Source organism: Ictidomys tridecemlineatus, chromosome 15 (assembly GCF_052094955.1).
Source record: "Ictidomys tridecemlineatus isolate mIctTri1 chromosome 15, mIctTri1.hap1, whole genome shotgun sequence".
NCBI lineage: Eukaryota > Metazoa > Chordata > Mammalia > Rodentia > Sciuridae > Ictidomys > Ictidomys tridecemlineatus.
Window position 1 is genome coordinate 1,671,449 of NC_135491.1, and position 68,575 is coordinate 1,740,023.

Here is a 68,575-nt window from a genome sequence, read left to right on the forward strand (position 1 = left end):
AGCCGAGGCTGGAGCTCCTTCATCCCCTCCCCTTGACACCAAGCAAGTCTCCTCAAGCCACACTGGGATATCTCTTCTTGAAACTGGAAGTGTCAGCCAGTCACATATCTGGGGCAGGCTTCTTGGGGTTGCACCCTGCACACCATGTGATGCCCTGAAGTTGGTCTTGGGGTTCTTGATCAGCAGGGGAGTCTGCACTGGGCCCTGCTCCTGTGCATGTCTGTGCAGTGTCTGAACTCCACATTCTGGCCAGGTGTCCTTAGTTCAGGTTCCTGGATAGGAGGGCCTGATCTCATTTACCTGGGCAGATATCTTTACCTCATATAACTTGTGATGTACCCTGAGTGCACTATAGACACTGGCAGGGAGCAGGAGGGAGCCATGGCTTGGTGGACTTCCTTCCTCCCTTGTACATCCTGCATCCCGCAGTGACCATTTCAGATGTCCCCTGCTTCTGGAAATCTTGCCAGACCACCCCCACCTCAGTAAGCCTGCACAAAGTTCTCCACTGAGCCTCCCTAAGGACACCCACCCCATGCTTCATGCAGCAAAGACTGGCTGTCGCCTGGCCAGGCCTTGCTTCAGCTCGGCACCTGTGTGCAATGAGGAAGGGCTGGAGGGAAGCGAGTCTCACCCGGCTTCCCAGCCCCCGGGGTGAGAATTCCTTTGGCAGCAAGTTTAGCTCCTACCCCCCTAAAGCAGCCTGGTTCCTTTGTAGCATGCCTGTAATTATTACTCAAAACAGTAATTAACGTTTTCTGTCTGAATGGTGCTTTGAAGCCGCAAGGTCCTCCAGGGCAGGGATGGGGTTCGGTTCATCGCTGGGTCTGCAGCCTCTGGCGCCAGGAGGCTCAGGTTGTTATTGGACAAATGGATGATGGGTGCATGAGCGAGCTGCGGAGAGCCCAGGAAGGAGAAGCCCAAGTGAACAGCACCCACCCATGCAGCTCTGTGCCCCATGGCAGGGCCTCCAGGGACTGACTTGGAGTGTGAATCATTTTTGGGCCCCAGGAAATGTTTGAGAATGGATAATTAAATTAATAAATGAATTGCTTAATGATGGGAACACGCTGCCCATTATCTCTGCCCGCGCTCACCTGCTCACCTGTGGAAGACAGCACCTCAGACACCAGCGCATTCCGCCTTGAGGATGAGAGTCTTGCAGGCGAGTGTGGTTCCCCAAGTGGCAGAGGAGAGGCCAAGGGAGGTCGAGGCCCAAAGGTCTGCCCAGCCCAGCCCTGGTGGCAGGAATACTCTCCTCCGGGACGGCAGGCCAAGGCAGGGAAGAACCTCAGGAGCCTGCCCAGCCACTTGGCCATGTCGAGCCAGAGCAGTGTGGTTCCTGGGAGGGGGATCTCTGGCTTCTACCCCACTCCCACCCATCTCTTCTCCGGAGAGGCTGGAAGTTAAAACTGTTTGCTGGACCTCCTGTCTGCTAGTCAGGGTTCTGGGGGTGAGTTTGGTGTGTGTTGAATGCTCCCCTGTGTCCCAGCTCTGGGTTCAGTGGCTGCCCACTTCCACGGCCACCCTTGTGAGGGTGAGAAGGCCAGGGGCGTGTTACCCAGAGTTGCGTTTTGACCCTTGCCAGAGGCAAGGCTATCAGCAGGAAAGTTGCCCGGTGGCCTGCCTAGCACAGAGGCCCTGTGCACCACTGTGCTGGGGAGTCTGGGAAGTCCTACAAATCAACACTGGCTCGTGTTTTGATTTTCCTAAGAGTCGGGCATACATTCACGGTTGCAATTATTGCCTACATTCTGTTAAATGCAGAACAAAACAAGCCTGAGTGTGTTGAGTTGCTGCAGGAGTTAGGCTCCATGCGTTCACCACAAAGGAACACTGTCACCACAAAGGAACACTGTCACTGACAGTGGCTGCCCACAAGGCAGGGGCTAATGCTGTGTCCTGGGCTCCTGAGAGAGGGTTTCCAACAAGACACAACACCTGGTGAAAGTGTAGCAAAGTTTATTAAAAGAAGGCACCAAAGGGAGAATGGGGTTATCTCCAAGAGGAGACCCAGGACTGTGTTCTTTGTGAGCTCAGTTTTATTGGGTAGGAGGGGAAGTTTTGGGAGAACCCTGGCCCAGTACCACTCCTAGCTCCTGATGGACAGTGAGTCATGTGACTTCCTAGATCTCACTCTGCCTTTTACTCAAGTGGGGAGGGGTAAGAGCTGTACCTAACTGCTATCCTGGAGCAAGGTGGGAGAGCTGTACCCAACTGCTATCATGGAGCGGTGCTAGCTACCTAAGGTAAGGCCTGCGGTCCTAGGCCCAGCAACAACAGGTCCTGATGGAACTAGTTTTACGGAATTTATGGTCAGTGCGCTGAGACCTGAATCACACTGCTTTCCCAGGTCTGGGACTCTGGCTGGTGTGGTTGGTGCAGGTCTTGTTTAAGATGTCTCAGCAATTAGGCCCTTAGGAACAAACACAACCTTGTCCTCCCCTGGGTTGATCCATCTCCCTCCTGCTGCAGGAGGAGTAGTTGACGGAGCCGAGCCCAGGCAGGGTCTCTGGGTGCCACTGACTTGTTCTGCACAGTGTGTTTGTCTAACCCACTGGCTCCTGCTCACATCTACCTGCTGCCCAACTAGGGGCAGTTCTGGGGCGCCTCCAACCATGTGTTCATCAGCTGATCGATACATAGCCTTATTTGGTGTGTTCCTGTTTAAAGACGCCTTATATGATGTGTGTTGTTGACTCATGAACATTGAACTTGAGGCCAGTGGCACCACAACCCACCTCAGAGCCATCTGCCCCTAGCTGGCTTCTCGCCCAGGCTCATCACAGCTTCCTGGCGCTCAGGGGAGGCAGAGGTCTCCTGCAGCCTGGGCTGCGGGCAGGCGTGCTGTGCTCTTCCTGTGTGGACACATTTGAGAGAGTAGGCAGATTCGCTAGCATGGACTCCATGCTAGTCAGGATCACACACTGTTTTTGAAAATTGTTTCCCAGTTTTGTTTATCAAGAGAATCCCAACCAAAACGCAAAACAACTGTCTTGTGAAACTGAGACGGGGCACGTCAGGCCGCTTTCTCCATTGCCAGTTAGCTGGGCATGGGGCCTCGCGGGCTGCCTCTGGTTCACAGTGGCCTGCTGAGGCTCCAGGGCCTCGCATGCCGCAGCCCTACACAAAGTCGCCACCTGACCTTCAAGGCTGGCGCCATCTCCCCCGCTTCAAGCAGCAGGCGGCAGGGTTGTGAGATCAGATCTGGAATACTTGATGTCCTGTGATAATGTCAGGAAAAACCACCCCAGGTAAGCTCCTGCATCTGCAAGAAGGGCAGGGATGCACGTGTTTCTCAGAACACCTGGAATTTACAGAACCTCTTTCTAGCTCTGCGAACAAGGCCCTGCCCGAGGAGGACCCCAGGCATCTTCCAGGGTCCGCTCAATCACATCTCTGCTTTGACAGTTTGTGACGCCAGGGTAGGTTTCACTTGAAATGAACCGCGCCTAGAGGGTCAGAATACCCTTTTCTTATTAAAGGACAGGAGCTCGGTGCTTAAGAGGTCCGTGGGTGTCTTGTTCTGCTTTATTCAGTCTTTTCTCCTGGGTGTCGGGGGTTTGGGGAGCAGGAAGTGCAGTGGATAGCCAACTACACCTCACTTAACAGACATAGTTACAGATGCATTTCATTCCTAAGAGTTGCATACCATGCCTTTGCATATCCTTTTAAAGAGCACACAGACACATCTGCGCCTGTCTTCCATACTGGCACCTGCCTCAGGGGACCCCTGTGGAGCTTTGTGAGATGAAGGATGGAAGGGCTGGGCACCAGGCTGCTCTGTCTGAGGTCAATGGGGGTTACAGGAGGAAAGGCAGCACCCTGTCCCTGCTTGCCCCTGACCCTGCGGTGGTCTGGCTCAGCTTTCCTCTCCCTCGTCTTCATTAACTACACCCTGATATTCCCAGGGAGAGACACCGGTCACCTCTTCTCCATCTTTCCTTCCCTGGGGTTCATCACTAATTCCAGGAGTGAACATGAGACTCCAGATCTGCCAATCAGAGCACTGTCTACCCCACCCTCTGTGATTTGCTTAGGTGGCCCAATCAGACCCAGTTGGACAGGAGGGGCATCTGCTGGGGCACTGAGATGGGATCAGGTGCCAGCTTCACCTGCTGACTTCTGCCTGGGTGAGCAGAGCCTGGCTACCGCTGGAGGCTGGCCTTCCACTGTAAGGGTCCCCAGAGCAAAAGCAAAGCTGGCAAGCAGAGCCTGAAGAGGTGCAAGACCAGGCCCTGGTGACACTGAGGTCCTGGCTCTAAGCATGCCTGAAGACATTCAGGTTCAGGGATTTTTTGGCTGTTGTTTCTGTTTTTGGCCACCTAACTGAAGTCTCCCCGCCACTCCCTCGTTTTATACTGTGAACCTGTTGGACCTGCATTTCTGTCTCCTCCGACCTGGGCCCTGTATCTATAGTCTTCATGGTTGATGACTGAATTCCTGGGTAGGGGCTTGGAATCCTTCAGGTTTATGAAGACTGCATAGGGCGACCAACCCCTGGATCACGTGATTCTGATAGAGCCACGGGTGCTTAAAGGAAGCTGGGCCTGACCCTCTCCAATCCAGATGGCCCCGGGCTGAGCCTCAGCTCTGCTCTGCTTGCTGCAGGATACAGCAGGAGGTTTGAGATCGTGTTGGAGGAGTGGGTGCATGTAGGTGGTCCACACCTTGGCAAATCAGGAAGGATGTGTGGGAACGACCTGGGGAAGGGAGAGAGCATCGTGCTGGGGAGCAGCTGGAGCAGGTGCCAGCAGTGGAGGGTTGGTGGCACCTCAGGGGCATGCCCAGTTCTCTATGGCTGTCACCTTGTATGGCCTCCAGTGCAGGTGAGCGTGTGGGTGTAGGGTGAGGTTCTGAGACATGAGGGGTCCTGTAGTTGAACAGCCTTGGCTTCAGCCTGGGGCAATGGGGGAGCCCAGGGGGCTGAGCTAGAGAGGTGTTAGGAATCTATTTTGAGGCAGATATGGGGAAGAGGATGTGGAGGAGGTAACGGCTGGGCAGGGTCAGAGCAGGGGCTCGACCAGCTGCATTCAGACCCCAACCCACCACTCACTCAGCTTCTTTGGGTCTTGAATAAGTCTCCCTCTGCACCCCATCTCCCTTATCCAACACTGAAGGATTGGAAATACTCTCATGCTGGAGAGTCCTGGGTGTCTGTTAGCACAGAGCTTCTAGGGATCAGGTGAAGCCCACAGAACTGTTGCTGCTGGGCCTCTGATGTCAGGCAGGACTTGATGAGAAGGTGGCCCGTGTGGCTCTGGGCCCTCAGGCTCCTGTCTCCATCACTGCTCCCACCTGCAGGGAGCAAGGGCAATGGTGATGGTGTAATGTCAGGTTTGTGGGACCCCAATAGACCTCCAGGAGCCGAGTCCAATGCAAGCAACAAGAGTCTTTATTGCAAGCTCCGGCCTGGACTCATAACCGTTCCTGACACAGCGGTCCCAGGGAGTGAGTCCTGATCCTTTGTTCAGTGAGATTTAAAGGTTTTGGGGGATACTCTATGTGTCACAGCATCACACAGCAAATCATTTCACACAGCAGGAAAGTCAAACAACAACTCTTAACATTGATTAGCACATTCACTGGTGGGAACAAGATGGATAGGGGTGATTGGCTAGTATAAGAGAGGGATACTTTGAACTGATTGGTTTAGGCCATGAGGGGTGTTCATGCTGAACTACATGGTTTCCCAACTTGTTATCAACCACCATAAACTACTGGGGGGTCATCTGGCATCCCAGGTATTTTCCCTGTCTCATGCTGATTGGAGGTTGCTAGGGGGGTTGCTATGGGTCCTCACCTAGCCTGACTGAGTCAGGGACACCTGGTGCAGCAGACCTCTCCTGTTATTTACAGACAAACAACTCAGCAGGGTGAGTATGTGCTTAGGAGTGCTCTGTGGGTTTTCCAAGGACAAGGGTCACGCCCCCTTCCTTGGACAGGCTTTGCTCTGAAGTAGAGGCTGGTTTCTCAATGCTTTCTGTCTGTGTTAGGTGGGATGTGCCCCTCTGTAATTGACAGAAAACTCAAATCCAACATGCTCAAACTGAAGGAGGATTTAGCAGCCTCAAGGTAGGGATAGCTTCAGGAGTTGATTTGATCCAGACACAACAAACTGCCGTCACAGGCCTGTCTTTCCTGGACTCTGTTTCCTGTGGTGTGGGCTCTGTCTTCAGGTGGTTATCCTCATGGTGGCAGAATGAATGTTGCTCTGCCAAGCATAATGTCCTGTATCCTGCCGTGCAGGAGGCAACTTTATGCCACAGAACCCCACTCAAAACACTTCTGTGTCATGTGGGCACAAATTCGGTGACATGCTACCCAGAGATGGGAACCGTGAGATGGGCTTGTGCTCAGCTGTGTGGCAGGTGTTGCTTCCATTTCCATACAGCCAGGGATGGAATCATCTCCCTCTTTTCTACCTCCCGATGCCCAGCCTGGGGATGCCCAGAAGAGGTGTGGGATCTGGGGAAATGGGTGGGGAGGCGCTGTCACAGTCTGGGGCTGCTAGGCTCAATGAAAGGTAGGACATCTACCAGTTACACTGTTTCAAATAAATGACGAGCACTTCTTTTGGGGACCAGTTTGGGACATGTCTATACTAGAAAACCATAGTTTGCCTGGAATTCAGATTAAAGAGGGCATCCTTGGTTGGCCAGGGCCAGCCTTCCTCACACTTCTGTGTGAGGAGGAGTCCTGAGGGTGAAGGTTAGAATGAGGATTCGGATTCTGTGGTGTGGGGAGAAGCCTGAGAAACTGCACTGTCCACAGCACCGTTGCCAGTGTGCAGCGGGGGCCCCCACTTTGGGGAGTAGAGCAGGTAGCTCAGAAGGGAAGTCGCTGGCCAGGGAGAAAACTCAGGAGGTGCTTGCTGACTTAACAACGGGGAGATCTGCAGAGGGTGGCTGTGCACTTCTCTGAGTACAGGGTTTCACAGCAACGGGACTTCAACAGCTGCAGACCTCTGCCTCCGATCTGCCAACTGCAGCTGCTCCTGACGGGTGGGGTGGGGTGGGGTGGTGTGGGACGACATTCACAGGAGGCTGGCAGCAGCCCTGGAGGCATGCTCCGAGCTTCGGAGAGCTGGCCACTGGGGCTTTACTGCTCAGCAAGAGCCAGGCCCCCAGGTGCAGTGCCTGGAGACTGGGCTCTTCAGTTACCAGTGGCAGAGACCCACATGAAGTTAGCAGAGGCCTTCCTGGGGACCTCCTGGGAACTCTGGAGAGACGTCCACAGCTGGTGGAACTGGGGCACCAGGGCCTTCTGGCTAGGATGGCTGAGCCACCCTCTCATCCCTCACCTACATGCCCAGCCTCATTTTCTGCTGTGGCCTCCTCTGCACGGTGGGGGACAGGTTGTCATTGGCTCCAGAGCCTCTCTGTCCCAGTGTCTGCCTAGGAGTGCAGATTTCCGGGCCACAGAGGAGAAGGCCCCTGACTGGCTGGTGTGGGTCACGGGAGGCAGCGAGAGCTCTGCTGTTCTCTCTGTACGCATACCCAGCACTCCATCATACTCAGTGTCTCTGCTTCAAATCATCGCATCTAGAAGACAATGATGTTGGGGGGCGGGGCGGGGGGGGCTGGCAGTTAGGCATACATCTGAAAGTCTGCATCAGGGAGGGCAGCTGCAGGAAAAGTATCTCTCCATTAGAAGATGTTTCTACTCATATTTTAAAAACATTTTCATTTGTGATAAATGCACATAGCTTAGCCATCTTTAATTGTATAGTTCAGTTTAATTATTTTCCTTTTGTGCTTCCAGCATCACCAAAAGTGAAATGAGGCACCCTGACCAACACCTCTCCATTCCTCCCACCGGCCCTCTGGTGATCATAGGTCTTCCTATCTCCGAGTTTCTCCACTCTCAGTACTTCCTGGAGCGGAGTCACACAGTTTCTTTTCTGACTTGCTCAGGTCACTTAATGTCTGCAAGGCTCCTCTGTGCTATTGCACATGTCAGAGTTCCTTTCCTTTCTAAGGCTAAACAATATCCCATTGTGTGTACACCCTGCATTTTGTCTATGCATTCATCTGTCCATGGACACTCAGGTGGCTCCCACTCTCAGTTACTGTAGACAAAGCTGTGATGGCTATGGGTATGCAGATCAGACGCTGCTCTCTACTTCAGAAGGGCACCGGTGGGAGAATGTGTTAACACAGGATCAACGGGGGACCCAAGCTTCTCTGGCTTTGCTGTTTCCTTTGTTACTGTCATGTCCAGCCAGCAAGAGGGGAGACAGTGGAGCTCCTAAAAGCCTGGGCCTGGAAGTGGCCTGTGTCACCTGTACTCCTATCCTATTGGTGAGAACCCATCATGAAGCCACACTGAGATGCCAAGAGGACAGTGTAACCCCAGGAATGACCTTGGGCCAGAGGAAGGGAAGAGCGTGGGTTTTAGTGGTAACGGAGCCACTGCAACCCCGCCCTGTGGTTGAGAAACATCCCAGTGCTGGTTTGGTTGTTTTACAGACTCAGGACTAGCAGTTTCCTCTCATGTGAAACTCAGCAGGCACCATGCCTGTCACAGAACCATCAAGTGCCTAAGTCACCCTGTCTCCTAACTCTACCATCTTGTACGTGTGGCTTCCGTCTGGTGATCCAAGCCAGCTGCTCCAGATCTCAGTGTTTGGTTCTGTTTGGCCAGCTAGTAAGGGAAGGGGACAAAGAGAGAGGAAGCTGCCCTTTCACTACAGCCTCCACAGGACACCTGCTGACCTAATTCAGAGGAACACAGATGTGGTGTTTCTTGTACATGGGCTTTGTGTGCAGAGTTCATACACATAATCATAAATCCATAGCAGCATACTCCTTCTTTACTAAGATTTGTTTTAAAAATTGCCTTTGCAGTATTTTTGAAGCCGGGACACAAACATATCTTACTATTGGCATGCAAAGACATTGCAAGACATTGAATGTGCCATCTCGGGATTCGTGTGGTCTGACCTGAGGATTCCCCGCAGCTGTAGCATGAAATGGCTAATAAGTAATCGTTGCTGCCACTGCGGTTGGGGTTTAGATGAGCCAGGGAGCGAACTGAGCGACGTTCACAGGTGTTACTACACACATGGTCCCCCCGCCCCCGTTTCAGGTGTCCCATCACAAGTCAGGTGTACCGCTTGTGTTTCTGACTCCCAAGCTTGCTGTCCGTTTCAGTGACAACAACATAAAATGATTATAATTAACTTGCAGCGGGCGAGACGGGTCGCGGGGCAACGGCCCACACTGGAGCCCTCCTGCCTGGCAGCGCCCGGGGCCGCGCGGGGACGGGGACTCCCGCTGCCGAGTGCACAGTCGCAGCGAAACGCACCCTCGCGAGTCGCTCAGTGAGCGCCCTGACCGCTCGCGCTCCGCAAGGGGGGAGGAGACCCATTACGAAGCCTGGTTGTGCCAGGACCTAGGGGAGGCACCGCGCGTGTCGCGTCCTTCGGGAGCGGGAAACTGAGGCCGACAGGAGCGGCAGGGACAGGCTTCCCTGGCGCGGCGCCTGAAGCGTAGCACTATCCGGCAGCCGTGGGGCCCAGGGCCAGATCCCGGGACGGAAGGGGTTACAATGATAGAGACGACAGGAGGACCGGGTGGCGCGAGCGTCCCCGGGGTGGCGCGGCCTGCGGATCGCGCAGGCGCGAGCGGCCGGCTGGGGGCCGCCCAGACACCCGGAAGTCTGCGCCTAACGGGCTGTGCCGCGCCTGCTGTCCTGGGAGGGGCGGGGCCGGCGCCCCTCAGTGCGAGGCGCCATAGAGCGGGGACGGAGGACTCGGGTCCTAGACGCGTCCGGAAGTGGCTTCCTCCGGCGCCGCTCGGCACCATAGAGCTGGGGGGCTGCGGCCAGGGGTCGCGGAGCCCTCCTGCCTAGAGCGGCGAGGACGGGGTGGCGGCCTGGGCGGAGGGGCAGGGGAGGGGGAGCGGCGCGGGCGGAAGCGGCCGGGAAGGTCACTTCCGGCCTGGGCGCCCGTCCCCCTGACCCCAGGGTCTGAGTCGCCGCTGCCGCCGCTGCCACCATCCGCGAGGCAGGCGCGAGGAGGAGGAGTGCGGCGCGGTGGCCCCGGGCCGGAGGAGGTGAGGGCGGCACGGGCGTGCGGGGCGTGCGTCGGGGGTGGCGGGGGGCGCGCGTCGGGAGCCAGCCTTCGCATGGGGGTGGGTGGGGAGGCGGGCGGACGAGCGCGGCCGGGCGGGCGAGCGCGCGTGCGCGCCGTTGGGGGGGAAACGTGAGCGGGCGCGCGACCGGGGACTGCGCGTGCGCGCGACCCGAGGTTCTGGGGCAGTGCGCGGGCGCGCGGCATGGTGGCGCGCGTGTGACTGTTGGGCCGGGCCGGGCCGGGTCGGGTGGCTGGGTCCGGGGCTTCTCCGTGCCGCTCGGCACCTCCGCCCCCCGCGGCCGGAAGTGCTGGCGACTTCGGGTGGGGGGGGGAGTTGAGGCCGGGCGGGGCAGAGGCCGCGCGCGGGGCCGGGCTGGCCGGAAGCGGCGGCCGGGCCGTCGCGGCCCCAGGTCTCGCGGGTCTCTTCCTTCCCCTTTCCGAGTCTGCTGGTCCGCTGCTGCCCCGGGCGGACCGCTCTGCCCTTTGATCCACGGGTAATTACGGGGATGCGGGCAGCGAAGGCCCATTCATTCTCCCGCTCGCCGGCGGGCGGCAGGAAGCGCGTCCCGGGCGGGAGGCGGCCACGCCAAGGTCAGCGCCGCGTGGCCGCGCGGGGCCAAGGCCGCGGCCTCCCTGCGCGCCCCGCCGGCCGCCGCGCCTCCCCCGCCGCCCCTGTGGCGGCCGGGGGAGCAAGTGAGGTGAGGACGGAGGCCGCCTGGGTCCGCCCGTGCTGGGCGTCAGGGACCGCGAGACGGCACGGGCCGAGGTGGAGGGCTGACAGCGAACCCTGACAGGGCACCACCCTGCCAAAGCCCTGCTGGGTCCGGGAGCCACCCGACCGGCCCTTGGGGCCTCAGGAGGGCAGCGACTTGTTTTTTTCCCTGTGGTTTTCTGGTTCCAGGCTCCTGTTGGGCAGTGCAGAGGAGCCAGTTGAGGTCTGGCCTCGGTGCTGGGCCAGCACAGTGTCCTGGCGCCTTGGCAGACCCTGGCCTCTTGGGCTCAGTTTAGACCCCTTGCCTCTGCCCAGAGAACATCCCGTCAGACAACTACTTGTGGTGCCGCAGGTCCGAACCTTCCGAGCTGAGCTGAGGAATGGGAAGGGCTTATCCTGCCTGGCACATGGCGCAATGCCAGAATGAAGAGAGGCGCTGGCCGGCCAGGAGTATTCCCCAAGAACTCTGGGGCGCCAGTCCTTCAGCCAGCCCTCCTTCCTTCTATGGCCCGAGACAGGAAATTACACTCCTTTTCTTCCTGGACAGCCCTGGTTGATAAGGACAACGTTAGCCTCAGTAGAAGGCTCTTGATACTTCCCTTTAAGAGCCAGGGCAGAATTCAAGAGGTCAGTGTAAAGCTCTGGAAAGGGCTCTAGAGCCAGGCATTGAGTTCCCATTCTGGCCCAGTCTAGTCCAGTTCTGTGACCTTGGATGTGTTACTTCCTCTTTCCCGGACTGTTTCTTCTTCCCTCCTGCAATGTGAAGAGCCTGGTGAAATTCCCTTAATAAATAGTCCATCAAGGACGAAGACACAGGTGGTTCCAGTGTATTGCTGTGCTGTGGGGCCCCAGACTGGGTGGCAGAGGAGGGTCCCAGTGCCTCTTGAGCCAGGCCCAGTGGCTGTAGAGAGATGGGGCAATTTGCCAGAGTGGCCCCAGGGACCCAGAGGGTTGTCAGGTGAATGTGCAGGGCCAGCAGCACATCTAGGGTAGATAGAGTAGGCAATAGCCAAGAGGACCCAGGGACCTCAGGGGGATGGCAGGATGCGTAGTCAAGGCCATAGCAACTGTGCAGCTGCCCCAGGGTCTTCTAGTCACTGATGGACACCCAGCTCTTAGGACTGTACCCAGACACACCTCATAGGCCTCCGTAAACCTGGGTTAGTTGTCCTCTGGAGCTGAGGTCATGCCAGTATTGGGCCTTGGTATTTAGAGGTCTGCAGACTTGATGACACTTGCCATGCATTTAGTGTCTGGTGTTGCCCTGAGTTCTTCAAGGCCCTGGGGCAGAGGTGGTTACCCCATTTAGCAGGATTGAATGGAGGCCGGTCAGTGCTCACAAGCTCCAGGACCCACAGCACCATCAGAACACTGTGCTGTGTTTAGTTACAGAGCTGCCCTTTGTTATACCACCCCTCTGTTGGCTTGATTCTTTTGGCTAATAGCGGAGTCAGAAGAGATGAACCAGATCTGAAGCCTCTTAGTTGTAGAGTTGTGGTCTCTGGCTTCCCCATTCTGTGGGGTGCACTGTCATGAGAACTCCATGCAGGGCTGCTGGCTGCTTCAAGGGACTCCTTGAGAACCAGCCTCCCATTTTAGGGGTCCTGCAGCATAGGGAAAGATTCATGCCAGCCAAGTGGATGGGGGAATTGGGGTTGTCACACTGCCAGTGCTGGTGGCCCTGTCCTAGGAGCTCAGAGAGCACGTGCCTTACTGCTATGGAGGAGCCAATCAGCTTGAGCCCTGGCCCAGGTGGGCCAGGCCCTGGGGCCCTCCCCAGTGGTTTCCACACTTGCCTTTGCCATACCCTTTGCCCTCTCCCTGTGAGCTTGCAGACAGTGGCTTCTCTATCCTGTGCTGAGGGGGGAGCCATGTCCAACCTCCCCCAAGATGCCTGGCCTTGCAGTAGATGATACTAGGAGCCCAGGGAAGATCAGATGAAGTCTCAGACTCAGTGCTCAGGGTCAGGCTGCTCAGAGTGATTGCTGAGGGTGCTGTAGGGTTTGTGCTGGGCAGTGCTGCGAGTAGTCTGTGCCCTCCTTGAGGACATACTCTGCTGGACGCTGTTTGGGACTTGCCAAACAAGTGGCAGGAGCCACGGAGGTTAGGTAGCCGTCTTTCCTAGGGAACATAGGTCTCACCATGTTAGCAGGCGCTGACAGGGAGCCAATGCCAGCACCGAGAGACCGCACACTGTATGTCTCGGCTTGGGCTCTGTGGCTCTGGCATCGCACCAGCCACACAGCCTGTCTCAACCTCTGGATCAAATGGCAGTGATGGTGTTGACACCTTGTCTGCTGCTGCTAGTCGAACTCTCAGTGTGCGTTATCCTGTTGGATCCCAATCCTGGCCCTGGGAGCGTAGGATGGACACACAGGCAAAGCACCTTGCCCAGGTCACTGGCTGTTCTGGTGGGGCTGCTTGCTGACCCACCAGCCTGCCTGGAGAGATTGTCCTTGCGCCTCGCCATCTCTCCTAGGTGTTAGGGCATCAGGAGTGGAGCTTATGTGCTTACGGCACTCTGTGCCTGCGGGTCTGGGGCTTGATCTATGCTCCATGAATGTGCTCTGTTGCTCCGGGGTAAAGAGGACAGTGAAGCTGGGGGAAGGGGCAGTCGGAGAGCTTCCAGGCAGGGGCCATTGATGATTGGGCACACTGCCTCAGCAGAGAGCAAGCTAGAGAGGCGAGTGAGCTAGGGGCAAGTATGTGCTGCTGGAAGGAGGATGGGAGGGTGTACGCCCAACCAGAAAGTGCCCAGCTGGGGGCTGGCCTGTGCTTGTTCTTGCCTATCTTTTAATATGCTTTTCTTTTTTTTAAAGGGGCACTATAGATTGAACCCAGGGGCACTTAACTACTGAGCTATACCCTCTAGCCCCTTCTTATTTTTAATTTTGAGACAGGGTCTTGCTAAGTCACTAGAACCTCACCAAGTTGCTGAGGCTGGCCTTGAACTTTCTATCCTCCTGCCTCAGCCTCCTGAGTAGTTGGGATCACAGGTGTGCGCCATCACGTCTGGCATGTATGTTAATTTTTAAGAGCAGTTTTAGGTTTGCAACAGAACTGAGTAGAATTTGCAGGGCTCCTGTGTGTCCCTATCTTTCCGCCCTCACCATGGCCAAGTTTGTTAACCCTGATGAACTTGCGTCACCTGTTACCACCAGAGTCCATAATGTACGTTCTGAAGGGTAATCTGTTGGGTTTTAGCAGGTTTCAGTTCTCTGCCAGCATTTGAGAATCTGAGTGTTGGGAGTGGACCTGAAGATCAGCATGCACAGAGGGCAGCCCGTGGCCAGGGAGGAGCAGGGTTGCTCCCCAGGGACCTGAGCTCCTGCCACTCCAGCTGCACTGCAGCTTCACAGTAGGTGAGGGTTCTAGAAATGTCTTGTGGAGAAGGCGGGTGTGACTCCAGGCCATCCACATGCTCAGTCATGTGTGGGGAACCAGGGGGGCTGGGCACTGGTCTGCTGAGGCAGCAGAGGTGCCCAGCATCTGACCTTGAGTGGGAAGAAGACTGGGAGAGGGGGAGCAGGTGCCCTGTGGTGCTCCCAGCCACCTTTAAATGCAGCCTCAAGTGGACTGAAGCGCAGATAGTGTTCTCAGAGAATGTGGTCTATCAGAAGTGGCTCCAGATGAGATGCGGGAATCTGGGGCTCGCCCCCAAACAGGAGTGAGAGCCTGACATGCGTCAGAGTCGATGGTCAGGCCTTGCCCCAGGCTGACGTGCTGCGGGCCTGGCTTTGGCCTTGTGCAGATGTAGTCCTGGGATCGGGGAGCAGGGAGGGAGGAGAATGGGTTCTAGGACTGGCACGAGCTGAGGATGGGGGAAGGAGGTGGTGGGGAAGCAGTGGTGGTTCTGTTGGGCCCAGGAAGAGGTGGGGGCGGTGGGATGGAGAGGTCCACTGAGGTCATGGATCTGTGGGTCTGGGACTGCGGGTGCAGGAGAAAGGGGGAGGCACACCTAGAGCTTGCCCTCAGGAAACTTGTGGCCAGGAAGGAATAGACAAGGTGACTAGAGGGTGGGAGGTGGCCAGTGGTGGAGCACCTGCCTGCTGCGCATGGTGCCCTGGGTCCAATCCCCAGCACTGCAGGAACCAAGAAAGGATGATGAGAGGTGGAAGGAGAAGGGGACCCTTGAGCCCACCCTTAAAAGGGGGAATGGGCTGGCAGGTGGAGGATTGGGCAGGGCTCTCCAGAGAGAAATGCTAGGTGTGGCCAGGAGAGGTGGCAGTGCACAGGGAATCCAGGTCTGGAGGAAGACGCCGCTGCAGGGGAGACGGGGCCCTGTGGAGGAATCGGTTTCACAGTGCTCCTTGGGCCAGTGGTGGGCGCGTGGGCAGGGAGCACTGAGCTGCGCTGCTTTTTCTTGTCGTCGTGGCTTTGTTAAGGTAAGGTCCCCCATGCCACAGCTCACCCATTTAAGGTGTGCTTTCCGGAGTTGTGCATCCATTGCCATGGTCGATTTTAGAACACCGTGCTCCTCCCCAAGAGAAGCTGCCCTCTGAGTGGCCATCCTGTCTACCTGCCTGGCCCGGAGCTGTCAGTCCACTGTCTTTCTTTTTTTTTTTTTTTTTTTTTTAAAGAAAGAGTGAGAGAGAGGGAGAGAGATAGAATTTAATATTTATTTTTTAGTATTTGGCGGACACAACATCTTTGTTTGTATGTGGTGCTGAGGATCGAACCCGGGCCGCACGCATGCCAGGCAAGCGCGCTACCGCTTGAGCCACATCCCCAGCCCCATTCCACTGTCTTTCTCCACGGACATCTGGACATCATGCACACTTAGAGGCAGGCAGTGCCCTCTGCCTGGCACACTCTGAGCCCTGAGTTTGCAGGGCTCCTCTGTAGGGTGTGTGTCAGCTGGGCGGTGGGTACCTCCGCTCCGGCTGTAGAGAGTGTGTTTTTGTGGACATTCACGTCAGGGGTTCTGGGTGGCTGTGTTCTTGTGTGTGCGCTCAGGAGTGGAGGTGCTGGCCTGTGAGGGCTGCCCATATCCCACTGCGGTGCGCTAGCCTGCCCAGGAGAGGCTTCCAGTCCCCCCAGCAGCCCCGAGCCCATGTTCCAGGGGTGAGAAGTGCCAGGTGCCATCTCCTTAGGCTTCCTTCGGTCTCCCTGAGAGCTGATGGCCTGGGGCAGTTCTCCGAGCTTGTCACCACTTGTCTGTATTCTTTGGAAAAATGCTTGTTCAGCGCCTTTGCCTAGTGTTCCTAATTAGGTGTCTTATTATGCTCCATGGTGGGGTTCACATTGACCACCTCCCACGTGCAGGGAATACTGTTCGCTCCACTCATTCTCCAGGGCTTCCTCTTCCCTCCCTCCCCTGCCCCCTGATCCTCTTCCTCCACTCTTGTCTTCCTTCTATTGTTTTTAAAAATTGGCATTTTATGGATGTACACAGAGGTGGAATTCACCGTGATGTATTTATGTGTGTACATAGTGTGGTTTGCCCATCCGATTCCATGGCTCCTCCCTTTTCCCGTCCCTCCTCCCTCCACCTCAGTCTCCTTCCTCTGCTCACTGATCTCCCTTTGGGTCTCCTAGAATCATGGCATTTCCTCCCCTACCCCAACTTTCCCCCCTTACTTTACTCTAGCTTCTGCATGTGAGAGAAAACATTCTGACCCTCGACTCTCTGAGTCTGGCTTATTTCACTTGGTAAGATGGTCTCCATTTCCATCCATTTACCAGCAAATGCCATAATTTTATTCTTTATGACAGTAAAAGTTTATTAGGTATAAATATCATATTTCTTTAACCCAATCTCGTAGCAGCACAGTTCACCAATAGCTAAGTCATGGAACCAGCCCAGGTGCCCAGTTTTTAACAGGGTTATTTCAACAGAGTGACTTTTTACGAGGGTTCACTGATTGTGATGTGGGAGGGGACTGGAGAAGGGCAGGCTGGGAGCCTGCACTGTGGTAGGGGGGGGGCAGGAGCTGGCAGTGGGAAGGGTGGGTAGAGAAGCCTGTGCTGGTGAAGGAAACAGGAGGTGCCTGTGCCCATGCCTTTGGTGGTGCCACAGCAATGTCAGAAGGTTCATGTTGAAGGGTGGCTGCAGCATTGGGTGATTGAAAAGTCAGAGGGTGTTTCTTAACTGAGTTGCTAAGTGGGAGGAGTGCAGGTGGTCAAGGGCTGCCCAGGAGATGAAAAGGAGGTACAGTCCCCCCTCCAAGGCTTAGCCAGTGTGTGGGGATGCAGGTGGGTGGGAGAGGGGGTCTAGAGCCTCTGCTGGGAGCAGCCTGGTTTGGCCTTGCTGGGAGGGGTTGCTTCTGACCCTGCCCACAGCCCCAGTGTCGGGGAGGGGAGGGGAGGAGGAGGCTGGATTGGCAGTAGAAGAAAGGGGATAATTGGCGGGCAGGCATCCAGCGGGGTGGGTGGGACCTCTTAACAACAATAATAACAATAATTTGTCTGGGGCTTAATAGCCCTGCCAGATCCGCGTGCTAATTGGACTGCTGGAGGGCCCGACTGGGGTGGGCGCAGGAGATGCCCTCCCCTCCTTCCTCTGGAGGTGGAGGTCAGAGCAGGGTGAGCACCTGCACGGAGAGGGCCCTGGGTGGAGTGGCAGGACAGGCAGGGATGGCCCGGGTAGGCTGATTCAGGCTGCTGCCTTCTTGCTTCGGGGTTCCTTGAATTGCCTGCAGTGCTCTTCTTTTCTAGTGTGTGGTGCTGGGGATCAGACCAGGGCCTCATGCCTAGGATTTTCTTGAGAGCAGGTGAGGGACCTTCTCCAGGGAGTTGCCCTGGGCCCTGAAAGTGGAGTCAGGAGCTGCCCGAGGTCCCCAGCTCGTCATCTTTGACCCTGCAGATGAAGCCCCACTCCCCACACTGTGAGGTCCTAGGGGTGGGCCCCAGAGCTCAGAGGTTTAGGGAGGAGGGCCAGCACCCAGGTGAGGGTGTGAGGGAAGGTGAATGGAGAGGAGGAGGACTGCGTGGCATTTCAGCTACCCTTCTTAGGCTTTTTGCCAGCCTTGCCGATTGATTCTTACACAGTGGTACCAGTCATCTGCTGTTCCTTGTCCCCATCCTACGGAGGATGCTGTTGAGGCCTGAAGAAGCAGAACCTTGCTCAAGGTCAAAGAGCACTGCTGCAGAGGGACTAGAGAGGGTGCCTGCACTCAGCTTGTTTATGCACATCTGCCCCCCAGGGATGCTGTCCAGCCGCTCTCAGCAGCCACCGACTGGGAGAGGTCAGGGGCAAGCAGCACCTAAGCCTTGGTAAAGAGCCCCGCTCCTGCAGCTGACCGCCAGATGCCTGTGCTCCAGCTCAGTGCCCATGCGCTCCTTCTGCCACGCCCGCTGCAGGGCCCTGGTGCACAGTGGCGATTCGGGCTGTGCAGAGTAGCCGGAGGAAGGCCTCCCTCCTGCCCAGGCTGCTCTAGGTCTGCCGGGTTATTATGTGGTTTGTCACCTGTGAGCCCGCCCACCAGCCCTCATTTATGAACCTTGGATCCACAGACAAAATCATCAGGAACTTTGGGTCAGCAGCCACACAACACTGAGGTCAAGCTGGAGCCTCCCTCCTGCCTGCCCTGTTCCTGTTTCCTCCCTCTTCCCATCCTCAGGCTCCCCCGGGTTCCTCTTTGCTGGGCCTTGAGAGCTTCCCATCGTTCACATCAGGAGTCAGTGAACTTCTGTAACGGGCCACTTCTCAAGTATTTTAGGGTTTGTGGACCAGGAGGCAAGTTGCCTCTGTCATTCATGTAGGTAATTAGATAAGTCTTAAAATGTGACAATGACCATTGGCAGGTGGGAGGAGTTTGTTGACCTCAGACTCCTGCAGAGAGCTTAGGGTCAACCCCTCCACCTCTCAGCGGCCAGGCCCGCTCTCTTCCTGGCCCTGATGCCTGTGGCCTCATTGCCCTGGGCTGCCCCTCCCTGCAGAAGCTGGGCCTGAGACTGGGGCCAGGGAGGGCTCTGAGCTGGGAAGTCCCTGTGCCTCTTGAGCTTAGGCTTTCGTTTCAGGGAAACATTATCGCACTTGGCAGAGGAGGCTCAAACAGCAGAGGCCATGAGGCTTGGCCCTCCCCTGGCCCTGGCGGCCCCTGGCAGCAGCCTCCCGTCTCTCCTGTTCTCTTCCCATGCTTTTTTAAACAATGTTTGTGGTGTTGTAGTCAGTGGGCGGGGCGCTGTTCTAGAGTTCACTTTTTACTAGAGGTACCTGTGCACCGAGGCGCTCTTCTGCAGTGTACAGTTGGTGATCTCGTTCACGGAGTGCTTAGGCAGCGCCACTGTCTAGTTCCAGAGTGTCTCCTCACCTTCCTGGAGCCCCCACCACTCAGCATTCACTCCTGTTCTTGCCTTGACCTCCAGCAGCCACTGTGTCTTTCCTGGCGCAGACAGCCTGCACAGGGAGTCCCCGCCATGTGTGCCTTGTGCCCTTGCCTTGGCGTTTGGATTGGTCCAACTTTTTGCCCATTGGGAACAACTTGCCATGGACACCACCTGTGGCACTTGTGGCCGACATGAGTGTTTTCTTCTGTTGGGTATGGGCCCAGCAGTGGACTTGAGGGTCTGTAGTCAGTGCGTTTGTCACTGGAAGAGTTGCCAGGCTGTTTCCCAAAGCTGGGCACTACTCTTCGTCCCTTGCAGTGTGCCAGGCTCTGCCTGATATTTAAAGAAAAATTTTGGTATTGGGGATTGTTCCAGTGGTACTCTAGCACTGAGCTACATCCTCAGTCCTTTTTAAAATTTTATTTTGGGACAGGGTCTTGCTAAGTTGCTGAGCCTGTCCTGAACTTGTGATCCTCTGCCTCAGCTTCCCGAGTCACTGAGGTTACAGGTCTGGTCACTGTGCCTGGCTCCTGTGGTGTTTGGAGGTTGATGATGTATTGTGTAGGCTGCAGTTTTGTGTCTTTTTGGGGGAGGGGCGGGTACCAGGGGTTGAACTCGGGGACACTTGACCACTGAACCACATCCCCACCCTGTTTTATATTTTATTTAGATACAGGGTCTCACAGAGTTGCTTAGTGCCTCACCCGTTGCTGAGGCTGGCTTTGAATTTGCAATCCTCCTGTCTCAGCCTCCCAGGTGCTGGGATTACAGGCGTGCACCACCACAACGGCCAGTTTTGTGTGTTTGCAGGGGAAGCAGAACTTCCTCTCGCAGGGCCTCTGGGCCTGAGAGAGGCTGACATGAGACAGATGACCAGGAGAAAAGCATGTGCCTTAACCTTGCCTGTGTGCTGGAGGCGTCCTGGGACAGTGAGGCCCAAGGCTGGGGGCCGCCAGGAGGGTGGCCGTGTGGCTGGGGCCGAGGGGAATCCGAGCTTCAGCAGGGCTTGTTTGTGCAGAAGGCTGTGGCCTTGGCTCCCACCTTGCGATAAGTCGTCCTGCTGCCCGGCACAAGGAGCAGAGCACATCGCATGTGGGAGTTTCTCCCCTGCTTTCAGGCAGAAAGGGAGTCACCGCTGCCTCTATGGTTGAGGTCAGCCCTGGCTGGGCGTATCCCGGGCACTTCTGCTGCCCCCCACTCTGCCCTTGTGCCCACCACTTGCCCATTTGATACAGTTCTCACAGCTGTCAAAAAAAATCAATCTTTAGACTTTTTCTCTTATTAAGAAGTAATTATGGGCTGGGGATGTGGCTCAAGCGGTAGCGCGCTTGCCTGGCATGGATCGACCCGGGTTCGATCCTCAGCACCACATACAAAAACAAAAGATGTTGTGTCTGCCGAGAACTAAAAAAAAAAGAAGAAGAAGAAGAAGTAATTATATTTTACTATTAAATCAGAAAAATAGTCAGAAGGAAGTTAGAATCAATCCTCATGTGATGAGCAGGTGGTCCCTGTTGGTGGCACCCTGCTATCATTGGGGCCAGCCCACCTTCTGTGGAGCAGGCCAGTATGATCTCTGACACTTTCTTCCATTGTTGGGCATGTGTGACCTTGCTGGTTTTCTGGTGCTAAACTCTGCCACGATCTTTTTTTCCCTCATAAAAAGCGTCTGCTGAGGTTTTGGTTTTCCCTTCTGAGTGGCTTCTGGAGAGGTGATCACCTGGTCAGGGGCCTGCGTGCTGTACAAGCTGCCGGGCTGTTGGTGTCTGTCCCCAGTGTGTTCCTGCTGCAAGTTCTGCCTGAGCCGGGTGGGGAGGTCCTGCACGTGGGGTGGGCAGGCTCTGTCTCAGCAGGCTGCTCCCTCAAGTCTTGGTCCACACTCCCAAGAGCGCCCCCATGCCTGGCGCTGCAGGGGTGCAGGGTCAGTGCTGCCAGTGGGCAGGGGCGTGCAGTCTGACTAGCAAGAGGCGAGGGAGCTAGGGCCTTCCGAAGGAGGGCCGGCAGTGCCAGGCTCTCTGGAGACGGTGTCTCGGAGCGTTGAGGGGTTTGGGCTGGCTGGGCTGATGGGAGATGGCTGTGCCGCTGAGGCTGCTCCCGAGGCCCGGAGCTGGCTGGCCCTTCTGCTGCCTGCCTGCAAGACCCGTGCATGGCTCTTGTCTTGAGGGTCTGGAGTTGTGACAGCTTTGCCTCCTGCAGGTGCTGGGGACTTGAGAGCCAGTCAGCAGTGCCTGTACAGGAGGCAGGAGTTCTTTATGTTTGCAATTCCCTCTTACTGCTCTGTTTTGGCTGTTGAAGCTGGCAGCACTGTGTCAGTTCCCCTCCCCAAATTCTACTGGAACTTCCTTGTTTGTGAAGTCCTAGCATCTGGAAGCTGCCTGCTGGCTCTGCCATTCCTTGATGCCATGTGGTCACTGGAGATTCCTCTACACCTGAATGCCAGGTTTGTCTGGCTGCCGTCTGAGCAGATACCCTCGAGGTCCAGTTACTCTCTTCCAGTGTGCTGGTGGACTGGCGTCAGGAACCTGCCCACTGTGTCTGGCTTGAGGACTTCGTGTGGTTGGGATATAGGAAGGCCTCAGGGCAGGCAAGTGCACTTGCTGCTGTCCAGTCCTCCTGTGCTGGTAGGTGACCTGTCGTAGGCACAAGGACCTCTGTGGCTCAGGAGTCCCTCCATGGCAAGAGTGCTTCATTTTGGGGTGGTGTTTGCACCACCCCAAAATGGTGGGGTGGTGTTTGCATCATCCTGTTTGCACCTGAGGTCCTTCATCTTGCCTATGAGGAAACTGAGGCACAGAGGCAGCACTGTACACTGTGTCCCAGCCATAGGTGGCGCTGGGCAGGAGGCTGGTGTGGCTGTGGCCTGAGTGGCTACCCCAGGCCTTCCCTCCACTCCCTGTGAGAGGCGAGTCGGGGGGCGTTGTCTGCTGAGCTGTTGGTGCAGTGCCTGACCCCAGGGCCCTCAGTTCCATCTGGTGCCCTGTAAACTGTGTCCTTCTGTCTCATCCACTTCCTACAGGGACGTAGACATGGAGCTTCGGGAAGAGGCCTGGTCTCCGGGGCCGCTGGATTCTGAGGACCAGCAGATGGCCAGTCACGAGAACCCAGGTGAGGTGGCCCTGTAGGTTCCACTAAGCCAGCTCCGCTGCCCTCCCGCCAGCGGGGGACGCTCTTCCCCCTGCTGTGACTCTGGCACGCCTGGTTTCCCACCCTTCCTCTCCTCCCCAGGACTCTGCATCCTAGCTTGGAGGGGCTCCTGTTGGTGTTTCCAGTTGTCCTTGCAGTTGGAACTGTCCTGAGGCCTTGGGGACCACCTCTGTCTGATTTCTTCTCCGGTGCCTGCAGCTTGGGGCAGCACCCTGTCCCTTGCTGAGGGTACCCCTGCTCTTCCTCTGGCCTCTGGTTCCCGGTGGCCCTTGCTCCCTGGCAGGCTGCTCCTCAGACCAGGGGTGGCCAACCCAAGTGCAGGGCCTGGAAGGCAGCAGTGACCGGCCTGGAGGGTGGGTGCCTGTGTTTCAGGGGACTTGATGGGTGTCACCATGAAATCTTTGCGTGTTGGCAATGTATTTTGTTTAATAAAGTATTTGAGTGAATAAAACGCATCTGTAGGCTGCACAGTCCAGGGTGTGTTTGAGACGCAGCCCACCACACACTCACTCCCTCTGTTGCCATGACTACAGCCCAGGGATGAGAAGGCCCTGGGAAGAGGCGCAGTGGCAACAGGCGGCCTCGCCCCAGGTTTGGCGTCCTCTGTGCCCGGGCAGCACTGCTCACATAGCCTGAGGCTCAGCTGGCTCATTTGGGGCCTGCGTCTGCACCCAGGACGTGGCCCTGTGCCTGCTTACATGGGGCTGGAGGGAGAGTGGGGCACAAATCCTGACGTCTGGAAGCACTCACTGCTGCTCCCCCGTGCTTCTCCTGCCCTCTGTCCTGCCACTGGCCACCCAGCGCAGTGACCTGCTGCTGGCACTGTGGCCAGGCCTGTGCTGGAGCATGCGCTCTGAGGGAGGGTGCTGAGCTGCCTGGTGCCTGCCTCTCCACTGGAGCCCAGTGAGGGGGGACGCAGAGGAGAGCCGAGGGGGCCATCTTTGGGCTCATCGGTTTGCCAGGGTTTCGGTGCAACTGGAGGCTTTATCATCGTGTTCTGTATTCGAATGTTTCTGAGAAGTGTGCTCAGGTCCTCCAAGCCAGTCCTTCACTGAGAACGGCACTTCGTTCACCTGTCCCCACTAGTTCTCTTGAGGTGGGGCGTCTCCTGGAGCCCACACAGAGCCCAATGAGGTTGGGCTTCCTGCTGATCAGTCCCATCCTTCCTGTCCGCGCAGGTGAGGCAACAGAAGCCGTGACAGGGTGTGGAGGTGAGCCCCGTCTGCCTCTTGGGCACTAGTCTCCTGATGGCTTGGTCCCGACTTGGGGTTCTCAGTATGCAGTGAGCAGTGGTGGGTGGGGAGAGCCCCAAGCCCTCCAGGGCCTTAGCTTCAGGGTGTGAAAGGAGAAGCAGCCCACATGACGTCCTGAGGAGACGTTCTGATTCTGAGGGAGCTTTCTCAGCTGCTGTGCGGCCCTGGACAATCCTCAGGCTCCCAGGCAGGAACTTAGCAGTTGGATAGTCAAGCCCAGCACACTGCCAACGAGAGGCCCAAGCCCCTGTGGACTGCAGCGAGGGTGCTGGGAAGATGGAGGCGGGGCGGTTGCCTTCAGGCTTTCACTGGAAAGCATGGGGGGGCTTGGAGATTGGCAGCTGAAGGAGGGGCTGCTGTGTCCAGGCAAGGGAGGTCTGAAGGGCTGGAGCAGCCCGGGCCTGGGGCTCTTGGATCAGCCAGAACCAACAGGAAGCCTGCTGGGCCCCTGTCCTTGCCAACAGAGAAGGAGAGAGGGTCCCAATGAAAATGGGAGCAGCCAATAGAGCCCCGCGTGGGGGCGAGCGTGTGGCCACCGTGAGCAGGGGGTGCAGGCAGCTGAAGTCAGCCTCACCACCTCGCGGATCCTCATGAGCCACAGAACAATGCTAAGAGCAGCCCCCAAAAGATACCCTGGAAAGGAAAACAGAAGACCACACCCAGGAAGGTGAGGATCCCTGAGATGTGCCAAGATGCACAGCACGTGGAAGAACCCCAGAACTGCAGAACCCAGGATTCCTTATGAACAGCTGAGGTGACAGAGGACGTAAAATGGAAGAGAAATGAAGAGGGTCAGCAGTGACGCGTGTTGAAGCCAGGCACAGGGAAAGCTCACGCACCGCGAGGCAGCCCTGCAGAGGATGTCGGGCGAGAGAGTGAAGCAGAAGATCCCCCCGAGGCCCCCAAGCAGGCCACGCAGCATGGGCCCCCACTGCCTGCCCCTTCTGGTGTTGCAGCAGAAGTAGCACGTGACGACGTGGCTTGAGAGGTGAGCACCGCTGTCCAGCGCCCAGGGCAGAGGCAGAGGCAGATGCGTAGTCCTCAGGTGAGCCTGAGCCCAGGAGCTCGTGCTCAAACTCCCCTCCAGGTGCCTGCGCCCTCCCAAGGAGTCTGATGGCAGACCAGTGAGCCTCAGACGGCGGCTGTGACCAGAGCAGCTGTGGGCGGTGATCGGCCAGGCCTCGGGACTGCGCAGGTGAGGCTGTCCCCATGTACACCTGGTGGGTGGGCACAGTTGTGTGCAGGGCATGAGGACAGCAGATGCTGCGGGGTCCCTTAGGTGCGTGGCCGAGTCACTGAGAACCAGTTTTCACGGGGAGAAGTGGGGTGCAGGTGTCAGATGTGAGAGGCTAAATTAAAACCTTGGAGTCCCAGATTTGAATGGGGGGTTTCACTGTGAGCTCCTGAGGACCTTTGAAAAAGAAGCAGTGAGTGTTTCCTGATATTGCTTGTGAAAGCCATTTCGCACCACAAGAGGCCAGGGCTCTGGGGACACTGCTGATGGGGGGTCTGGGGCAGGGAGTGTGGAAGTAGGTGGTACTACTGAAGGCCACGGGTCCTGTGGGCAGACGGCGTTTCTGCCAAGCTTGCCGGCTGTCCACCTTCATCCCCAGTGGTGCTGGGGAGAGGGGACTTCAGACGACAGTGCTTTTTCCTGAAAACCTTGCCATTGAGGGGCAGTGAGCTCTTGACCTGCCATCACCTCCCGAGACTGCACTGGGTGCTGAGGGGCAGGTATGGGGTCTGTAGGATTCAGTTCAGCTTCAACACAAAGGGCAACAGGAGCGCTTTTTTGTGCACCCCATTCAACCTGTGGTCCACTCTGTCTGCGTTATGTGGAGACACACAAGGAGATGCTGTGAGCCCTCTGGAAAAAGCAGGACGACGCCACGCTGTGCCTGAGTGAGCTGCCTGGCAGAGGCCTGGGAGGACCCTGTGGCCATCTTCAACAGGAACACTGCGAGGAAACACGGGCTGTCCTTTGGACCAGCCAGCTTAGAGTGACACACCGGAGCACAGTGCCTCGGAGTGCAGTCCTGGTGGCAGAGCTATGAAGAAGTACCCGGAGCTGATCCGCTTGGGCTTGGGAGGTGGCGGGGGTCTCCCTGCAGGCGACGGAGATGCCTGGCCTGGTGTGTCTTTATATTGAGATTTTTACCTCTGCATTTGGTTTTGGAGCTCTTTGTGCCTGCCATGTGTGCCACAGAAGGCTGACATCAGAACTGTGGCTGCTGGGCTCCACTTCGGGGGTCTGAGGTGTGGGACACTGCCTGCTGTGTGCCAGGGCTGGAGGAGCTGAAGGACCCCTCAACTCCTTGTCCCCAAGCTGAGAACAACGTTGGTCTGCTGTGGGTTGAATTGATCCATGGGCACATTCAGCAATAGGAAGGTATCGGGACCCTGCCCTCCACCCAGGGCCCTGCTCCAGCCTCAGTCGCCTTGGTTCCTGCTGGTTTTCATCAAGTACCTGTGTTCTGCACCACTCTCCTCCTGGGGATTTGTTGTGTCGTGTGCACTCACATGCATGTGCTAGGGAACTGAACCCAGGACCTGACACACACTGCTGCTGGGCTGCATCCCCAGCTTCTCCGGTCCTTTTAAGGGACTGCGGGGATTCTGGGAACGTGGTAGCCTCTTCCTCCTGAGATGGGGAGGCTGAAGGACCCAAGTGGCATCCTGCCTAATAGCCTGCCCTCCACCTGCAGCACCATTCGGGGCTGGCCTGGTGTGTGAAACAGTGCATGGCGGGACGAAGAGCCCACCTCCTGAGGGATGAGAGGGTCGCTCATCCGGCAGTAAGAAGCGCTGTGTTGGAGGTGGCTGCTAGAACCAACCTCTCCTCCAGCACCTCTGGCCACACTCCTGCACCTCAGCCTCCCCCAGTGCCCTGCTTGGCCTTCTCAGCTCCGCTCTGCATCACACGTTGTGTCCCATGCTCTTGACAACTTTGCAAACCAGGCAACTGTTGTTTTCATGGGAAAGCAGGTCTCCTACCCTTTGGCCCGGTCACTCTGCCTGGGACTAAGAGCTTCCGAGGTTTTTGTTTTTAATTATTCTCTTTTTAATAAACTGTAATTTCTTTCTTGATTTTTATTGACAATAAATTGGGGTTCATGCCATCTCTTCAGGGTCCCTCCCTGATGCTCACATCCTGCCTGGATTTTGTCCCCTGCCAATGTGACTCTAGTGTTCTTTGCCTTACAATATAGTAATTCTCAAACTCGAGGACACCAGAACCCCCTGGTGGGTGGGCTGGGGTGAAGCCCAGGGGTCCGCATCTGCAGTTCCTGGTGGTCCTGGTGCTGCTGGCCAGGGACCTTGCTGGAAGAGTGAGGGCCTGTTGCAGGAGGTGGCTGAGTGGGCGGGCCGTGGCTGTCAGGGTGTGCCAGGCGTCAGCTTGTCCTGCCTGGGTTTCTCACTCGCAAAGACTCATGTTTCATAGCAGCCATCTTATGCGATTTGCATACAGAGGACACAGAGCTCTGCCCTCGGAGGGTCTAGCTCTTCTCCCTGTGTTCACCAGTGACGTCTCACAGATGTATTTGAGCACTTTAGCAAGAGGGAAATCGGGGTGCACCTCTTGAGGCCCTGGCGTGTGATTCTATAGCTCTGGCAGACCCCATGAGGAGAGCAGGTGTTGTGGACAGCACCCACGTCTCAAGAACGGGACGGGCTGGGAGACAGGCGCCTGGGCAGGCATGGTGCAAATGCGGGAAAGGCTTTGTTGGGGTGGGCTGGAGGTGGCGTCCTCCGTCGCACAGGTCCAGGCTGCATCTGGGTCTGGCCTGACTCCGGCCCTCAGCCTCCCTGCCCCAGCTCAGTGCTCTGGGTTTCCCGTGTGCTCCCTGGAGGCCTTTCTTGGCCTCCTTCCTGCACATCCATTTATGTAGTCGGTTAACGACCTCCTGGAGGTCCTTCTGCTCCCTAGGCATGGCTGCCACCGCCTGCAGGAGCACACCTTGGGGAAGAGGGTGATGAACACTGGTGCCGATGCCCCCCAGAGGTCAGTGCCCTGAGTAGAGGGCAGGGCGAGGGTGTGAAGAGCAGCAGACCCTGACCTGCTTTCTGTGATGTGGGTGCTGTCCCCACTGGTGGTAGGGTGTACTCCATAAAGGCAATCAAGAAGCTGTCCCAGGCCAGCACTCAGCCAGGGTTCCTGCATGGACAGCCCTCTGTGGAGCTGCTGCCTCTGACTCCCTCCCCACCTCTCTTGTCTTCCAGTGGACATACTCATCATGGATGATGACGACGTCCCCAGCTGGCCCCCGACGAAGCTCTCCCCGCCCCAGTCTGCACCCCCGGCGGGGCCCCCACCTAGGCCACGGCCGCCCGCCCCCTACATCTGCAACGAGTGCGGCAAGAGCTTCAGCCACTGGTCCAAGCTGACACGGCACCAGCGCACGCACACCGGCGAGCGGCCCAACGCCTGCAGCGACTGCGGCAAGACCTTCTCGCAGAGCTCGCACCTGGTGCAGCACCGGCGCATCCACACGGGCGAGAAGCCCTACGCCTGCTCCGAGTGTGGCAAGCGCTTCAGCTGGAGCTCCAACCTCATGCAGCACCAGCGCATCCACACCGGCGAGAAGCCCTATGCCTGCCCCGACTGCGGCCGCAGTTTCACGCAGAGCAAGAGCCTGGCCAAGCACCGGCGCTCGCATAGCGGCCTCAAGCCCTTTGTGTGTCCGCGCTGTGGCCGCGGCTTCAGCCAGCCAAAGAGCTTGGCGCGCCACCTGCGGCTGCACCCCGAGCTGTCAGGGCCTGGTGTGGCCGCCAAGGTCTTGGCAGCCAGTGTGCGCCGCGCTAAGGCGCCGGAGGAGGCAGCGGCGGCGGACGGCGAGATCGCCATCCCGGTGGGCGACGGCGAGGGCATCATTGTGGTGGGCGCGCCTGGAGAGAGCGCCGCGGCTGCCGCAGCTATGGCCGGCGCAGGGGCGCGGGCGTCCGGGCCGCGGTCACGACGCGCCCCGGCTCCCAAGCCCTATGTGTGCATGGAGTGCGGGAAGGGCTTCGGGCATGGGGCTGGGCTTCTGGCCCACCAGCGGGCTCAGCACGGGGACGGGCTGGGGGCGGCGGGCGGCGAGGAGCCTGCGCACATCTGTGTGGAGTGTGGCGAGGGCTTCGTGCAGGGCGCTGCGCTCCGCAGACACAAGAAGATCCACGCTGTGGGCGCGCCCTCGGTCTGCAGCAGCTGCGGACAGAGCTTCTACCGGGCTGGCGGGGAGGATGAGGACGAGGACGCAGCCTCCGGCGGGCGCTGCACCGAGTGTCGTGGCACGGAGGGCCGGTAGGGGCGGGGGCGCCCGGGGGGGAGCAGGGCCCCTCGGGCTTGGCGGGGACGACAAAACCAGGAGGCCAGGGAGAAATGGACAGAGGGGTGCGACCGGTGGCATCCTCGTCTCCTGCCCCTGCTACTCGGCCTGCGCTGTCTTGGTGCGAGAGGACCTGTGGGCATTAGGGCAAGATGGTTTCTCAAGGTGCCCGCTGGCTCTCCAAACCCTGCCCTTTCTAGGTTCTCTGCCAGAGCCAGAGCTAGACAATGTGAGAACTGTAGAGGTCAAGAGGCCAGACCCTCACGCAAGAGGCTGCCCCTCTCTCCCCACACTGTCTGGGATGTTGTAAGAGATGGAGGGAAGTCTGGCCTTTTGTATTTAGAGGGTCCCAGAAAGGCGAGGGGAGAGGGGCCCTTTGCCCTCTTAGAGTTTTCTTTTAATCATACCCCTTACCCCCTCCCATCCACTATTTTTTCTGCCCTTTGAGTCCTATTGATTTTATAGCCCAGGTTTTCCTCCTGCTCCTGGGTGTGGGGTAGCAGAGGAGTGAAGCAGAAGGAGCCCCGACACCCAGGGTAGCCCCCTTCAGAGGATGGGGTGCGCTGTCTGTTCCCTGGCGTGGGCAGGTGGAAGAAGGGGTGTGAGGGCAATAAATCACACTATTCGATTGTCCCCGTAGCCGTGTGGTTCTTGGGTTCGGGAGGAAGAAGGGCAAGAGTCTGAAGGGCTCTGGCAACCCCAGGTGTCGCAGTGGACAGCCCCGCCTGTGCCGGTGCTCCTGCCGGGTGCTGCTCAGGAGCTGCGGATTCCCTGCCACTGGCTGGAGGAAGGCACTGCACTGTGCCGCGCCGCAGGGGGAAGTAATGGGCAGTTCTCCAACCCCGGGAGTCCTTCCTTTCTGCTCCCTGGAGACAGCACACACCTCTCCAGCCAGTTGGTCACATGGGCACTTCTTGCAAAGGTAGCTACAGTATCTGCCGCCTGGTGCCTCAGGACCACTGTAGCTTCCTGTCAGAAGGGTCCTCTGATGACAATTCCAGTTACCTGGGTCACAGCCCCAGGCCAGAGACCCCTGTCCCCAGGGGCTTGAGGGGGGTGTGGTGACGCCCCACCAGTGGGTATTTCCAAGCTGGCAGGCAGCCATTTGAATGCAGGAGGTGCTTGGAGGGGGTGGGCCGCAGGCTCCCTCCCCTGCACTGCAGGAGGCAGGGAGGGGCTTCTGCCTGAGTGAGCAGGTGTTGGAGGCTGGTGTTGCCTCCCAGCTCATTGGAAGTTTAGGTCACCAAAGGTGGGGGGTGGTTTGCTGGGAGTCATGGGGATTATGAAGACTGGGCTTTGTGCCCTTATGTTCCTCTGCTGAGCACTAACCTTGGTGCTTCTGGAGGTGAGGAAAGGAGTGGGAGGTTAGCAGTGGGGTTCTGGTGCCTGCTCAGTGTGGTAAGTCTGGCCCCTTCCCCAGGAAAGATTCAGGGCCAGTCTCCACCCTGCCTCTTACCAGGCAAAGCCTTGAGCCTCAGTTTCCTCCTCTGTGAAAGGAAAAGATTGCCTATCTTACTGGCATTCTTTTGGGAAGGGATCCAAGCCCAGCACTTGGTCCCAAAGCACGTGCCTCCCAGACATGGGTAGAACCAAATGGCAAGTCTCAAATCCTCCGGGCCCACCTTACTTTCCCTAATGCAGGGATCCATTTAGTAGTAGATGTGTTAGTGAGCTGATAGGTCCATGGGCTTAGACAAGTGTCCTTGGCACTGGACCTGGCCCTCCTATCTCAGAAGGGGGGTGCTTCCCTTCCCGGGCACTCACCACAGGTTGGCACTGTGTGGGCGGGCAAGCCGAGGGCATGCCAGGTTGGGCCACCTTTCCAATCTCACGAAGCCCTAGCTGCGGTGGCAGCAGAGATAACGTTTTATGACTTCACACCCATCCCTCAAGCCATCCACTCTGGGCTGCAGTTTGTAGGGCTATGCAACCTCCACTGCACCCCCGCCCTGAGCCCACCACCCACCTCCTGGATGGAGGAGGCCACATACGAGCTCTTTGGAGAACAATATGACCTTGGTGGTCACGATGTCTGCCCTTGTGGAGCTCATCCTCTAGGCCCAGGGGAGACAGCTGCCAAGAATTGAGGATGAAGAGGCGGACGGGAGGTAGGACGTGGAGGAGGGCCCTGGTGGGCAGGAGCAACCGGCAGTTTCCTGGAGGGGTGCTTTCTGGGTGTGAGAGCGGGGGTCCTCCACTGGACTTCCTGCTCTGAACAGTGCCAGAGTTGTGTATTCCCTATAGCCCTGTTTTCAGGGTGTCCTGGAGAGTGCAGGTTCCAGGCCATACTAATGGAGAAAGCCGCCCTGCACGTAAGTACCTCGGCAAGTGCTGGGTTGGTCCCTAGCCTGGACACAGTGCCCACCTGGCACATGGCAGATAATGGAGATTTGATGGTCTGGATGATCTGTAGAGAGGCATCCCCCAAAGCTTTGGGATTCTGCACTCCAGGGTGGGCACAGGGTGTGGAGGGTGGGCAAGCCGTGTTCTGAACTTGTTCTGTCATGAAACCTCCAGTCACAGAGCATCTTGGGCTGGTGTGGTCAGGACACTTGGTGTGCGTGTCGGGGTGTGTACATCTGTACATGTACTTGTGTGTCTTATGTGTGCATTCATATGTGTCTTAGTACACATGTCTCATACAGCCTTGTGCATATATGTGTAGTGTGTGTTTGTGGTCTCGGTGTGCACTTACTCATCCACCTATCCCAAGGAGGTTGTGGGTGGGGAGGTGTAGTCTCTGACCCCCTGATTTCACCTCTCCTGCCTTGATGGACAGCAGGTCCCCAGCGGTGGTGCCTCTAGGTCAGGTCCTTCAGTACTGTGGACAGAGCCCCACCCTGGGTCTCAGGGGCAGTTCACAGGCCTCCTTTGAAGCCTCGTGGGGTCTCCGGCTGCAGGAGGGCTTGCTCCATTTTACAGACAAGGACTCAGAGGTACAGGAGGTGGGGCCCAGTCTCCCCAGCTCTCCCAGCCAGCAAGCAGCAGGGCCCAGCAGCCACGTGCAGCACCCACTCACTGCCTGGCTCCGGGATGCTGTGCACTGGGTTTGGCCGCCAGTTGGCAGGGCCAGCTGGCCATTCAGGCTGTGGTTCTGTACCAGGAGGGCTTGGGTCAAGAACTGATATGTTTAATCACAAGATTTTTTTTTTATTTTAAAGAATTATACTTGGAAGAAAATGTTATTTACAAAATCTCTCTCACAGGGCTGGGGTTGTGACTCAGCAATGGAGCGCTTGCCTAGCACATGTGAGGTCCTGGGTTTGATCCTCAGCACCACACAAAAACAAATAAATAAAATAAAGGTATCCTGTCCAACTACAACTAAAAAATAAATATTAAAAAAATCTCATTCCAGCTCCTACAGGCCTCATTCCTCTCTCTCCATTCTCCTTGATGTAAGCACGATCAAGTGGGAGCACACCCCATCTACTTCTGCCATTGCACATCTGTCGGCCATCATCTGTGTGCCTCTGTGGTCTGTGTGCCTGTTTATCAATATCTCGTCATCTGTGTGTCTGTCATCCACCTAGTCTTCCTTGACTGCTGTCTGTGTGTCTGTCAACTAGCTGCACACCTATGGTTGCTCCAGAGTGGCCCGTGGCATCTCATGGGTGGACTTAACCTCTGTGTGGCTAATTCCCGGCTGATGCACTGAGCTCCTCTACAGTCATCTGCTGCTATAACAAAGCCACAGCTAGATTGTGTCCTGTCTTGGCACGCTGGGCCTGCAGGAGGAAGGAGCTCGCTCCCGAGATGTTAGACTGACAAGTTGCCTACCGAGCAGAGCAGCCTATGCAGGGACTGCCTCCGCCTGCCCTCCAGTGAGGGCTTTGGTGTGGCAGACACTGGAGAGACTACGGGAGGGAGGCAAGGGTTTAATGTGCACTGTCTACAAGCTGGTTCTTCACCTGCCTGGCCTAGTCCTGCACTTAGAGGGGAAGGCTCAGGGAGTGGGCGGGCCAGGGAGTGTGGGCCTGCAGTGGAGTGTTACTCAGCCCTGAAGAGGAGGAAGGCAGTGGTGCATGACAACGGATCTAAACCGCTTTCCCCACCCGCGGCAGGATGGCAGAGCTGCCCATGTCTTGCCACGTGGATCATGTGGAAACAGCTGAGGTGAGAGAGCCCTTGGAGTGTCAGGGCCATCTGCCTGGGAGGGGCCAGCTGCTCTCAGCCTGGGGAGATGGAGCCCCCCCAGGCACATCTGTGTGAACCTGTCTGGTTGCCGCAGCTGGAGGGTGGGTGTCCCAGCGTCAGCACCTCCTACGGTGCACAGGTCACGCGGCAGCACAGAGCTGGGCGCCCCGGTGTCGGGCTGGAGGCCGGCTCCTCCTCCTCTCCGCCCGCCCGTGCTCCAGCAGTCCTGCTCTCAGGGACCAGTTTACAGCCTGGGCTTCACACACACCTCACCCAGCTCCAGGCTGCTAGAGGAGGAGAGGGCCCCAGAGGAGGCCAGGCCTGTCCAGAAGGCAGCAACCGCTGGGCCCCACCCACAGTGGGAGGCCACTGGAGGCCGCTGGAGGCCATGCAGGGGACTCACCCATCACCCTCTTGGGAGGGTTCCCGTCCTCCTGCTGCTCCTTCCCAGGCCACGAATTTAAGAATAGGGAAGGGACAATTGGGGCATGGGCAGTGACTCGCCTGGGTACAGACATCCACTCCTGGAGTCCTCCAAGAGCCCCGTGTCTTTCTAGAAGTCAGTTTTGGCCCCCAGGTACCCTCGGCAGCCAGGCTCCCCGCCCTCTTGCCGGAGCCCTGCTCATCTCGGCAGAGAGCGGGAAGTAGTGGAGCACGGGGACCTCAGCCCTGGTTGCCAGGTGTCTGCTGCGGTCCACTCCAGCCTTTGTCCGACACCTGGACAGTGCACCCAGTTCCACGAGCAAGCTCCACCGACCACAAAGACAGCCACACTCCACCCCTTGCCTCGGCTGCTCTGTTGGTGCCCCAGAGAGCAGAACCAGTCGTGTTTATATGCACGAGGTAGGTGCACCTCTTCCTACTTCCTATAGACGAGGGGGTTCAGCAGGAAGTTGGTCAGGTGACCTCAGTGGCTGGGAAGTCCCACCATGCTGTTGGTGTGCTGGAGGCCAAAGATGATGCTAGCTGAGACTCGGTCCTGAAGCCAGGACCTCGGACCCTGGGAGGGTGAGGGTGCAGCCCTTTCTGTGGCTGGAGGTCCAGGAGCCTCTGAAGCCCCTTCTGAGGCTGGTGGCTTAGGAGCCTCCAAGGCTGACGCCCCATCTGAGGCTGAGACCGCTTCTGAGGTTGGAGGCCCAGGTGGCTCTGCGGGCCACTGGTGCAAGTCTTAGGGTCCAAAGGCCAAAGAGGCCAAAATCTGATGCTCAAGGGTAGCTGCAGAGTGACTTCCTTGTAACAGCCAAATGAGAGTTTGTTTCTGTTGTGCCCAGAACACTCAGAGCAGGGTCCTCAGGGGACTGACGCAGGCCCCTCTTCTCATGCACTGGCTGCAACCCCAGGGCCTTGCCACAGCTGCAGCAGATCCCAGGAGCCCTGCCTGGGGGACTCCTTCCCCACGTTCAGGTCTCCCGACACCTTCCAAAGAGCAGCCTTTTCCACATCAGCCTTGAAAAGGGATGGAGGTAGGGAGAGAGCTGGCCACAGGCAGGTGGGGGACTCCGGGAGGTGGGTGCCCTGTCCCCTCCTCATGGTGTCCAGCTGTGCATCAGAGCTCAGGACACACACTTCACAGGGCCTTTCACTGTGCCCAAGTCGTAGCCCAAACCTGACTGTAAGCAATATACAGCCATCGCAGGGACAGTGGCCTTTCAGACCACACAATAGGAAACAGCGCCTGCTCTCAGGGGTGGTCTTGCCTTGTCCCCCGGTGGATGGAATGGGCTCCAAGAGAGTAGGGCCTTTGTCTGCTACTGACAACCCGAGCCCATACCCAGTGGAAGGGATTTCACAGAAGAATCGTCTTTTCATCTGTTTAGAATTTGGAATCCAATAAGAAACGAGGCGTCAGATGGCGCTCAAGTGTCACCTCTGCTCCTCACGGGTCCTGAGCCGAAGCAGCTCAGCTGCCTGAGGTGCATGGAGCCCTGCACCCAGGAAACTCGCTGCCTGCAAGAGGAGGGGGGTGTGCAGGCCCTGAGCCCCAGAGGCCAGCCGCCTGGGCAGAGCCCACTGCCAGCAGGGCTGGACCCTGGCTCCCAGCCCACCAGGCTAGTCCCTCCTCTACCTAGCGAGGCCCAGGGCAGAGAGAAAGCACTTCCCTCCGGCAGGTGTGGTAGAGGGCAGCTTCCCCAGTGCAGAGCAGGGCCCGTGGACTTCAATGTCCCCAGCTTCCTGGGGCTCATCCTGCCTCAGAGAACCTGTGACTGCAGCTGGCCAAGGGGAGGGGGCAGTGGATGGAACCTGGCCCTGTGATGAGGCACGGCTGCTTGGGGGTCCTCTTCTGCCAGCCTTGCAGCACCTCCACGCAGAGGGGACAGCAGAGCAGAGGGGCCCGAGGCAGGAGGCCACAGGATGCCGAGGCCTGCGGCCCGCAGCCACAGGAGTGCTCCCAGGGAGAGGCAGATGAGCCCCCAGCCCTGCCCACACCCCAGGGCTCCGGGGCTGCTGGTGTCTGCTCTCCTGCCCACAGAGGACGTGCGCGGCAGGACCATGGCTGCTTTTCAGGACTCCTCTTCAAGCCGACACTGAGGTAGGTACACGTCTTCCTATTTCAGAGATGGAAAGATCCCAGCGTCCACTTGTAAGAGGGCCAGGACAGCAGTGCAGCCTGAGCCAACTCCGTGGAGTGATGTGCTGGAGGGTGGGCACAGAGCAGAGTCCTGTGGTCGCTGTGCACAGCAACATCTCCTGGAAAAGGCTGAGCTGAGGCTGCTACCAGTGGTGGACACCAGGGGTGGCCGTCCACCTGGTCTCGTGCAGGCCGTCCCAGTGGGAGCCTGAGTGCTTCGGGAGGTGGAGGCTCCTCTAGCTGGGAATACCACGAGGTACCCTCCCTCCCTCCATCTTTCCCTCGTCCACCCATGTCCTGCCCCACGCTGTCCCCATGCCCAGGGGCCTGCAGGTGGGCTGACTCTCCCAGAAAGGGTCTCAAGATTTCCTGCAAAGGAGCCACCGGCTGAGGAGGCCACTAAGAGCAAGCAGACGGGGCGGGTGTCCCTCCTGTCCCCAGGGCCACTGTTCCTCAGCTGCGGTGCAGGGGGACGCAGAACGACCACCCCAGCAGCTCTCCCAAGACCAACCTGGAAACCCCGCAGGTTGGAGAGGCGATGGCCGCCATCATGCCTTTACCCAGACGGCGGCTTGGGGCCAGGGAAGGCCAAGAGGTCTTAGTGGACACCATGGGCTCCGGTGTGCGTCCCTGGCTTGAGTGGCCGCTGCTGCCCACGAGCTCTGCCTCTGCAGGCCTCCTGTGCCCAGTGCTGGCCCGAGGATGGGCTGGAGGGGGAGTTGTGTACGGACAGAGGTGGCCACAGTCAGGGCCAGGCAGACTGCTCACTTTCCACCACAGGACCCAAGCGGCGTAGGACCAGGCCTCGGCTGCGGCTGGAGCTAGAATGTTCCCAGAGTGCTGCGGTCAGGGTGTGGATGGACTCTGGGAAGTCGGCCCCGTGCCTCGGTCATGAGTTTTTCTTTCGGGGGAGACCAAGGTCCCTTCCCCGCTGCTCTGTCATGAGGGTGTCCTCGAGGGGGACCGAGGCCCCTTCCCCCCTGCTCCCACCCTGCTCTAAGGTGAGTGGGCCTGGCTCTGCCAGCTGCCTCACCCAGGCCCAGCGGCCACTGGGCCACGCCTACACCGAGGCCTCCCGAGCGGGGGTCTGAGCAGCCCTGGCCTCTGTGAGGCAGTTTCCTGTGTGTGCTTTGGGGTGGTGAGCTGACCCACACCATTCCTCAGGACAGAAGAGGCTCTGCAGCCTTGGGATGCCCACAGAGGCCACCAAAGAGCTCTGGGTCACTCAAGCTGTCCAGTGACTCGCCAGGGAACATCCTTCCAGGAGCCCACCACCGGCTGCCCTCCGGTTCTGGGGGCTCCCAGAGCCAGCCACAGGGGCTCCCTGATGACACACTGTGCGCTGTGAGCACCCACACGGGAGCACCCAGGCCGGCCCCCTGCCTGCAGAGACTGTGCAGTCCTGCTCCCGTCACCCAGGCAGGGGCTCCAGCTTTGTTGGTGGGTCAGAGTGGCAGGTCACCACCCAATGTCCAGCTAGAGCTTCAGAGCCAGCCACAGCGTTGTGCCTGTGGGGTCACCCAGGTGCTCCAACCCTGCCGTACACCCTGTCCCCAGGCTGGCGGAGATGTCCACGCGGTATGTTTCCAAATGCTGTGTTTATTTTACTGCCTCTGTGCTCAGTGTGGGGCAGACAGAGACGCCTAGGTCCTGTGACTAGGTCCCTGCCTTCCAATGCAGCGGCCAAGTGGTGTGGGCCGAGAATCGCCACCACATGGGGAGGGGCAGAGAGCCAGATGGCCCTGCAGCCCCGCAGAGCGCTCTTGAAGGTCCAGATGGCTGCAGATGAGGTCTCCAGTCTTCAGCTCTTCCACCAGCACCAGTTGTCCTTGTCAAGGGAGCACCAGCCGCTGTCAATCACCATGTGGGGCCTGAGCCGCTGCTCCTCCTCCAGCGGCCACCTCATCTGCCTCTGGTGCTGCGGCTTCTGCAGCCTGTGGCCAGAGAGGGCATCATTATGCCAAGGCCTCAATCCCCTTCCCCCAGCCTCCTGGGACCCCAGCAAAGGACGCAGCCTCTGCCCATGCCTGAGGGGGACTGCACGGTCCCCACAGAACACAGGTCAGTCCCTCCAGGCCAAGGAACCCTGGGCACATCAGAGGCCACACTGGGCTCCCCTCCTGCTCACTGTCACCAGCCCTTCCTGAGGATCTCCGTGCCAGGCCTTGTCATGGGTTTGGAGGAACAGCGATGGGCAGGGTAGTCCCCAGCCTCACCCCGCACATCCCAAGACAGAAGCAGGTATCTCAGTAGATTTTGTACAAGGGGAACAGGCTCACGGAAGGTGACCAGCAGGTCTGCTTCTCCACCACGTCCACCTCACACAGCCTCAAAGGCTGCCTGGCCTCCTGTGCAGCCCTGTGCCTACGGTTCCAGCATTGGCTCAAGCGGCCCCTGGAGCAGATGCCCAAGGCCCCTGGCCATCCCGCCTCCCTACCCCGTCTGGGCCGTGGTTGGTCACACAACCACTCCCGAGTTCCTGCTGGCCACACCCATGCCAAGCCCGAACCTGTGAACTCTCTGTGGCAGGGTCTGACTGAGACATCTGCCGTCGGCCCAGGACACCACGGCCACCCTGTGGGGTGGCGTCATTGGTGCTGCAGGCCCTTCTCCAGCCTGCTCAGGTCAGAGCCACGTGTACCACCAGGACGAAGCCCTCAGACACGGAGACCACGTCTCTGGACCATGCCCTTCATGGGAAGGAGACCACGTTCTTCAAGAATGGGGCCCGTGGCCCCTGGGAATCTGTCAGCGTGCCTCCAGCTGTACAGCACCGCAGTGTGGGGCAGCCTGGCTGTCACCGGCGCAGCCCTCTGGGACCGGGCCACCTCTGCATCTGTCCTGTTTTGCGTCCTGCCCAAGCTCCTGTGTCACACGCCTTCACATCATAGATGCAGAGATGCTGGAGGCCTTCCTGGGTCCTCATGGTCAGATTTGGGACAATCTGGACTGAGACTCTCCCTGACCATCGGCTTGTCTTCCTCCATCCCGTCAACTGCAGCTTTCACCACTGTTCCCTCCTCTCCACCTGCAGGAGCCTCGACTCAGCCAGGAAAGCTCCCAGGTCCACTTCACTGTGCGCTCGGAGGGCTGTGGGCTGTGGTGAGCACTGTGACCTGCGTGAGGCTCCTCCCCAAATCCACCGCTCCTGTATCTCCCTCCCTCCCTGGCATTGACCGCCTGCAGGGATCCCAAAACTTAGCTTTTAATTTAACCCTTAATACACACAGAACTGCCTGCGTCCCTCTTCCCAGTGCCGTTCTGCGGCGATAAGTACACCCGTGTGGTTGCTTCTGCAGAGCCCGCACGCTCCTAGCCCCTCTCCTCGCACCCCGAGACCAGGGGTGCCCCTCCTGGGAGAGCACACCAGTGTCCCAGCCCCTCAGTGCAGGTTCCTCAGGGTGCCCCCTGCTGAGCGCGGCTGCTGCGCAGGGCTGCCCGGGAGGAGGCTTGCTTTCAGCTGCCGAGGCGACACCTGCCATGCCATTGCTGGTCCTGGCGCCACCCTGGTGATTTCTGAGCTTGGGTATCTGCAGAGTCTCTCCTCACCCTCCCCAGCCCACCTGAACGCAAGTTCCTGAGACGAGACGCTGTGCCTCCATCTCCTCGTCCCTGTGCCCCAAGGTCCAGCATGGAGCCTGGGACACAGCCGGCACCCACAGTGGGGACAGAGCTGGCTGCCGAGCCACCCTCGGCTGTCCCCAGAAGCTGTTTCTCACCAGCTAGCCTGCCTGCCAGAGACGCAGGCCTGTGCCCAGCACACCCTCCAGGGACTCACCCAATTCCTCTCCCAGGCTGCATGTGGGCCGGGCCAAGGCGGAGCACAGCCAGGGCCCCTGAGGGTCAAAGTCCCTGCACAGCAGGTCCAGGCTGGTCAGTGCGGGTTGTAGGACAGGGCCGAGGACAGCAGCTCCAGCGATGAGTAGTCAGTCTGCACACCTCCAGCCTGCAACAGCAGGTGCCCAAGAAACAACCCAGGATCAGTGCTGGGTCCTGCAGCGACCCGTGGATTTCACCTCCATGTCAAAGAAACAGTGGGGTCTGCACCCCGTCTCTGGCTGGGCAGGTCCAGGAACGACCTGAAGGTTCCCATTGCAGACATGTCCCCAGGCGACACTCCTGCCCCTAAGCCCCCCTCAAGGGGGGCTCAAATCACAGTTTGGGAAGAATGACGGGAGGCGGAGAGCTGTAAGGGGAGCAGAGCAGGAGCCAGGAGGCCGCGCACACCCTGCACAGGAGGACCTGCAGGACCCCACTCTTGCGGCCAGAGCTCAGCCGCAGGCAGGGGGAGGGCCAGGCTGGACCATGCGGTCGCCCCAGGCTTTGAGGGTGGACCCCTGACAGCAGGGAGGCCAGAGAGCTGTGGCCTGGGGAGGAGTTCAGAGGCTCCACAGGCTCGCGGCAGCGAGGCCCCTGCGGGTGGTGGGGAGGGCTGTGTGCTCACTTCAGATCTGGGGGTTCTAAACTCACGCGATAGAGTGGGCTGGGCCCAGGGTCAGGTCTTGGGTTTGGTTCTGGAACAGTTATGAGGACAGAAAATGTCGTTGGGGAGGCTGAGCACAGAGGCACGGGGTAGGGACAGCCGAAGCAGGCGCTTAAGCGGGACTGTGGGGCCTCTGCCACGGGCAGTCTGCAGAAGGGAGGCAGAGGTGCAGACCCCGAGGCTCCCTGGCAACATGTCCCACGCGTTCCTCACAAGGGGTGCCACGGGGGGGGGGGCTGCTGAGGGCCATTGCCAAGTAGGAATGACACATCGAAATTTCCTTGCCAGCGTACCCCATGTTAAATGGACTTGCCTTGGAATTTCGCTGTTGACATTGCATGTAAGGTGACCTTGCTCAGGGACCAGGGCGGATCTGGGTTTAGAGCTGATCAGGTTTGAGAAAGTATCCCGCTCCTTGAGTTTAAGGCGTTCCCAGTTTAAGACAAGTTTAGGGCGTTCCTGGTTTAAGACAATAGGGGTTTTAGGGAAGTTGGAGGTTGAAGATTATTGCTGCTGGGATTAGGGTGTTCCTGCTGCTTGTTCCCATTGAGTTCTCGTGAGATTCAAATGGGATTTGGAAAAAAGCCTCGTGGAGTAGGTGAATTGGGCGGGCAGAACTTAGATTTCCCCTGACGTGTGTGGAGGCCGGTGTGAGTTCGGGAATAAAGAATTGCTGTTTGAATCTACAAAGCCGTGTGGTGGCTCTTGATCTTGTGCCCAGCCAAGACATTGGCAGGGGGCGATGTGGTTTCAGTCCCAGGAAGATTAAGGTAGGCCTGGAGGATCATAGGAAGGGAGTTGGTTGGAATGAATGTCACTGGAAGACAAGAGCTGGAAATCTGATGCCGGGAAGGTAGGAAGTGACGTCGGTGACCCCCAAGTGCCCCTGCCACCAGCCCGCCTGTGCCTGTCACTCCAGAGCCTGTGGGTCCTGGGTCTTGGGCGGTGGGCGTGGGGAGCATATCAGGTGGAGGCCACAGCCCGGAGGAGATCAATAAAGTGACAGGACATGGAACCAAAGGTGGCCCTGGAGAGGACCACGTGGTGGGGGGGTCCTGGAGAGGGCCACATGGGGTGGGGGGTCCTGGAGAGGGCCACGTGGGGCGGGGGGTCCTGAGAAGGCCATGTGGTGGGGTCCTGAGAAGGCCACGAGGGGCGGGGATCCTGAGAGGGCCACGTAGGATGGCAGGGTGGCCTTGAGAGGGCCATGTAGGGTGGGCTGGGGTCCTGGAGAGGGCCACGTGGTGATGGGTCCTAGAAAGGGCCACATGGGGCAGGCAGGGTCCTGGGGAGGGCCACGTAGGGTGGCAGGGTGGCCTGGAGAGGGCCATGTGGGGCGGGTGGGGATCCTGGGGAGGGCCACGTGGGGCTGGCCTGGGTCCTGGAGAGGGCCACATGAGGTGGGTGGGGGTCCTGGAGAGGGCCTTGTGGGGTGGGCGCAGATCCTGGAGAGGGCCACATGGGAGGGCAGTGGTCTTTGAGAGGCAGGGGTCCTGGAGAGGGTGATGTGGGGTGAGGGGTCCTTGAGAGAGCCACGTGGGGCAGGTGGGGGTCCTGGGGAGGGCCACGTGGGGCGGGTGGGGGTCCTGGGGAGGGCCACGTGGGGCGGGTGGGGATTCTGGGGAAGGCCTCGTGGGGTTGGGGGTTCCTGGGGAGGGTCTCATGGGGCGTGCGTGGGTCCTGGAGAGAACCATGTGGGGCGGGTGGTGGTCTTTGAGAGGGTGACTTGGGGTGGGAGACCACGTGGGGCTGGTGGGGATCTGGGGAGGGCCACATGGGGCAGGGGGAGGTCTTGGGGAGGGCCACGTGTGGGGGGTCCTGGGGAGGGCCTCATGTGGTGGGCAGGGGTCTTGGAGAGGGCCTTGTGGGGCAGGGTGGAGGTCCTGGGGAGGGCCACATGGGGCGTGCGGGGGTCCTGGAGAGGGCCATGTGGGGCGTGCGGGGGTCCTGGAGAGGGCCATGTGGGGCATGTGGAGGTACTGGGGAGGGCCACGTGGGGCTGGCGGCTGCTCCCTGGGCCCTGCTTCCCGCTCAGCCCCAGCCCAGGGGGCCCCCCGTGCTGAATGGACGTCCAGCACCATAAGGTGGTGGGTCTGAGTCCTAGGCAACTAAGTTGTGGCCCCTCGCGAATGGCAGCCACAGGAAGCTGGTCCTCGGGGTAAAAGGAAAGGTAAAGAGGGAAGAATCTGGCGCCCCACATGCCCAGTGCCCCTGCCCGCCCATCCTCAGAGCTCCGCAGCCCTCCTGACCAGGCGCAGCCCTTCCCGAGGGGAGCGGGCCCCACCCTCCCTGCCTGCCCTGGTCTCCCACAGACTGGACCCTGCTGGAGTGCACACTGGAGGGGTGGCCGGGGCTCCTGGGGTCCACGGGAGCGCGTCTCCCCCGTGGCAAGCAGATGTGTTGGGTGCAGAGTGTGAGGGCAGATGCCCTGCGCTGCAGGTCCTGGCCGTCAGACTAACGCACTCCTCGATCCGACCTCAGAGGGCACCACCATCGCAGCCTGCAGGCGCTAGAACGTCAAACCCTGCTTGTCCCACTCTCCACCCTTGATAGGGTGTGGGAAAGCACGACACAGTACTCCACTCAATGGTGGATGTGGCCTTTAAAATCCCCTACAGGTGGGCACTTCCCTTAGGTCCTGTGTCTCAGTCATGAGCACTTAATAGCATTGTCTCTCAGGAACAAAGACAGAATTGGTAGACCAAAGAGCAGGTCCATTTTGAAATCTCTGCCCTCCCACTAGTGAGTGGAGTTGGAGAGATGGTCTTACTAGCCTGTGGGTGCCCTCAGTACAGATCCCCACTGGTGTCAACCAGCCCCCTGAGCCCTACTTCTGCATGGGATAGAACTTCACCCTCAGTCGACTGGAGACGGGGATTTTGCACTAACTGCTAGGGGATCATGGGCCTCAGTGTCATTGTAAGGCACAGCCTCCACCCTGGTCCTCAGATGTGAGCCCCCATAACTCAGTCCCTCCCCGTTTTGAGCCACATGCTTCACCAGGACTTTCTGACCTGGGGGTCACTCTACTGTGGTTTCCAAGCTGAAGATACAAGTCAAATGTCCCTTGTCCAAGGTGCCTGAGCCAGGAGTGTCCTGGACTTTGGGTTTACCCCACAGTTTGAAATGTGTGTAGATGGAGACATGGCGGCGGGGACCCAAGGCGACACACAAGTCACTTCTTTCATGTACACCGTACCCCGGGGCCTGAAAGTGGCTTCGTGTAGTCTGCAGGGAACCTGGGTTGGCCAACCTGTCCCGCAAGTGGGGGAGGGTGTTGCCATTAGTGGCATCTCGTAAGAGCTGGGTTTGATCTTGGAGCACTGGGGTTCATGAGCCCAGCCTGTGCAGTGCAGACCGTCCATCATCGCCACTCAGATGCGCCTGCCGTCCTTCCTCAGCCGCTCCACCCCGCTGCTGGGGACCCCAGGAGCCAGGCCCCTCCAGGAGAGTCAAGCTCTGACAGGCTCACTTCCTTTTCCAAAGATGGCCCCCCAGCCACAGCGAGTGAGGTGAAGCCCACCGGGTCTCTAAGCCCGCCTGGGCACTGTCCCTAAGATGGCCACCTCTGCTCTCTGCAGGTTGGTGGCCAGCTCACCATGGCCTGCTGCAAGAACCTGTTCTGCGTGACCTCCACACACAAGCAACTCCAGAGCTTGGACCTTGCCACCAACGTCCCGGGGACAGTGCAGTGACAGTGCTGTGCGAGGGACTGTGGTAGCCAGGCAGCTCGCTGAGGAGATGGGGTGAGCTCCTGGGATGGCCTCGGAGGGGGCCCTGGGAGGAAGCGGGGGGGGGGGCAGGTGTGGAGGAAGAGGTGCTCAGGGTGGAGGAGGAGGGGCTCAGGTGGACAGGTGCAGCCTGACAGGCCTGGATGAGATGAGGGGCAGCAGGGCGGGAAGGGGTTCCCAGGCAGCCGTGGTGCTGAGCAGTGGGTGGGGCTGGTGGACCTGGGTGGCTGTCGAGCAGGAGGGTCAGCACCTGAGCCGTCTCCGCAGTGGCCCCCACTCCAGAGGGCGTCAGTCATGGGGCTCCTTAGGACTCCGCTGGATCGTGCATGGGACCCAGCTCAGCCACGCTGGGACCTGCCACAGCCCACGGGAACCTTGGAAACACGCCACGCGAAAGGGACCCAATACACAAGGTCACACCGTGGCTGGTGACGCATCCCTAGGACGTCCACCTGTGCTTCACTGCACCCTCCTTGTAAAGGCCCTAGGTGGCCCCTGGCCAGCCCCGAAATCCATCCAGGTGTCTCGATCCTCAACCTCAGCCACTAAGTCCCTTTCGCCACGTGAGGGGGCCCATTCACAGGCCCCAGGGATAAGGCGTGGACAGCTGGGGGGGCACCCCTCCAGCCGCCAGGCCCAGCACCGCCGTGCAGCCGGGAGCCTCAGGCTTGGAAGGCCACTGTACTTGAGGTCCTGTGCTTTGTTCTCCGTGGGGCTAGGGACTGAACCCAGAGCTGGGCCACCACTGAGCCACATCCCCAGCCATTGTCACTTCTAATACTTTGACACAGGGTCTCCCTAAGTTGCTGAGGCATCTGTAGGGGTCCCGGGACCAGTCCCCATCCTGCAGATCCCGGGGACGCTTGTCTCAGGTCCCTTGGTGGCAGCATCCCCCACCCCACCCAGCTCTGTGCTCTGGGAGGAAGCCGTGTGGCCACCCTCGGGCAGCAGGCAGACTCACATCGGCCTGGCGAGGGCACAGACCAGCAGCCGGAGGGGGCCCGGCAGGCTCAGCCCTCGCCCCCAGCTGGTTTTGGGGCAGGCACAGGTGCATCAGGCTGCGGCTGCTGACGAGGGCCGAGGCCAGGAGTTGGCAGCCTGTGGCCTCATGGCCACAGGTGTCCAGCCTGCAGGACGTGTGCGGGACAAGGTGAGGGGTCTGTCCCTGGAGCACCTCCCTCATCCCCGCGAGGTTTCCTGTCCCTGTCCCCAGCACTGTGAGCCTGTGGGAACCCTGTCCGCGTGGCTCTAGGCTCCCACGGCGCCTGGCTTCGGCTATTTGAAGAAGCTCTGCACCTGAAAGCCAGGGCCCACCAGAGCCCACGGCCGCTCTCCAGGCCTGTGGCTATGCGTGCCGTGGGCCTGGCACAGGGGCCCTCGAGGACCACAGAGCTCTTCCTGTGAGGACGCCGCCTGGCGGCTTGGCCAGGGAGGAGGGCCCCTGGCTCCTAGTGGGATCCTCTGGCCTCTGGCCTCTGGCCTCGAGAGGGTGATTTGTGCTGTCGTTCTTGGCTGTGACTCTGGAGCTAGGTGACGCGCTCCAGCGACAGCTAGGACACAGCCTGGAGACCAGCCAGGGGTCGGGTCCCTGCTTCGCTGCCCGACAGTGGCCCAGCTGCGGGCACACAGCTCTCCCTGCCCACCAGCGGCTCAGGGCAGGGTGCCCCGCAGGACTGCTAGACCACACCTGGACCTGTCCTCCCCTTCCCCTGGGAGAGGTAGAGGAGTCCCCGGGATCGCGGCCACGCTCTGCGGGACCTGCCTCCTGTCTGACCCAGTCGGTGTCAGAACCCGGGTGCTCAGGGAGTCTGCCTCAGTCACTGGGGGCCACTCCCCCAGCCGTGGAAGTCACCGCCTCCCGCTCTGCTTGGCTTCAAGGGTACGTGGGGTCGCTTGTCCAGGGCCGATTCCTGCCGCTGCCCTCACAGACTCAGAAGCGTGACTCCCTGCGTCCTCCTGACTGGGGCCCTCCAGGAGGCCACCGCCCCATCTGTCCCCACCTGGGGTGGAGGGGGACAACCCATCGCGCAGAGGGCCTCAGCCCCGGGGAGGGGAGCCATCACGTCAGCTCCGTCAGGGGGCACTGTGAGGTCCCCAGGGCTGTGCAGAGCGGCTCGAGGCCCTCGTCCGCCCCTGGTTCCTGCCAGGCTGAGGGGTTTGAGGCTGGTGGCTGTGGCAAGCATCTGGGAGATGGGTGGGTAGCAGGCGGGGTCACCCCGTGGGAGTCCAGCCTGCAGAGATGGACGGCGTGATGGCCGGCTCTCGCTCACCTTGGACGCCGCTCCTGCACCTGCGCTGCCCGGCCCAGGGCTCACTCGGGTCTCCCAGGTCTTACTTCTTCAGAACAAGCTGGACGCACTGCCCGCCTCACCCACTGAGCTCCCCACACTGGGGGCGTCCCTGTACGTCCACCTTCCTGCTGAGAACGTCACCTCTGAGAGGCAGAGGCCGGCTCACCCAGCAGCCACAGGACTGTGTGGCCCACAGACAGCCCCCAGCATCTGCCAGAAGGCCCCACCCAGGACCCCGGGCCGAGTCTGATGGCAGGAAGTGCATCTAGCCTGCGGCTTGGCATTCCATGCCAGGTCCACCGGGCACTCAACCCCCCGCCTGGCAGGCAGCTCAACGTCCTTGGAACCGCCCAGCTCACGCTCTGGAAACCGGGGATGGTGCCCGCCCCCTGAGCACGTGAGATGTGCGGCCGAGGCCAGCCATGGCCACCTGCCCATCACGCGTGGAGCGGGACCGCACTAGGCAGCAAGAGCCAGCGAAGGTGGTGACGGAGCTCTCTGACCCCTCCAGCAGCCCCTCTGTGCCAGCCCGGCCCTGGGTACCAAATGCCCCAGATGCAAAAGGGTGTCATGCTCACAGAGACCAGGTGGTCCCCCGTGGACTGTCACCTGGAGGTGGCATGATACCCAACACGGCACGAATGCCACCCGGGGCTGTTGTGCCGTGTTCCCTAGAAGAGCGACGAGAGGGAAGGGTCTGCCTGTTCTCAGTCTCCTCTAATGCTGCCCACAGCTCCAGGCCGAGCGGCCTGTGGGCGCCAACCGAGCTCGGTTCTGTGAACAGGATGTCTGCCCGGGGAAGGGACCCGCTCACAGGACTCCGAGCCCACCCTCCACAGCGTTGCCCACCTGCTGTCCACGTCACGTCCTGACAGCAGAGCCGGCCAGGCCTCCCCGCATCCTTCCACTAACCCTTGGGATATGACACGGGCCCCATGTCCATAGGCCTTGGGGATATCACGTCGAGGGAAACGGAGGTGTCCTGCCTGTCAGAGCCACCAGGAACAAGCCCAGTGTCCCCGCTCTAGGCTCTGAACAGCCCACCTCCTTCCTGTCTGGCAAGGTCCCCTGTTTTCCCTTTGAACCCCAGGCCCCACCAGTGGAGGAGGGCATGGGGGGCTGGGGAGGAGAGTTGGCAGCCGCCTCCCCCGGGAGCCACACACCGGGGGCCAGCCCGCTGCTGCACCGTGAAGGTGCAGTGCCCGAGTCGCAGGCCCAAGCCCACACGGCAGCGGCCCAACACCTGGTCTCTCCTGGCCGCTGGGCATCGGTGACAGCCCGAAGCTGGGCCCAGGCTGCCCGTCGTAGAGGCCATGGGCGCAGCCTCTTTGACCAAGCTACCCTGACCGACTCACAAGCTACGGTCATTGCCAGAAGCTGGACACCCCAAGACACCTCTGGTCAGGGAAACCTTAAGCTGACCACGGCATGGCCTGGCCACCTGCTGGCACTTAGCCACAGAGGAGCCCACCTGAGGGCCCAGGCTGGGAGGAAGCTGTGGTCTCAGGCCATGACTCCATGGTCCTATCTTACTGCAGCACCAACCCCAGAAGTAGACGGACAGCACCAGGGGCCACGGGGTCAGAGAGGCATGAGACGGGGGGGGGGGGGGGGGGGCGGCGGTGCCAGGCGGCGTCCTGAGTGCAGGACGGCAGGGGTCCGGGCCGAGGAGGCTACAGGAGGGACCCGCGTGTGCCAGGGCCTCCTGGTGTTAATGGCTGTGGTGCGGTCACGTAGGCCGTGACCCCTGGAGGAGGCAGCCACCTGGGCGCAGCCACCTCCTGCGACGGCTGTTTTCACTCTTGTGAAGCCTGCAGGTTGTCACTGCTGTGTCTGCAGCAGAGCCTGCTGTCATTGTGGTCATGCAGGTCGCTGCCAGCTAGCTTTCATGGTGCCACTGAGTGGCACCAAGACCTGCTTGGGGGGAGTCGCCTGCAGCACCACCCATCCCAGCCTCCCCGTCTTCCCAACTCTGCTTTTGAAACTTTCTGTAATTATTTCAGAATAAAAAGCAGAAGGACCCACGTGGAGCCAAGGCTCAGCTCAGAGCCCCCAGCAGGAGGCCCCTCACCTCCGCCTCCCACAGAGCTGCCAGGTCCAGTGTCTGATGAGGAGCATCCTCCGCAGGGCCGCAGGCCCGGCGCGCCCTCCACACCTTTAAATCTGCAGAGCAGAAGGGATGTGAGGTGCCAGACACTGTCGGGCCTGGCCTCCTGGGTTTGCCTCCTTGCCCTTCTCCTGTGCCGGCTCTCAAGTCGCCATTTAATTTTAAGACCTACAGGAACCCAGAGAGAGCACGGTCCAGGAGGAGAGGACCAGCATCCAACAGTGCTGGCTGCGGGCAGAGTGTGCAGGACAGACTCAGCTGCCGAGCGCAGGGTGGAGCAGGGGAAGCAGCTCAGCCACGGGAGGCCAGTGTGGGCCATGGGGATCAGGAGTCACGAGGATCAGTGTCACCGCAGGAGCCTTCAGCAGACACTGGGGGTGTGCGAGCTGCTCCACCGCCGCTGGGCACCATGGTGCTCACGGGGAACAGCCCTTTGGGTGCAGAAGCCCCGGGGAAGTCCAGGCTGCGGGGTGTCAGGAGGAGGGATCACCCCTGATTCTGGAGCCAAACTCCTCAGCGCGGCTCACGAGGGAGGGATGGGGCGGAGGGGGAGGTCAGCACCCGCGACCTCGATGGCCCTCATCCTGGGGCTGCCTCCTGCCCACCATGAGCTCTCCTCCCATTCTCCCCTCCCAACCGGCTCCTACTCATCCTTCAGGAGCCATAATAAGGGAGCAATCTGGTGGCCCGGTTTCCGGTCACTCCCCGCCACCTTCCACAGCACGTATGCCCTCGGCACACTGGGGTCACGGCTGGGCCTTCCCTAGGGGTGCGGGGAGGCCACGACAGTCCTGGGAAGAGACGCTCTTGTACCCGGGCCGGGCAGCCTTACGTCAGGCCGGCCACTTCAGCTGGACGCAGTGTCTTCATGGCCCGTTTATTCAGGACGCTGCTTCCCAGGTTGACCTGCTGCAGGTTCCGGTGAGTTCCCAGGACTCGTCCACGGGGGCTTCTACAGCAGCCTGTTGGAGACACAGATGTGAGGGACGGACCTGGACACCAGCAGCCCTGGGGCAATGGGCAACCAGACCGCAGGTTACCGCAAGAGGGCCCTTCAGACCCGCCTCGTGCACCGTGAACAGGCTCCCCCAGACGCTTCCTGGGCATTTCCACGCCTGTTGGGGAGCAGGAGGGTGGGTAGGAGCTGCCACGTACGCTCAAACCACATTCCTGCTCAAGTTCTAGGTCCCCCAATAGATGCTGCAGCCACCGTGGAAAGAGCGTGGCCATCCCACAAGAAACAGAGACCACCAGGGCACGACACAGCCATCTCACCTCTGTGCACACACCCCAGGGATCTGAAGTCAGGACCCGGAAGAGCTATTTGCACCACAGCCCGGACCTGGGAGCAACCTGCTGTCCATCAGCCGATACATGGAGGAGGATGTGGTCTCGACACACAACGGGGTTTCATTCTGCCTTAAAAAAGAAGTTTCCATTTCCAACAACAGATGCCTCCAGAGGATATTGATCTAAGAGGAGCAAACCGGTCACAGAAGGACAACCACCGTGTGACTTCTGAGGTGGGGGACCCAGGGTGTGAACTCGGAAGCAGCTAGAGGCAGGGTGGCCAGGGCCTCTGAAGGAGGGTGAGGGAGTCACAGTTCCGGGTCCGAGACTCGGTCCCAGAGACCCGCAGCAGAGCCAGCATCAGCGATATCGATTCTCTTGTGAAACCGTGGCCACTTGCTCATGGTGGGCCACCTCACCACGGGGCTGACCTCTCCAGGGCACTGCCCGATCTCACCAGGGTGCCTCAAGGGAAAAATAAAAAAGCCAACAGTCAATCTGAAGGACAGCATGGGAAGTGGCTGACCCAGGCCCAGAGGGACGAGCAGTGACCTCACAGGAACCCGAACATGCCCCATGATCATGGGCTGGGTGGCGGCTGCTGGAGCCTGGTGGGCAGGGCAGACGCCGGCCAAGGGACAGCAGCTCGGTGAGGAGGAACAGGTTCCAGTGATCACTGGCACAACGTGGCGACCATAGTTAATATTTATCTTACGATTGCTTAAATGGTGGTTTAAGATGTTCTCCCTGCACAGAAATCCTACCCAGGGGAGAGGATGGATTTGCTAATTACCTTCATTAACTGCTTTTAGTACCTGCATCAGATCCCACTGTACCCCTCAAACATGCAGCCATCTGTCACCTGCAAATAGAACTGGAAGCAGGTGGCAGTGCTGAGCAGCACACATGGTGTGGCCTCGAGGACTGGGTATGAGCAGAGCCAGCTCAGCACACCCTGGAACATATTCCCAGCTTCTCGGCAGGAAAGTGCCCAGGCCCGGGCTCCCCTGGCCGCAGAAGGGCAGAGCAAGGCATCAGGCCAGGTGCCTTTTCTCCTGCCCCAGTGGGAGCTCCTCCAGCAGAGCAGGCATCGAAGCTGATCATCCCCACCCCGTGCAGCTGCCGGGTCAGGCCTGGCTGTTCCCAAGCACTGACCTGGGCCCCCTCTGTGTGTGAGTCTGCTGCCGTCCAAGGGGTTGGAGCTATTTCCCCATGCTGTCATTGCCACAGAGCTTGTTAAAGGCAGAGCTAAAACTCAAAACCAGTCTTCTCTGCTGAATTAAGCCAGCCCTTGATCGGCACTGATGATATTACCCCCCATATCTGTGCACTCGACAAGTTCCCAGACAGTTGGCTGTCTGCACCATCTTGTGACAGCCAGATTGGCTGACGCCATCAAGTCTGTTTTGCAGATGAGGAGATGGGCTCAGGTAGTCGGGGAACATCCCTGAGCTCACAGTCTGGGAAGTAGTCCACCTGGGTTTAGACAGAGAGATTGGGCTTCTATGTGGGTCATGGGAGAACGGGCTACAGGATAGACAGGTGAGCACCATGGAGCATATATGGTAAGTCCATCCACTAGGACCACGTGAATATAAGCAAGTTGCAGTGGAAGAAGGTCAAAGGTCCACTTACTTCCTCAGTCTCGTGCAATAGGCATACGCGGCTGGTGGCCGCCATATTGGTCAATGTGTCATTGAACATTTCCATCATTGCAGAAAATTCTACTAGCACAGCTCGGGACCCAGCACTAGAGGGCAGCGCAGCGTGTGAGTCACAAGGATCCAACTGATAGAGAACTTTGGAAAACACCACAGCCCCTGGGATCCAGGCCCAGATCCACCCCCTCAACGTGGGCCAGTGTTGTCCAGGACCTTATCCACGGTGAGCCAGATTCAGTCCAGTCACCTTAGCCAGGGGTCTGGGTGATTTGTCCTACAAGGATCACGTGGGCCCTGCCATTTCTGGAACCGGATCAAACCCCAGCCCCAGAACAAAACCGCAGGAGACGCTCGCCTGGGGGGACCCCAGGGCACCCTTCGGCAAGCTCACTCCTGGAGAAGGTCTCTGACGCCCACCTGGATCTCCCACAGACGCTGGCAGTGCTGAGGCCGGAGGAGGCGGCCTCGAGGTCCTCCCTCTGCTGGTGGGCAGCCGCACTTCCTGTAAGCTGCTCCACGGGAGCAGGCCGACTCCATCCCAAGACTCAAGCAGGCAGTGGAAGGAGTCCAGCACGTCCTGGGGTGGCCATGGCGGCCTGCAGGGCCAGCAGAGTTCACTGCCAGGGACACCGGGCAGCCCGGCAGGTCCTCCGGCGCCCTCAGCACGTCCTGGCTCACGAGCCTGAACCAGAACCGCTTCATCCAGAGCAGCAGGAGCCCGGGACGTTGTTCTCAGGAACAGGAGCCCCGGCCCCACTCCCTCCCCAGCCCTTCCAGGAGGCAGGACTGCGCAGCACAGAGCTCCTGCAGGCTGGGGTGCAGGAAGGAGTGACTGCTCCCCCACAGTCCTCCTGGAGGGGGACGTCCAGGTGAAACAGGGCAGACAGCGCGGCCTCCCTCAGCCCAGGCATCTGGAGCCTGTGGTGCACGCGCCCTAGGCCGCCATCCCGCACAAGCCCTTCAGAGTCACCCTCTCCCCTGGTTGAGGGAGCCTGGTGGCACGTCTCGGAGGCCTGAGCTGGCGGAACATGAAGGCGGCACACAGGCCCATGAGGGACCAGCAGACAGGGGCCCAGCCCCTCCCCAGCTGCAGGGCCAGGCTGAGCAGTGGGCACACCGTGGAGACCTGGCACTGGCCCAAGCCGGTGACTGCCCTCCACCGAGCACGAGAGCTGGGTCTGGTGAGGGTCATCTGTGATGCGCTGGAGGAGCAGCCAGGTCCTCCTCTCCACCGACATGCCCACACCATCAGGTGACAGGGCACTGAACCAGGGACTTGAGCTTCTCCATGCCCACGCTCCTCAGCCCGCGCTCCACAGAGCCGCTCATCATGCTCTCTGAGCGTGGAGTCCAGCTGGTCAAAGTCGTCCACCACCACAGCAGCCTCTCAGGCCGGGACATGATCTCTGCCACTGGAGCCTGGGAGTCTGGCCACAATCAACTTTGCAAAATGCTCTCCTCCATCTGCGGATGTCCCTGTCCTGGAGAAATAAGGCGTAGGAGAAGGTGTCGTGGAGTGCGCCCTGCGCCCAGCTCAGCATGAGCCTTTGGGCCAACACCGACGACTTCCCTGGGCCCGACTTGCCCTGCAGAACCACCGGCACGTCCGGGAGCCCCTCTGTGAACAGCATCAACCAGAGTTTGGTTTCTGGCCAGTCGACAGTTCTTTGAAAGCGGGGGGTGTGCGTCCAACTTTGGAGAATCTGGCTGTCACACGGCCACCTCCTGGCCCGAGGCAGGCAGGAAGACAGAATTGGAGCAGAGTGGCTTTTGGTACAAGTGAAACACAGCAGGGAGAAAGCAATCGGCGAAGAGGGGTCATGAACCTCAAGAGAGAATCTGGAGGCACTCACCAAAAAGAAATGGGCGTCCACAGTGATGGCTGTGCTAGGTCCCCGCGGCCATTACCACCCACACACCCAGGATCCAACACGCCGTCCACTCGGGCAGGTGCAGTAAATATGCAGACAGGCCCCGGGCAGAACCATGGGTCCAGGGCAGAAGCCCAAGTGCCAGGCCGTTTGTCCTTGCTGGCCGTGCACTATTGACGGAGCTGCCCCTCATCCCCTGCAGCGGCGGCCCCTCAGAAGCCCCAGCCTCTGCTCACCCTGGCTTCTCTCAGACCCCAGACCTGCGGGCTGCGTTTCTGTTTGCTCACCGTCTGTCTCTCCCTGGACTCTGCGTGGGGCTTCTCCTCTCCCAGGGGCTCCACGTTCCTAACAGGGCCTGGACCCGTGGGCACCGGGTTTTGTGGAGTAACCTATGTAGTCAGGAACCTTAAAACCTCCACCTGTGGGACAGGCGTGCAGTCCCCCCGACTATGGACGGCCCTGGGGGTCCTGCTCCACAGAACAGGGCCGTGGTCCCTGGAGTCCCAGCTCCACCGCAGTGTCCCTGAGATCGGAGACACAGATCCCGTGCTCTGGGCTCCAGCTCCCAACCTTTGAGGTCCTCCTGTGGGGGGTGAGAGATTTAAGAAAGAGCATCGGCCTTACGAGCTCAGGCTGGCCCAGGGTGCCAGGTGGGGCCGTGAGCCATGCCGTCGTCACCTGCTGACTCTCATCTCCACGCTCGCTATAGACTCACTCTTCCTTGCATCTGCACACTCATGAGAACAGGGCTTCGCCCTTTACCTCCGCTCACCCAGCGCCCTCACCAGCCTGTTCCACACCCAGACCCACGTCCTGGGACCTTCACTTTCCTGGTCCGACCATGGTGCTTACAAAAATCACAGCAGGAGTCTCTGCAAAGCCACTGACAGAGCCGGCCTGAATCTGTTGGAAGGAGACCAGGAGACAGGAGCCTGCGATCAGGAGCCTGGGCCCAGGTCCCCCTCACAGGGGTTGGGGGCTCAGGAGGGAGGAAGACGCGCCAGTTGGACCCAGGCTGCTCTGCCTCCTCCTAAGCCACCTCTGCACACCCCTAAGAGCTCCCTAGAGCCCAGGCTCTCCTTCCAGCTCGGCACCCACAGGGGCCCCAGGGACCCCACAGCATCAACACCCACTCCCTCCTACACCCCCAGCCCCATTCTCATGGCTTCTCTTGGATTCCTGTCGGTCGTAGGAAGAGTCAGGCGTATTAACACACGGTCGGCATGTTGTGGTGTCCCAGGGGAGCGAGAGCCCAGCTCGACACATTCCAGGGTCTGGGCTGCAGTCACGCCTCCCTCGCCACCGCCTGACGGGCTCTCCCAGCAGCACGTGGAGCCAGGTTCCGGGTCGCCATCGCTGCCTCTGAGCACAGCATCCTTCACAGCAGCCCAGAGTGGGCCCAGCCAGCCTCACCAGCAGAGGGAGGAACCACGGAAGGGCCAGCTGTCGGGCACCACTGGGGGCTGACCGTGACAACATCAATGAACCCTGATGGCTGAGGCTGGGTCAAGGAAGCCCGTCACCAAGGCCACACTGTTCCATTTGTGTAAGGTGCCCAGGGGGTTCCTGGAGACAGCCCAGGGCTTGGTGGCAGAGGCCATATGGAGTGACTGTCGAGGTGCAGGGTTTGAGAGGGGAAGTGTCCAGTGTTGGATGATGGCAACGGGAGGAGACCCACGGATGCAGAGAATCTCTGGTCGGACATTTGGAAAGAGGCAGCTGTGTCTCCTGAGAGGCCAAGGCCACAGGCTTGTTCCTGGAGCCTGCTGTGACTCCCTGGGTCAGCACCTGCTTCACGCCACCTGTGCCCTGGGGACACCATCCTCCCTCTGAGTGGTTTAATTCACACAGGACTCTGGACTATGGAAACCATGGAGGTGAGATGTATGTGACCGTGTATCCCCTTCAGGGTTCTTCAGGTGGTAATTGTCTATAAAATACTTGTTGGTAGGAGCTGAGAAAATCTCCAATTTTGGAGGAGATACTTTCCTACTCTCAGCTCTGATGAGAGCCAAGTAATTCTGTGCCTGATGCTCCAGTTCACTGGAACCAGAGGTTCTTTGGGATTTGCCTTCATAGAAATATGATGAGTTAAGCCCATTGAAGGACCCAGCTGGGCCCCACAGCCCGCTCCTCCGCCCAGCTGCCTCGGCTGCCAAGGGAACCCTGGCTTCCTCCACCCGCTCTGCACAGCTCTGCAGCCATCCCACCATCCCGCTCTTCCTCTGGTGAAGTTTCTGCAAGAGAAGTGTACGACTTGTTTACTGAAAGCCACAAAAAAACTGAAAGAGGCCTCCAAGCACTGGTAAGATCACCCTGTGTTCATGGCTGAAGACTCGTGTTAGTGGGCAATACTCCCAGTCCTGATGGAGTGATTTCAAGCAATCCTTGTCAAAATCCCAGAGGACTTTATCTTCTTTTATGAAATTGTCAAGCTGGTCCTGAAATTCCTATGGGGATCGAAGGGACTCAGATTGGCTCAAAAATCTTGAGGACAAATTGGAGGATCACATGTCACCATGAACCAACAGTGGTTAGGTCTGTGTGGTATTGCCACAGGACAGACACGAAGATGGATGGGATAGGACAGTCCTAAGGCAAACCTCTGCCTCTGTTCCACTCAATAGAAAGAGCACCTGTCCGTCAAGTGGGCAAGAACAAAGTTCAACAAATGTTGCTGGAACTGGAGATCCCAGGCCAAGGTCGAAGCTGGATCCCTACCTCACACCACAAGCAATCAGATCAATACAGACCAAAGAACTAACTGTGTGTGTGTGTGTGCGTGTGTGTGTGTATGTGTACGTGTGCTCACGATGGGGGATCTACCAATGACTTGCTCACACCAGGGCCGTGCTCTGGTGCTGAGCTACATCCCTGCCTGAACCAACTGCTCTTCAGAGCTGTGACTGTAAAACTCTTGAGAAAACACTGACATAAACCAGGATCTTGGGCTAGGAAATAGTTTTCAGATAGGACACTAGAAACTCAAGCAAATTTGCCTTCATAAAAATCAAGACCTTTTGTGTTTTGAAGGACATGATCAAGAGAATAAACAGCAAACCCGGAGAATGGGAAAATATTTGCCAATTGTGTACCTGTTAAGGTCGAGTATCCAAAATACAGGAAGAGGCATCACAACACATGAGAGTCAAGGGGATGAGGGCTGAACATGGAGAGAGCCAACGAGCACGTGAACAGATTCTCCGTGTGGCCTTGGCACTGACTCACCTTTTGTCACACAGAACAAGGGCATCCATCCTTACACCACCCACACAAACCTGGTGCTTCTTCTCCACTGGATCTTGGACAATCTTTATTGGCTTAGAATTTCCTGAGAGTATAGATGTTGAATATCCAGGAACAGAGAAGAGAGAATGGTGTAAGATGCAGCAACCACCCAAGCTCATCCCTGCCCCGATACTGCAGGACCAGCGGGGCCCAGGAGCCCAGCTCTTTCCACATGGGGCCCTGGTGGGCAATGGGCTCAGGCTGCCCACGATGGAGCACAGGCGGCAGCGACTCAGCCCAGGATGCCCCGCGTCTCACCTGCCTGCGTGTGGCCCTGGGCAGGCGCGTCTGGGGCAGCACACTGTGGTCACTAGATGCTCACCTTCAGGAGCCACCCTCCAACCCTGCCACTTCTGACAGGTCACACCCACTAGAGGCCTTGAGTTACACAGACAGGGACATAGCAGTGTGAGGTCTGTGGTGGGTCCAAGGCAGACCCTCGCCTCACCCCCGTGCTCCCTGGGACGAGGCCTGGGAGCTTCCCAAGCCGGTCCTCGCCCCCAGCACCACCCAGCCCACCTGACACTCTTCTGCCGGCTCCGGGTCCTTTCCCAGTTGTGCTTCCGCGTCCTTCTCTACCTGCCCACCACCTCGTCCAGGTGGTCCCCGCGTCTCTCCTGGCTTCCTCAGAATGGCCTCCCCACAGCTCCTGCGGCCTCAGCCCTTCAGCACCAGCTCAGAAACACCCGCGGTTCCAGCCCGCCCAGGGCACCGCTCACGACAGCTCAAGGTGCCAGCATTTTGGAGAGGCTGTGACCTCAGCAGCCACTCCCTGGTGTCACCTTCTGCTGGTCCTCGTCCAGCCTGAGCCCTCTCCTCACCAAGGCCTCCTCCCCGCTGCCTCTTGCTCAGAACGTTCTGCACCTCACCCTATTCCTCGGCCCACTGTTTTAAGGCTCCATGGTGGACATTACCTTTGGCAGCAAAGCAGATTGAGGCACGTGGGATGTAAAAGACCAGGGTAAAAACTACGTTCCCAGGTGGGCAGGCACCCCCTGCAGAGAGCTTGAACCCCCAGATCAATCACGACCTGGAATTCAGCTGGTGATCGGGGAAGTGGCTGTCCCCGTGACGTGGGAGGCTGAGGCACGGGGGTCACAAATTCAAGGGCTGCCCGGGGCAACTCAGTGAGATCCATTGTCAAAAAAAAAAAAAAAAACAGGCTTTAGAGCACCCCGGGGTCAATCCCCCAATTCCCAGAAGGAAAAGAAAAGGAAGATGTGCTCATGTTTGAAATATTGGTGTCCACGAATGCTTTATACTTGATCTGAAAGTAATTGGTAGATGGAACAGAACATTTCAGTCCAATAGGAGAAGAGCCAAGGAAGTCGTCAGTGAACTCACTCCATTCTTATCCCCCACCAAAACCCCCAAAGCAGCAAATCAATAAGACCTTACGTCTCTCCAGAAAACAAACTGGTAAAAACACACTTGAAACTTATGAGGAATATTTAGATAGCTGTCTCTTCGACTCCAAAGAGAGGATCTACAGCTCAGGGCCCAGAAATGAGCAAAGAATGTGAGCAGGTCCAAAAAACTGGTCTGCCTTCTTATTTTGGGGGGTAGTAGGTGGGGGTACTAGGGGTTGTGATAGACTCAACATGAACTTTTCTTAAAATTGGGAGCCATCTCGCCACAAAGCCATGAAAAGCTAATTTCGGCTTTACTGTAAATTACTGCAAACTCTGAACCTGCTTGGAATGCCTGCCCGGGCCTTGAACTCACCCCTGCCTGGCTCTCTGACCAGATAGCAGCCCTCTCTGAAACTTAGTGACACCTCATAAATCTTGGCCTTCCCTGGCCAGACAACGACCCTCTCTGAGGCTCTAATGGTCCTCATGAATTCTGATGTTGGGGCCAGCAAAAATGTAAACTACCATTAGTGTGATGCTCGTCAGAGTTCTGTTATCTCTAACCCCCCTTTGTGAAACTTTCTGGGCTATAAAGCTGGGCTGCGGGGAAGCTGGGGTGCTATCTTGTTCCTGCTGTTTTGGGAGGGAAAGTCAGCCGGGCCGGCCGAAATAATAAGCTTGCTTTCATTTGATTTTAATTGGGATCAGTGGTCTTTTCTTGCATCCTGGTCTAACAGTTGAACCCAGGGGTGCTACACCTCTGAGCCCCAGGCCCAGCCACTCTTTATATTTTCTTTAGAGACAGAGTCTTGCTGAATTGCTGGGGGTCTCGCCAAGTCTCTAAGCCTCGCTTTGAACTCGCGGTCCTCCTGCCTCAGCCTCCCAGGCTGGTGGGATCACAGGCCTGGGCCACAGTGTCCAGCTGGTCCAGGACTTTCGATGCACACGAACACTACTGACAACGTGGAACCCAAGGCCACAGTGATGTGCTGTGCTTCACGTGTCCAGCTGCTCTGTCCTGCCTGACTGTCCCCATGTCCCTATGCAGGCAGGAAGAGGGCCCACCACTGCTGCAAGAGCAAACAAGGGCCATCTGCTCGGGACGCTGGGGACACCACCCTGCTTAAGCCCTGGCATCGTTAGACACGGCCCTGCTCAGAGCAGCGGGACCCTACAGGGCCCGGGGCCCTCAGTGCAGGTGGGCTGCCTCCAGCACGCACCCTGCCCTCAGCACAGGAGGCTCAGTGCGGCTGGCACCCACCCAGGGGCAGAGGACCAGGGCAGAGACACCTGGTGGGGACTGAGGGACACCTGCCAAGGGCAGCCCTCCATGCTGTCCCCTCAGTGAACCCCGAGGGCGGCCCAGGCTTAGAAATCACCACAGTGGAGGCCACCTCACCCAATGACCAGCACCACCTCACCATCGCCCACCATGGGAGACTGATGTCAGAGACCACCGAGGGTCAGGCCCTGGGTGGCGCACAGCAGGCCAGCGGGAGCAGCGATAGGTGCCTTCCTAGGGGGACGCAGCAAAGGCTGACGGGGTGCGATGGAGGACAAATATATCAGTTAAGAAGGTCACATCATAACTGCAGCCCAAATTCCCGAGTTTCCCCTCCCTCAGTCCATGGGAGGACCACCCGGAAGCCTGGGCGCTGGAAAACAACATGCTCTCAACTGCTGGGTGGAGCGGCTGGGCCAGGAAGGGGGCAGCCTGGAGGCTGGACTGCAGCTCCCTGAACACTCCCACGTCCACGCGGGGAGCTGGGCCCCTGCCCACTGAGGCCATGCCCCAGCTGCAGGGCTGGGGAGACCCCACCTAACCCAGCACAGGGCATCAGGGCCCAGGTCATCCTCAGGGAGAGGAGGGCTTCCAGGGAGGGAAGCACCCAGAGGGGGCACTTCCTTCCCTAAGGCCTATCTCAGCTGTCCTCCGCCCAATTCCCTGACCCACCCTGCCCTGAAGGACAGGGACCAGCAGAGGAGACCTGGCCTGGGGGCCCAGCAGCATTGCAGCCCGCCCCAGGGACACCCTTACCCTCCTGCAGCTTAAGCCCCAGCAAGATCTGGCCTTTCCACCCCCTGGCTCAGGGTCACCCGGCATTAGCAGGTCAGTGCCCTGCCCTGCCCTCACCTTAGGCCTCAAGCCAGGGAAGGGACTCCCCAAGTATCCTAAGGACGTGTACCTTTCCCACAGGGACCCGCCATCCTGCACCCCAGCAGCCCCCTGACAGCTGTGTTTGCTCGAAGCCCACCAACAGGGTAAAAGGCAGAGGTCTTCTCCCTTCTACAGAGTAAGAAATGGGACCTGTGACTCTCTAACCAGCATTTCAAGGTCCCCAGGTCTTGGAAGGTAGATTTCTCCAGTCCATTTCAGTTTTTCCTCAGCATTGACGAGCTCCGCATGAATCAGACAGAGAAATAGAGTACCAGCTTGTCCCGTGGCCTTTGCTTTGCCTAAAGTATTTTTTAGAAATACAGATGGCTTAGAAAACCTTTATGATTTTCCTTTCCTCTGTTGCTTTTGAAGTTTGATCTTGGGTAGGGACGTCCTCTCCAGGGCCTGGTTGTAGAGTCACTAAGGCGTTTCCTCCTGGGGCTTCTGGGGTTCCAACCCCTTTCTGCATTTGCGCCTCTGACCACCTGGAGATGGTCCTGTGGGTGCCATGGGAAACAGACCTGGGCCACGACACTTATTGACAGTCCCTCCACCAGCCAGAGACGCCCTGTTGTCAGACGGGCATGGGACTGATCCTGCGCCTGGCTCCTGGGCCGCCTGTCTGTGCCTCTGTCAGGCCTCTGCCCTCAGGAGGAGGCTTTAGGCCCCAGTGTCTGCAGGGTCTCCTCCTCCTTCCTCTCCCTTCCAGCATGTTCCTGGAGATGCCTGTGGAGTGGTCAAGTGGCATTCTGGGGCGCGAGTCTTAGCTCCAGGATCCTGATGGACAGAAGCCGCCCTCCTTGGTGGGAGCCTTCCACGGGGGAGGGGGCTCTCTTTCCTTTGGGTCAATTCTCCTAGGTCTTGCAGGAAGGAACTTCCTGCTTTTCTCACCTGAGGATTCCTTATGGTTGAGTTAAAAGGAGGCCCTTCCTTTCCTTCCCTCCTCCTTCCTGGGCTAAGGTGCCTTTTCTGTAGTTGCTTCTCATCCATCTGCATTTGGACCTCTGTGCATTGTCAGGGCTCTCTGGCCGGCCGCGGTGTGTGCCCACTTTCTTATTGTGGTTTTCTAGGGAGACCTGTGGGTTTCCTTCTCTGCCGTCAGATCATCTGTGACGGGTTTGCCTGTCCCTTTCCGGTCCTCACACCTTTCTCTGGTGGCTCTCTGACTGCCAACTGAAAGCCATTCCTTAAAGGTGAAGTCCTGGTGCCTGTGGCTGATGCACTCTCTGTGGCCTGCACTGTGTCTGAGCAGGTGCGGCTGGAGCTGCCTTGGCTGGTTCCTGAAGTCTCCTGTCTGGGATGGGCGCTTCCCTGGGGTTCTCCTGCAGAAGCGCTCACTCTAAGTGGCCTCCACGATTTCAGGCCTGCGTTCTGCCCAGCCTCCTGCGTGGGCTGTGAGAGCTCCCTGGCAGTTGGAGAGGTGGTCAGGGCTCCCTGGGCACCCTCTGCCTGCCTGGTCCTGCCAGACTCTGCCCCAGGATGGGGAGTTTGCTGCGCGCCCTCCTGGTCTCTGCAGGAGCTACAGCCTCCTGGGCCACGACTGCCCACAGTCTAGCCTTCCAGGGCTCTTGCACTGAGGTGCTGGGGACCCCAGAGGACCTCCATCTTGCTGGGCTCCATGGGAGACTGTCCTCAAGTCCAGACACCCTTTCCTGGTCCCTGCCTCTGTGTCACCTCAAGCACCCTGTGTGACGTGCTCTGCACCAAGGAGAGTCAATCCTGGCTGTCCAGCTGTGTGCACTGTGGACGTGAGAGCCCGCCTACCTGCCCACAGGTAACCAGAAGCCAGGGGAGGGGGGTGTGGCAGCTGCTGGGCTGCACAGGTGGGAGCAGAGTGTCCTGGGACAGGGGACAGCCACCTTCTTCCCTGTCACCCTGGCAGACAGTTTCTAGGGCCCATTAGTGCCTCACTCTCTGCCCAGACTGATGTCAGGCGCTTGGCCCTGCATGTGCCTCTGCAAATGTCAGCTGTGGGCCTTCCATTGATGCCTCCCTCCACACTGAGCTGATTGGTGTCCTGGGTGGGAGCTGAGGGTCTCACCTCCTTCCTGTCCCCAGCAGCCTTTCTGGCAGAGGCCGCCCCTGCCCCACTCTGCTCTTGACCTGTTGGAAACTGGTTGTGCAGGTGCCTGCACCTCGGGGGCCTCTTCTGTTCCCTGGTCCTCAGGTCTGTTCCCTGCAGCACCAGCACTTGGCCAACCAGTGCTCTGAAGCCAGCCTCTGCCGGCTCTCTGGGCTTCCTTCTTTCTGCTCAGGTTGGCTTTGCGTGTTCTCTTAGGGTGACATGTGAATTGGGGATTGTTTTCTTCCTATCAAGGAGGACACTGGAACTTGCAGCATGGCTTTCTTTGGGATGAATGAATTATGTTCTGTTATTCCAATTTTATTCCCTTTTAGAGTTTTGTGGGGCAGAGATCTGGCTAGAGACCTAGGGGTGGATTCCAGGAGTAACAGGAGCTGTGCTGGGGAGGGCCAGCCCAGGACGGCACCCGCCAGGGCCACAGCTGCTGGGCTTCGCCCGTCACCCAGGCCCTCCCAGCTCCTCTTCTCACAGCCAGGTACATTCTCCTCGCCCCTCAGCCTTTGCAGGAACCAAGTCCAGACAAGGCCTGCTGTGTGGCGGGCCCTGTGCACCCAGCTCCCCAGGTGGTCACGGGCTCCCTCACTCCATGCTCTTGGGACTCGCTGCCCGGAGGGTGGACGTCTGAAGCTCAGGAGCTCCCGCTTTCCCCTGACCTCCAGCTGGGGAAGGGCCTGTTGGGACAGAGGGGTCACTGTGCCCCAGGGTAGAACAGGCACTCCAGGAACAGTTAAGGGAGCTGGGAGAACAGGTTCTTGTCACCTGTCACCCTGGGATGGGGAGTCCTGGGTGTTCTCCACTTAAGTGGGACATCCTACTCTCCCAATCCTCAGCCTCAACCCTTGATTGTGGAACAATAGGCACAACATCCCTTTTTGCTGTTGAGACAGGGTCCTGCCAACCTGCTGAGGCTGGCCTTGAACTCTCCAGCCTCTTGCCTCAGCTTCCCGAGTCCCTGGGAGGACAGGTGTGCACCATTGTCCCTGGGAGGACAGGTGTGCACCATTTTGAAGTGCACATCTGTGCTCACAGGACACACTAACAGTGAAGGGGGCTTGCAGCATAGTGTCCCCAGCGTGGTCCTGGTAAGGCATGGACGCAGCTGAGCACAGGACAGGTGCTGGAGGCTGTGCACCCATCTCATGACAGGGCTGCCTGCGGCTCAGGGACAGGGAGGGACAGGCTCCGTTTGCCTCCACTTGCAGTGTGAGGTGGAAGGACTGTGTGGAAATGCGTTTGCAGAAAGCCTTTGTCAGGAGAGCAGAAAAGAGCCCCTAGACCAAGAAGAACTGTCAGGAAGGCGGTCAGTGTGGCCAGCACCCTCCCAAGTCACCTGAGAGGCGGCCATGTGTAACCCGCACTCCTGCTTGTCATTCCCCAGTGACAAATTCCATCTCAGGGTTTTCCCAAGTGCTTTGAGATAGGATAGTTTATTGGGTTTTGAAAACGTCCTTGGAGACAGAGCATTTCACTAAATCTTCTATCCTTTCAGCTCTTCTCCAAGGCCACAGAACAAATTAAAGACCATACCCTGCAGGACACAAGGGAAGGAGCTCAGTGCCTCAGGGAGGGGACACCTCTGTGCCAGGCACCGCTGTCCCCTGCACTTGTCCCCAGGAGGGGGTGGGAATCAGGGTGGCAGGGATGGGCTTGCAGCCTGGATCCCCATGGGTGCTCCATCACTAATCCACGTAGATCACACAGGGAGGTGGGTTGTCCCGACAGAAGTCGAACCAAAAAGCTTCCTCTGGCGAAGGCCTGCTCATTCTGCAGAACAGAAAACAGCCCTGTGTCAGTCACACTGAAAATCTCACCTTGGTCCCTCACTTCCTCCAGGCAGAGCACAGAGATCCTGGGATGCTCCAAGGGACAGACGCCCCGTGATGAGCGGAGGTGGCTGGTGAGAGTTCAACACCTGGACTCCACCCTCCCAAACCCCAGTTGTCGCTTGGCCAATTTCTGTGACGTCAACTCTCCACTGGACCACATCCGATCTCAGGCTGCCAGTTAGACGCCACTGACCAGTGTTGCTGTGGGAAGCCCCAGTACACGGACACGCGCACACCCACACGTACACACAGGCACACACAGACCCGGGGTTTGGGGGCGAGAAGCCAAAGGAGTTGGAGTTATGCTTTACAGAGACAAAATGGTAACAATTTCTGTGGCCTGGGTGTCCCACCACATCTTGTTCCATTTTCAGAGCCACCCCGAGGACTCCACATCCCCACGACTGGGGAGCAAGACGCTGAACCTCGTCAGCTGAGCCAGTGACCAGACGCGGTGTAGGCAGGACCCGAGGCCCAGTGATTCTCTGGGCCCCGCCTGCACCCCACGACACACTGACTCGGATATGACAGGCTCGGGGCCCCCGTGTCCTGCTTCTTCTGTGGACACATGTGTCTCCTGTTTGAGATGCCTCCATATGCCACTCCCTGGCGTAAACCCCGTCCCCATGTACTGTCCCCTCAATGCGCATCTTGGCAAGACGCTCCAGGGAGTGGGAAGAGAGCAGTGCTGGCCATTGAGTTCCAACGTACCTGGGTCACTGGACGCACATCCTCAAGCCCGCCTCATGCCATTACTGCTACTTGGCAGAGAGAAGATGGTAATTGGAGAGGACAAGAGCTTTGCCCAGGCCTCGAGCTGGACACATGGGGCCAGAACTGAGATGCAGACCCCCAAGGCTCAGGACACACAGCCAAGTCCGTCCACCATCGACATCGCCCCCCCGCACTCGACACTCTGGATGGCTCCCCAACGTCTGGAGGGAGAGCCACGGGCCCAGCACCCAAGGGTCCCCCACAGTGCGAGGACACACTGCACACTAGGCACCACGTCCCCACAGGAGGAACACTGCGCACTGGGGCGGGGGGCTACAGTTCTAAGTCCACGGGCTCCTTTCTAGAAGCCGGGGGCCGATAGCTGCCTGGGATTGCTTTGGTCCTGAGGGTGGAGAAGAGTGATGTGTCAATGGTGTATCCCATTACACTGTTCCTAATGTGTTTACTAGTGAATTATGTAGTGCAACGGGAATGGCGTATTCATAACTGTCAATGGCACAAATCAACATACATTACACCTTTGTATAATCCAGGTCTATATTAACATAACTTACAAATATGTTTCCAAATATGAAGTTCTGTTTGTAAATACAGCTCCTTCTCAGGTCACGGTGGGATGGCATTGATCAGCCAGTGTGTAGGTTCGGATGTGAGGTGTCCCCCAGAAGCTCACGTGTGAGACAGTGAAAGAAGGTCCGAGGAGAAATGATTGGCTTGTGGGAGCCTCAACCCACTCAGTGCATTCGGCCCCGTGGGTTAACAGAGTGGTGACTGGGGCCAAGGGTGAGGCTGGAGGACGGGGCCTTCGGGGTCCTGCCTTTGGGGTAGATGTTGGTGTCCGGAGAGGGGCGTCTCTGCCTCCTGGTCACCCTGCCGTGCGGGGCTTCCCTCAGCCACTCTCCTCCGCCATGATGCCCTGCCTCACCTCGAGCCCCGACCACGGGAGCTGGCCTTCTAGGGACTGAGACCTCTGCAACCGTGAGCCCCAAAATGGACTTTTCCTCCTCTGCGGTTGCTCTGTCAGGTGTTCTAATCACAGCAGCGAAAAGGCTACGACCCCACGGCAGGCTGAAGAGGTTGTCAGACACACACACACACACACACACCTCACAGCCTGACCCACTGAACCCCACACTCCACCTAGCTCACCTACGGCCGGGCAATCACCCAGCACCCAGCTTCCTGGGTAATAGCGGACAGGACGCCTCACATATTGCTGAACTCTGCACTGAGAGGGGGAACCGTGTGCACGGGTGCCTTTTTGCACCACTGAAAAGCCAAGCATTGTAGGTCACCCCTCCATCCGCATGAGTGTAAAGTTCTAGTTATGATTTGGGATGCAGTGCCTGGCCACATCACAGGGCACGCACCGCAGTTGCAGCTCACCTGAGCTTGCGCAAGACACACCTAGGCCCCCTCGCGGCCTCGCACAACAGCATCACGCCACGGGGGCTGAGGGCGTTGCCAGTCACGTCCAGTTCATGCAGAGTCTGACTGTGGGCAATGACAGAAGCCAGGTCCTCACAGCAAGCTCTGGTCAATTGGCAGGAATCCAGGCTGCAACAGAGAGGATGTGAGGAGTGGCCCTGGGTGGTTCCAGCCAGACCACCCAGGCTCACTCGGCAGCCCCTGGGCCTCCCCCGTCCTCTGTGATAGAGTCCTTTCCCCAGCCCTTGGACAGGGACCAGGGCCGAGAACCTCACTCTGAGTAGTAACCTGGCACCCTGGAAGCAAGGTTCTGCAGTTCTGGGCCTCCCCTCGGATGCCTGCTAGGTGTCTCTCCCTCTTGCACTGGTTGTCCAACCCGAGGTCGCTCTACCTCTGCCCCACATCCCCCGCCCCTTCTACTTGGAGAGAACTTCTCCAGAGTTGCCGAGGCTGGCCTTGAACTTGTGATCCTCCTGCCTCAGGCTCCCTAGCCACTGGGAGGACGGGGGGACCCAACACACCAGCCTGGTACACCTCCTGATCTCGTGGAACCCCAAGGCGCTGCTCAGGGCTGCACTGTGTCCCTCAGAGGGCCCGTGTTGAAACCCCAGCCCAGGTGTGACGGCACTGGAGTCTTTGTGGAGGCACTGAGGGGGAACCCAGTGGGCTCCAACTGGTGTCCCTGCAGGAACAGGAAGTCCAGGCGCCCACAGGCCCAGAGGGAAGACTGCGGACAGGGAGGAGGCGGCACCGGGAGCCAAGGAGCAGCCCTGGGCACCTTGAGCTGGGACTCCCGGCCTCCAGAGGCCTCCAGAACCTAGCAACGTGCGCTCAGGGCATCTGTCTCTTGGTCTGTGCACGTTGCTAGTGCAGCCTGATGAGCACATGCAGATGCTGTGTCAGAGGCCGGACTAAGCATTAAATGAGACGTGGGCTGCCTCAGGGTCGTCCCCAGCTGCCAGCCAGCCTGCCCGACAGCCCAGGGAGACCAGCCATTCCCAACCAAGGCAGTGGGGTGGATGGATGTGCACCAGCAGCAGGCTGGTGCGGCTGCCCTCAGTCTCCTCCTGCCCATCAGCCTGTCCTTCTGCCACCGTGAGGATGCACCCGCAGCTTCCCAGCACCCACCTGAGTTCCTGTAAGCCGCAGTTGGGGTGCAGCAGAGCTTTGATCAGCGGCCCCACGCCAGCATCTCCTATGTTGTTGCCCCCAATCTTCAGGATTCTCAGGTTCAGGTTGCTGGCGAGGACGAAAGCCAGGTCCTGACAGCCCCTTGGAGTGATCTTGCACTGCTTCAAACTGCATGGCAACATACAACGCAGAGACCCATTATCCCGGGCCTGGAGGAGGCCGAAAAGGCTCAGAATAGACTAGGCGCAGGGAGAGAAGAACCAGAACTAAGAACCATTACAGCCATGTCCTGGAAGGAGAGTGTGCGACAGTCCTCCACGTTTAGATTTCATTATCAACCTCTTCTTCACCGGGTCGAGGAAGTTCCTAAACGTTCATAATTTTCCTAGAGTTATACTAAAGGGATAGGTCTGAATGCCGACTTTGTCTTTTAGGCAGATTTTTACTTTTAACCAATTCGTATAGAGTTGCCCGCACTGACCTTTTTCTAAGCATCTCCTTTGGGAGGTGGGGAAGGGCCCAGGGCCCTGCAGCTGCCCAGCCTAAGCTCTGTCTGCGAGCCCCACCCTCCCCCTGAACTTTCTGATGCTGGGACAATTCCCTCAACAGAGTTTTGGAATTCGCTTACTGCAGGGCTCCTTAGTGCCTCTGCATTTCACCAACGGCACTACACAGCACTTGTCCTTTCCCACCTTCCAGCTGTCGCTGCTGTCAGGACTACCGTGTCCTCCAGTGTCCCTGTGGGGCTCTCCTCTCTTTGCCGTCTGCAAAAGCTCTGACAAAACTGCTCTTCCATGAGGGTTTAGTGAGAGTCGCTGGTGCAGGCTTCTTTCTAAGCCACACTGGGCGGCTGATCTCGTTGTGTGCATGGTTTGGAAGCTTTCCTGCTTCCCTGCAGCTGAGCACTGGACGGCAGCTCCTCTGTCCCGAGATGCGCCAGAGTGTAAGCCAGGTAGAGTCTCAGGACAGAAATGTACAGAGCCTCACTGATTCCTGTGTGGATTACATACTGGAGCCATAGCACTTGTTACACGGGTAAGTAAGCTGCATTAACTGGTTTGGGACTTGACACGGAACCCCCAAGTGGTTAACCACTCAGCCACTTCCCCAGCCCTTCTTATTTAGAGACGGGGTCTCACTGAGTTGCTTAAGGCCTCGCTCAGTTGCTGATCAACTCCTGATCCTCGAGCCTCCTGAGCCGCTTGGATGAGGAGAGTGTGCCACCACGGGATCCAGCTAGTCAACTGATTCAACTTCCCTGCTCAATTTCACCTTTGTGTACTGCAACTCCAACATTTCACACAGCATGCAGGGCCGGCACCACACTCTGCGGGAGAAGGTGGACACAAGTGGCCCTCTGCAGAGAGCAGCAACGAACTTACACTCTTCTGGCCCTTTCGGCTGTCGGTGCCACCTGCTTCTTTACTTCTCTCCTGTTCCCTGCATCTCTGTGGTTTGGCAATTGAGACAATGTTGAGCTGGGCACACTGGCTCACGCCTGTAACCCTAGGGGTCTGGGAGACCAAGGCAGGAAGATCCCAAGTTTGAGGCCAGCCTCGGCTATTTGGCAAGACCGTCGTCAATTTAGAAAGTCCCTGCTCTTGGTCAAGAACAAGTTTTAGAAGAGGACTGGGGTGTAGTCCCGTGGCTGAGCACCCCTGGGTTCA

At 58.7% G+C, this 68,575-nt stretch overlaps 2 protein-coding genes and 1 long non-coding RNA gene across 8 annotated transcripts in view; 1 reads left to right on the plus strand and 2 right to left on the minus strand.

Moving 5' to 3' along the window:
• The first annotated feature begins 9,644 nt into the window (after positions 1-9,644).
• Positions 9,645-29,400, plus strand: Znf787 (zinc finger protein 787). 6 transcript variants are annotated; one of them, XM_078031378.1, is made up of 3 exons: positions 9,648-10,058; positions 22,078-22,166; positions 27,680-29,400. In XM_078031378.1, the coding sequence occupies exons 2-3, from the start codon at positions 22,088-22,090 to the stop codon at positions 28,744-28,746; spliced, it is 1,146 nt and encodes a 381-aa protein (XP_077887504.1). In that variant the 5' UTR covers positions 9,648-10,058; positions 22,078-22,087; the 3' UTR covers positions 28,747-29,400. The 6 variants fall into 6 exon arrangements, with proteins under 6 accessions (XP_077887505.1, XP_077887504.1, XP_077887506.1 ...); XM_078031380.1 differs by lacking the exon at positions 9,648-10,058 and adding an exon at positions 10,245-10,572; XM_078031381.1 differs by lacking the exon at positions 9,648-10,058 and adding an exon at positions 10,667-10,776.
• Positions 29,401-37,052: 7,652 nt separating this feature from the next.
• On the minus strand, positions 37,053-39,245 carry LOC144370675 (uncharacterized). The gene is made up of 2 exons (XR_013430554.1): positions 39,037-39,245; positions 37,053-37,407 (listed from the first exon to the last, which is right to left on the minus strand). It is a non-coding gene; the product is annotated as an uncharacterized LOC144370675 (long non-coding RNA).
• Positions 39,246-63,196: 23,951 nt separating this feature from the next.
• LOC106145490 (NACHT, LRR and PYD domains-containing protein 4) overlaps positions 63,197-68,575 on the minus strand; it is a 16,419-nt gene continuing 11,040 nt past the window's right edge. Inside the window, exons 8-10 of the mRNA XM_078033287.1 lie at positions 66,906-67,076; positions 65,736-65,906; positions 63,197-63,552 (exon numbers count right to left, since the gene is read on the minus strand). Coding sequence (XP_077889413.1) covers positions 63,468-63,552; positions 65,736-65,906; positions 66,906-67,076 — 427 coding nt within the window. The 3' untranslated portion in view covers positions 63,197-63,467. The remainder of the gene's footprint in view (positions 63,553-65,735; positions 65,907-66,905; positions 67,077-68,575) is intronic.

Coding starts and splice junctions, on each gene's coding strand:
- Znf787 (XM_040279153.2), top strand. CDS start 21,314: ATGTTTGCAATTCCCTCTTACTGCTCTGTTTTGGCTGTTGAAGCTGGC. Junction 21,502..22,077: donor CCTCTACACCTGAATGCCAG/GTTTGTCTGGCT, acceptor CACTTCCTACAG/GGACGTAGACATGGAGCTTC. Junction 22,167..27,679: donor GGCCAGTCACGAGAACCCAG/GTGAGGTGGCCC, acceptor CTTGTCTTCCAG/TGGACATACTCATCATGGAT.